Source organism: Lactuca virosa, chromosome 5, assembly GCF_052849685.1.
Source record: "Lactuca virosa cultivar CGN04683 chromosome 5, Lactuca_virosa_CGN04683_v6, whole genome shotgun sequence".
NCBI classification, from domain to species: domain Eukaryota; kingdom Viridiplantae; phylum Streptophyta; class Magnoliopsida; order Asterales; family Asteraceae; genus Lactuca; species Lactuca virosa.
In genome coordinates this window covers 377,185,153-377,257,241 of record NC_136430.1, presented here as the reverse complement: position 1 = coordinate 377,257,241, position 72,089 = coordinate 377,185,153, and the positions used below count along the sequence as shown (strand labels likewise).

The 72,089-nt window shown below is 36.7% G+C and overlaps 2 protein-coding genes across 2 annotated transcripts; both read right to left on the bottom strand.

Moving 5' to 3' along the window:
* Positions 1-47,287: 47,287 nt before the first annotated feature.
* NPR1 (regulatory protein (NPR1)) lies at positions 47,288-50,646 on the bottom strand. The gene is made up of 4 exons (XM_079053734.1): positions 49,740-50,646; positions 48,309-49,056; positions 48,016-48,216; positions 47,288-47,697 (listed from the first exon to the last, which is right to left on the bottom strand). The coding sequence occupies exons 1-4, from the start codon at positions 50,277-50,279 to the stop codon at positions 47,438-47,440; spliced, it is 1,749 nt and encodes a 582-aa protein (XP_078909860.1). The 5' UTR covers positions 50,280-50,646; the 3' UTR covers positions 47,288-47,437.
* Positions 50,647-55,163: 4,517 nt separating this feature from the next.
* On the bottom strand, positions 55,164-56,154 carry LOC145116800 (uncharacterized). Its single transcript, XM_079053114.1, has 2 exons — positions 55,971-56,154; positions 55,164-55,694 (listed from the first exon to the last, which is right to left on the bottom strand). Exons 1-2 carry the CDS (start codon positions 55,996-55,998, stop codon positions 55,387-55,389), a joined length of 336 nt encoding a protein of 111 aa, XP_078909240.1. The 5' UTR covers positions 55,999-56,154; the 3' UTR covers positions 55,164-55,386.
* Between the last annotated feature and the right edge of the window lie 15,935 nt (positions 56,155-72,089).

Below are 72,089 nucleotides of genomic sequence, written 5' to 3'. Positions count from 1 at the left end.
GCCAATTCGATTGATACCAATCCTTGCTCTGATACCAATTGTAAAACCCCGATCTAGGTATCAATCCAAATCACTAGATTGGTGCGGAATCCCAATCAAGTGAATGACACAAATCGTAAATATGGAACAAGAACACAATGGTGAATCTTCAATGCACACTATTATTGATTAATAGTCAGGTACATAAGACTCTCTAAGTCTCCCGGTTCTCCCTGTCTCTCTCAAAATCTCGAAATCAATCAAATAGAATGAACAACCTTAAACACGGCTGAAACAATACAATATATACATAGACCTAATTACAAAGGCCCAACCCAAAGCCCAGCCGAAATCTCTTAATGAATTTGGTCCAAACAACACCGAATTCATGGTGTTTTCAGTCCTAGACCGAGAACTCTAAAAGCTATGTAAAGTAAAGTATAAACCACAAATCATGTCCCAACACATAACTAATACAAAACATAAGCATAAACATTATTGGCCTTACATTAACTTATTGTATTAAAGGCCTAAACTCCTCGAATCTCTCAGTGTATTGTACATTCATACTGTTTCTTGTAATACAAAGAAACTGACTGGTTCAGGTTGGGAAACCTGGTCAGCGCATAGGGTTTTCAACCCAAGATATTGTAATTATATATTTTTCACAATATACAAATAATCACAATATACTATTTCTTGTAATACAAAGAATCTCTCAGTGTATTGTACATTCATACTATTCCTACCTACCTCTTGTGGAGTTCTCCTACAACAACAATTATCACTCCAGCATTAGTGCTTCGCCATTTAAGCTCTTCTATGGTCGGAGGTGTCGTACCCTGGTTTGTTGGGGAGAGTTTCGTCACAGGGTTATGGGAAGGACCGAAATAGTCCTTCAAACCATGGAGCTTATCCAACAGATCAGGAAGAGACTGCATACCGCTCAGACTCCTACAACAACAATTATCACTCCAGCATTATCCTGAGTTATTCACCGTGGCAGACTTCGAGGACAAAGTATAGATCATTACGAGGATAATTGTAACATCCTGATGTTAAGGTACTTCTAATCTTGGGCTTTATGATTTTTTTATGTTTCATTTTGGTCCATAAGTTGAGAAATGGTGAAAAGGGGCCCAAAGTGGCTTTTGGTGGAAATTGGGTCGGATGAGTACGCCATGCTTACGTGTGTGTATGCTAAGCGTACTAAGGCGCGCCTTAGCACGCTAGGCGTACAAGGGTGGCATGCAAACCCTAATTTTAGGGCTTTGGTTCATATTTAATCAACATTATAGACTCAAACCCTCTTCTTACTCAGCCTCCATCTGCAATATCGACCCTCAAGCAACCCTAGATCAAAAGAGAAGCAACTTTGAGCCTTAAGTGAGATTTGGTGTGGTTTGGAAGAAAGAAGAAGGTGGTGTGAAGACCTTGGAGTGGAGTGCATTGTAGATCTGGGATTTCTAGCTTGTTTGTAACCTCAAAAAGGTATAAAGCTTTCACCCTTACCACTCCATCTTGTAGATCTAGGTTTTTGCTCTTTATAGTCACTTTTTGGTCCTAAAATGATGATTCTTGAACAAAGCATGTTCTTGACCCATTAAGTCATCCTTTCAGACATTTGGAAGGGTCTTGAGTCATAAAAATGGGTTCCAAATGTTCAGTTTTGCTCCATGCATCATTTAGAATGTCTTAATGGATTAAGAACTTGAGTTAAGCACTTATTGGTCATGCTAAGTCATAAAGTCAAAGACTTTATGACTCCTGTGAGTATTTTAGCCATGGATCTGAAGTATGGACGTAATAGCTTTAGCCATTAAGCTCTTAGTGGATGTTTTGGACTTCTGGGACTACGTTTCGCGTACTCGGAGTATGCCCTGCGTACGAGATCAACCACCCCGATGGTGGTCAACATGCGAGGATGTGAGTACGCCCTTTGTACTCATTCTGAGTTGATTTGGTTGATTTGACTCAGTTGGGTTGACTCGGATGGGTTGACTCAGTTGACTTAGTTGGTTTGACCAGTTTGACTTTGACTTTGACCAAGTTTGAACTTAAGGGCATTTTGGGTATTTTGGGATTTTGATGGAGATTGGTCATTTGGTTGGAATATGTGTTGGTTAGAGAGCTGAGATTCGGAGTCGTGACCTCATAAGCTTTTGTTTAGTTTGCGAGGTGAGTTTTCCTCACTGTACTTGCGGGTCGAAGGTACCAAGGTCGGCCCATTGGTTTGATATCCTGATATTCACTGATATGTTGAGTATTTGTTAGGGTCGAAATGTTGTAATAGTCGAAGTTTGTATTTAGGGTCTTCGAACATTTATATAATGTATTTTACTAGGGCATAATATTCGAAGCTTCATGTTTAGTCCTTAGTATATTTTTTGTACGCTTTTCTCTTCTATAAATAGGAGTGGTTACTAGTGTCTTAGTAACGAAGTCTTTACAGAATATTCATTGTACTCTGTAAAATTTGCTAAAGCGTAATAGAGCCAAACAGATCATATTTACATCGGTGTTCAAATCTTTTAATTCTACTTTGAATTTACTCTCTAATTCGTTCAATACTTGATTCACTGTCTCTTCATTGGAATAAATATGCATGATTATGCTAGTTGTTGATATGCTAGTATGGTACATCTGTAGGACTACCTGTGAAACTGTTTGCATGATTATCTGTATATGTTTATTATCTGTTATATGTCGACATATTGCGTTGGGTTGAGGTTGTACTCCTCCGTGATGTAGCCAACAAACCATGGAGCATTATAGATATGAGTTGAGGGCCGAGTAGGGCATGCCAGACTCATACTGAGGGATCATGTGCATTCTAGATACGAACTGAGGACCGGGCGGTATGCCAGACTCCTACTGAGGGCTTGATGGTATCTCAGTCCGATGACTGATCTGGTCAGGGAGCAAGCCAGACAGAAGCTGTGGGCCCCAAGGGCAAGCCAGACTTATTTTGTGGACTCAGGGGTAATCCAGTCTTTTAGATGTGGACCCATTACATGCTGTTATTGTATATGTTATTTGGTTACATGTTGGTACTTTGGGGGAAATCACTAAGTGTTGGCTTATAGTTTTGGGTTATGTTTCAGGTACTTCGGATGACCGCGGGAAGGCGAAGGCATAACCGTACACATCCTCTTGTTTTTTACCAATGATTTTGGGAGACTCGGATGTTGGAAACTGTTTTGAAAACTATTTTGTAAACACTTTATGGATTTGGGTTGTATTTAAATAGTTTAAATTTATAACGATTTTTATGGATGTTACACTTTTGAGGTATAAAGTCCATAACTTGATAACTCATTATATAGATCTTCTTTTGGGCTTGTTTATGTCTATTTCGGTCCCTTTGGTTGGTTCTTGTGAGCTTAGGCCGTTTCTGGAGTTTAACCTTTTAGATCTGGGCACATTAAGGGTTCCTTAAGCATAAAGATGCAAACTTTATGGTGTTTATGGACTCATGCATGTATTAAGTCATTTGTTAAGCTCTTTTGTGCTCTAGATCCCCATTAAGCCATGCATGCACATAAAGTTGCCAACTTTACGTGATAAGTCATCTATTGGGTCAAGATATGTGAGTATGGAGTATGGGCTGAATGGATTAAGTGCTTTTGATGTGGGTTGTCCAACTAGTAATACGTTGGGCGTACAAGCTAGTACGCTGCGCGTACTAGCCCCAGAGCGCGTATGCTAAGCATACGAGCTGAGTACGCCCAACATACTCAACAGGTGGGCTTCGGTTTTGGGCTTCTCAGTTTTGGGCCATGTGTGGACTTTAGGAGTTTAGGGCTTTGTTGGGCCATCAAATTTCTAGTTTGGATTTTTGGAGGAAGGCCCATGAAGGTGATAGGTTTAGAGCATACAAATAATCCTATGTGTGCATGCAACCCTAAATTTTTGGATATATGTTTTCTCTATTAGACATACAAGCATTGAACACAAAACAAGAAACCCTAAGATGCATCTATAATTTTCGAAATTAACAAAACTAGGGTTAAATACATACCTTGATTGTTATATTGTAATAACAATTGAATCATTAAAGATCTTGAACTTTGAGAACAAGTGTCACCAGTGTAACACCTCTAATGGCTCACAAACACACCAAACAAGAGGATGAGAGGAGAAAGGAGGGAGGTTCTTCAAAGTTTCGGCTCTTCTTAGGGTTTCAAAGTGATGACCGAAACTAAGAGGGGTGAGACTCCTTTTATAGCTGAGGTTGCTTAGTCCCAAAGTTAGGGTTTGCTGGAGGAAACCCTAATTTCCACCTTAAGGCCTAAGCAGCCCATGAACTCCCCATCTCTAAGGCTTTGGACAAAAATCGTAGGGTCTCCCTAGGAGTTTTCGTTTAACCCTATTTAGGGTTGTCCAAGAGCCCAAAACCACAACTATTAATTAATTTCTAAATAGCCCCTGTACTTTTAATTAATTCCTTTAATCCCAAAATTAATTCCAAATTAATTTCTGATTAAATATTAATTAAATAACATGATCTCTAATTAATATATTATTTTCATAATACATTAATAAATCATTTATTTCAATTTATTATTCAAATAATATATTCAACCTCTCTTTCCAAAAGTCATCCTGTCTAGTTGCTAGTATGAAGGCAACCCAAAAAGACTATGCTACTATCAATTCAAGTACATACCAATCATAGTTATGGGATTAGACACCTAATCCAACAGTCTCTCACTTGGATAAGTCTAATAACTATAGTTGTAAGTATAAATTCAAATTTGACTAGCAAATTGTAACTCTCAAAGCTGCTATAGAACTCAGACCTAGTCGGTGACGTGTCCTAAGATAAGTGATCATATAATCCTCCGTTATGCAAGATATCATGTGGAAAAATGACATGGAATAGAATCATTCTCATTGTCCAATAGTTTGTTTCCCGATTTCTGATTTGTAATGACAAGGAACTACAATTGAACACATCAATTAAGTCCTGACCGGGCCCGACACACAAGTCAGCACCAAATCATCGAGGGGCCCAAGATATCGCTTTTCCCATTAGGGAAAAAGGAAAAGATAAACTTTGACTTATATGCTTGCACTATTTACTCATCAAATCATGCACAACAATACGTTTTATAACACCAAGTTACTGATGCGTTTACGCATTATCAATGCACAACCAACTCATATATCTGTTTAAAGATTATATGATATTATCGTCTCATAATTACTCGTGATAAATTCCATGAAGTAATTCACTGAGCGTGTATTTAATCCAATACTTAAATCCCTATTTCAAAAGTACTCATGAATATTACAGCAAACCATTGCTATGTCTATTCCCTTAGACAATATACAACCCAATTCATGACAATCTTAATTCACTACTTACTTCCAAAGTATGATCGACTGTGGATACTTGAAAAATCTAAATATTCGGGAAGTAAAACATGCAAAAGTGAAACACAATGATAAACAATTTACAAAAGATAGTAAACAATGCTCATAAATAAATCTCCATTATTTAATCATCAAATGTCAATTACATTTATTAATTACAAGTTTCTAAATATCTATATAATCACTAAAACTAATATCATCCTTTACACCAATGCTCCTTGCATGCTGAACGTGCTTAACCCTACTCAGACCCTTTGTAAGGGGATCTGTTGGATTCTCTTCAGATGATACCCTATTTACCACGAGGTGTCCTTCTACTCGATGTCAGATAAAGTGGTATTTTTTGTCGATATGTCTAGATCTACCATGATCTCTTGGTTCCTTGGCCAAGGCAACCTCTCCTTCATTATCGCAAAAAATCTCCATCGGCTCCTTAACGGCTGGCACAACTCCAAGGTTTCCAATGAAGTTCTTCAACCATATAGCCTCCTTCAACGCTTCGCTCGCAACTATATAATCTGATTCACATGTAGAATTGGCTACGGTCTCTTGCTTGGAACTTTTCCAAGTCACAACTCCTCTATTAAGGGTAAACACCCAACCAGATTGAGAATGGAAGTTGTATATGTCTGTCCGAAAGCTGTTGTCTCTATACCCAGTAACTCTTAAGTCATCACTACCACCAAGCACAAGGACCCAGTCCTTAGTTCTTCACAGATACTTAAGAATGTTCTTTATCGCTATCCAATGAGCTTTACATGGATTTCACTGATATCGACTAACCATGCTCAAAGCAAAAGCCACGTCAGGGTGAGTACATGTCGTAGCATAAATGATCGACCCAACGGCGGAAGCATATGGAACTCGACTCATTTCCGCTATCTCTACATTGGTACTCGGACTCTGAGTCTTATTCAGCTTGGTATTAATCTGGATAGGCAACTCTCCTTTCTTGGAATTTTCCATGCGAAAACACTTTAACACCTTATCCAAATACGTGCTTTGACTAAGTCCAATTAGTATTCTACTCCTATTTCTCAAAATTCGTATTCCCAAAATATAAGCAGCCTCTCCCAGATCCTTCATAGCGAAACACTTTCCAATCCAAGACTTAACCTCTTGCAAAGCTGGAATGTCGTTTCCTATGAGTAGTATGTCATCAACATACAACACCAGGAAGGTGACTATACTCCCACTAGCTTGGACATAAACACAAGATTCATATTCACTTCTAGAGAAGCCAAACTCTTTAACTTTCTCGTCAAAGCAAAGATTCCATCTGCGAGAAGCTTGTTTCAATCCATAAATTGATTTATCAAACTTATACACTCTATTGGGGTACTTAGCATCCACAAAACCCTATGGCTGACTCATATAAACAACCTCACCAACTTTCCATTAAGGAAAGAGGTTTTGACATCCATTTGCCAAATTTCATAATCATGAAACGCAACAATGGCTAGCATAACCCTAATAGATTTAATCTTAGCCACTGGTAAGAAGGTCTCATCATAGTCAACCCTTGGGGTTTGAGTAAAGCCCTTCGCAACCAGTCGTGCCTTGAAAGTGTGTACCTTTCCATCCATTTCGGTCTTCTTCTTGAAGATCCATTTGCACCCAATTGTCTTACGGCCCGGTACATTGTCAACCAAATTCCAAACTTGGTTGTCATACATGGACTTGATCTTACTGTCTATTGCCTCTTTCCATTTGGCTGACTCAGGGTCTGCCATGGCTTCCTTGTAGTTCGCTGGTTCATCCAAATTGACCAGTGTACTATCATTGATAAACGTATCACCATCTGTAGTAATATGGAAACCATAGAACCCAGGTGGCATTATAACTCTACTGAAACGTCTAAGAGGTAATGTCTTTAGGTTACAAATCGATTTATATTGATAAAAGTCTTTTTTTAATAGTCTTTCATTATATTCTGTTTTGTTATTTAGAGATCTTTCCATGGTGATCAAGTTTTTGAAAAGTATTAGAAGAATGGTCCTTTAGGGTGTGTGACATTACATAAATACACCCCAATTGGAAAATAATTTTGTGTTAGGGGTAAAGTACTTCAAAAAATAGTACAAATGACTTCAAACATATTAATAACACAAACGAAAAAAAAGAACACAATATTTAATGTGGTTAACATGATCATAGTGATCAGTGGCGACCATAGGGTCGTGGGGGTGTGCGGTCACATTAGGCCTCCAATCGTAAGGGGCCTCCGATTGAAAACTTTCTTGAATATTATATTACTAAAAAAATTAGAACAAAATACTATAACAAGTTAATTAAAGTACAATTGCATGTTACAAATCTCATTTATATTATCACAATAAAAATTATGTTTGTTAAAGTAGTGGATTCTCTTTGTCTTTAAGGGTAAGAAATTTTTTTAATAATATTTTACAAAAAATATATGAGGCCTTAATTTAAATTTTGCTTAGGGCCTCCAAGATTTCAGGGTCGGGCCTAATAGTGATCGGCAACGTCCACGGAAGAATACGAGAGAGATTTATTGATATCAAAGAATTATTTACACATTAGGTTACACAAATTCAAACGGTGTATATACTAGTAAGTTTAACATTTAAAAACACGAGCGGGGCCCCATTGTCCGGTATGCCTAGCAGTGTAGGGTCAAAATGGTGAATCTTACTCCACAATTCAATATATGCTTCTAGATGAAGTAACATCTTTATAAAAATTTGTAAAGAAAATTCAAAAAAAAATCTAAACATTTAAAGAGCCTTTATAAATGTAAAGAAACTACAAGAAATGTCCAAATTAGCATCATATAGATATGTACAACATAAAGTACTAAGTCCAAGGTCAAAATACTAATAAATTGTCTTTAGATCACTTAGCAACGTCTTGTCTCTAACTACAAGTTTAACATCCCTAAAATTTGGACATTTTAAAATTGTTTATGCTTGAAAATATAATAAAAACTCTTTGGATGAATAATAGGAATTCATAATACTCAAACCAATCTAAATAAATAATTATCCTCGAAACTCAATGAAAACTTGCATGCCTATCTGACTGAGAAATGGGAAGGTTGGAGGATCCATCAATTTTGGGTATCCATGTATAGAACTTTATATCTCTTTGTCCAATTCCTGAGCATTTGATACTAACATTTGTAATCATATATATGGATTGATAAGAAGTAGAAAAATTAAACATAGGCATTTTAGATTATTTTTTGGTAATACAACATATGCTCTTGTTGAATCTATCAAAGACTATGAGCTAAAATTATCAAGTTGTCATGTTTGAATTTAAAGACTATTTTTATTTTTCATTTTGCATATCATGTTTTTAATTATGGAATTTTCTATTTTATAAGGACAAATTTTATTTTAATGATGTTTCTTGTAATAATATTTTTGAAGTTAATTTTCATAACAACGTTTCAAATGATAAGATTGTCAAAATATCCAAGCATGACTTGAATCAATAATATTGGTCTTGTTTGCATTAAAAAGAAATGCATAAAGAAACTCCAATCAATCCAATAAAGATGAATTTTGTAATCAACTGGCTTTGAGTGGTTTTATTTATATGGGTCTTACTTATGTGGAATAATGACTAAGTCACTTTTCACTAGTCAATGTGAGAGACCCAAGGATCCAATGAGAGTTATACATATTGATGTATGTGGGCCCTTATAAACGTATCAAGAGATGGTAAAATCTACTATTTTTTTTATCATGATTGAGGTGGTGAATATATTAGCCAAATGTTTTTGGGATTGTCTCATGATTCACTCCAACCGTACCACCAAAAAATAATGGTGTGACTAAGAGAAGAAACCAAACTTTCTTGATATGGTTTGATCTATGATGAGCTAGACTACTCTACCTCATCCTTTTGGGATTATACCTTAGAGTTTTCATCATGCATACTTTAATGGTTCTAACCAAGAAGGTGAATAAGATACCATATGAGTTGTAGTATGGGGGAAGCCCATATAAGATATGTGTAACATCCTGTATCGGGTCGTCAGTAGTTAGGGTTCGTGGGCTGCAACCCGGACATGAGGAAGTCTCGGGGTTGCGACGAGTTCCTAGAAGTGTAAGGCATCTCATCACCTTTCCGTGGGTATGAGGTTCTTTGGAAACGGAGTCATAACGAGGAAGCGTTGGAAGTTTGAAGTGTTGGCAGAATAAGTCCCTTAATTTGATAAAGGTGACCGCTGAGTACGCTGGGCGTACTTGTGTGTACGCTTAGCGTACTCATGTGCGTGGTTTTTAAGCGGAGCCACCTAGTACGCTGGGCGTACTAGGCACAGAGTGAAAACCCTAATTTTGGGTGTGTCCCTATATAAAGAATGAGATGGCCTCATTCCTAGCCACCACCCTCAGATTTCAAACCCTCCTAAACCCTAAACCTTCATTCATGGAGTTTGTGGATGCATTTGAGAGCCTTTGAGTGTTGTAAGTGTTCTTTTGAGATTTTGGAATGGAGAAGGAGCATGGAAGAGAATAGAGTTGGAGTCCAAGCTTTGGATCTAAGCTTTTCTGTGGATGGAGCATCATTTGAAGGTATAAAGCTCAAAGCTTTCCCATCCTTTTGATTTTTGCATGTTATGGTCCATTTTAGAGTTTTTGGTCCCAAAGCTTGAAGCTTTATGAGTTTTTGCACTCTAAAGCCTAATGTTTGTCTTTTAGAGTATTTCTAGTGGAGAGGATCCATAAAAATGAGGTCTTGGACGTTGGTATCAAGCCATGCATGATTTATGAGCTTTTTGAGATAAGAGAGTGGGTGTTTTGTGTATTTGTGACCATATCAGCCATGCAAAGACTTAAAATCACTGACTTTATGGAGTAAGAGCTATTAGGGAGTCCAGATCTGAGAAATGAGCTAAGGTCTTAACGGGTTAAGACCAAGAGAATGGACTAAGCAAAGTTGGGCGTACGTGTCACAACTGGCATTTTAGCTAGGAAATTATGTTCATGTGTAACCATTCAACTATTGTAAAACATATACTCTAAGTAAATCTCACTCAATTCTCATTTAGATTCACCATTCATGTTCATCAAAGAGTCTGAAGCCCTAAGATCCATGGTTTAAGTCCACATCGGACTAGGAGTTCCTTATTGGGCCTAATGGACCAATAAGCACCCAATTCAATTTTTTTGGACTTAGAAGCCCAAATTGGATCCTAATTGGACCCAATTTATAAATCTTATACATTTTGGACCATTTGGGCCTAGAATGATTCATTCTAACCCTAATGGGCCTTATTGGGCCATAACTAATCCAATTAACCTTAGTGAGCCATAAGCCCATTCTTTTATTCTAATTGGGCCGTGAATGTTTTCAAGAGCCCAATGGGCCGAAATTTTTTATGTTTAGGATCCGAATATCCTAGCTAAAGTTAATGGGCCCAATCTACTCCACCCTTTCTTCTTGGCCCAAAATCTCGGCCCATGTATAAACAAAAAAAAAAGAAAAAGAAAAGGAAGAGAATTAAGGGGGTTGACTTTGGAGGTGCCACCTCCATAATATCCAACATGCATCAAAGTTTAAACCACCATGCAACCAAGCTAGTCACCTCACCCCTCTCTCTCCCCTCTCCTCTTCTACTCTCGGCCGAGAGCCAAAACACACACACACACATCACACCAAATTCTCTCCATTTCTCTCAAGAATCATCCATCTTCTTCCTCCAAAATTCTCAAGATTTTGCTTAGGTTTCAAGAGGATTTTCACAAGATAATCATCATTCTTGGTAAGCCTTTACACATTCAACCTTTATAACTCCATCTTCATGATAGATCACTCTTTTAAACAAAGTTTTTGGTGATCATACTCCTAGAAATCTTCTTAAGTTCGAGATCTACTCAAGGGAGTTGCTAGGGCCGAAAATCACTTCATCTTTTCCACTTCTTCTTCAAAAACCGAAACATCAAGCAAAAGGTGAGTTTATACCCCCGCTTGTTTTCGGTTTTCACATGATTTTTGGGGGAGAATGTAAGTAAAATGTGTAGATCTATGTGTTAAATGCATGTTTTGTGTGAATTCTTAGTTTATTTGGTAAAAATGTGTTAGATCTTAGTGAATCTCAAAATTTTAAGTATTGTTTAGCAAAGATCTATGAACTATGACATTATATACATCATATTATCAAGCCAAAAGTGATTACATGTTTAAGATACAAAAGATTTCAACAAAAACCTTGTTAAAGGTCAAAATTGTCAAGAAAACAAAACATAAAGGAAAAAAGTGGCATTTATGTTTTTATAAGGGCCAAACAGGTCCTACATGTATAAAAAGGTATTTTTATGTCAAACATACTTTAAAAAGGGCCAAAAATGCAAATTTGAGCTTAATGGGCCAAAACCTTTGGGCCTCACGGTTTTGGGCCGGATTTGCGGAAAAAATGAAGTTTTGGGGTTTAAAAATGTTATTTGGCCAAAGTTTGAGTCATAAATGTAAATAAACCAAATTTAGGGGTGAAAATAACATTTATTTTCAAACTAGACAAAAAATTTAAAATTTTCCAAAATTGGGCCGAAAGTGTAAATTTTTACAAACAAGGAGCCGAAAATGTACTTTTTTGCAAAACAGGGTTCTAAATGTGAAAATATAACTTTTTGGGCTAAATCCGTGAAATTCCAAACATTTGGGACAAAATTACAAATTTTTATAAATTATGGACTAAAGTGTCATATTTACAAAACTTTGGGCCTTAATTAAAAATTGGAGTATTATTGGCCTAAATGTCATTTTTACAAAATGAAAGCTTTTTATCATTAATCTATTAAACCTCGAACTAAAACAAACAACAGAATAAAACAAACGAACGAATTACGTCAATAACTATTTATTGGGCCCAATATTCACATTTCTTGGCCATTGGGCCCTAAGGGCCCAATTAAGTGTGTATTAAGCCAAATGTTTTCCATGACATGTTTATTGGGTTTTGCGACCCACTTACGTGTTAATTTGGGCCTAAGTTATGGATTACATGTTTATTGGGCTTTTGTGGCCCATTTACATGCCTATTGGGCCTAAATTACCCTTTTACATGCGATTGGGCCTTTGTGGCCTAATTACATGCTAATAGGGCTCGGAAATGGAAATTTCATGTTAGTAAGCCATAATGATACTTTTACGTAATCATTTAACTTCGTATACTTAATCATGTACCTTTCGAATACAAAGACATATTACATATACGTAAACATTAAACATAGTACAAAAAGAGGTTGAGAATCTAGTGAGACTTGTCGGTTGGCACCACTGAGTGTACAATCGTAGCCTGTAGTTATAATCAGAGTTTCCTGGTAGGAAAGCGGAAGTTTGTTTATAGATCTATACGGGGTGACCCCCCACGCCTTAGCTGTTCGCTACAGCTAGACTAGGCCAGTCTAGGGCGACAACATCCTTAGCAAAACCGGCATTTGGAAAAATACCAAGACGGGAGACCTAGTCATTATCATGCATGGTTATAACGGCTCAAATAGTGATTCAATACCAAAAGTTTAACCTTTTGAAGATAAACTCTTCGATTGTGTCAATGCAAAACAAACTATTTAACGATATAAGAATCTAGACGTTGTTATAAAACAGAAAATATCGGATTTTCTGGGGAAATTATTCATATACATTTATCATTTATTCACAATACAATGAATCTAAACTTCACTTCTATAAGTCATAACTATGAAATTCACACATGCATTTATACTTGATTTTCACAACATTTTCAAACATTTTACAGAAAATATCGGATTCTCTGGGGAAATTATTCATATACATTTATCATTTATTCACAATACAATGAATCTAAACTTCACTTCTATAAGTTATAACTATGAAATTCACACATGCATTTATACTTGATTTTCACAACATTTTCAAACATTTTACATAAAATATCGGATTTTCTGGGTTTTTATGAAAGATACAAAGACTTTTACTCAAACATACTTATGAACTCACCAACATTATATATGTTGACCGTTTTCAAAATAACTTGTATTCTCAGGTAATCGATAAGCTGGAAGATATGCAAGTGTGTATGGTTTCGTTTTATGTAATAGCACTTATCGTACTTTTAACAATTTGAACTTATGTATTTTAACAATGTACTCGATGTGAACAATGCTAGTTGTACTATGTAATGTTGGTGATGATCGTGTTATGATTCATGTATATTCATTGTGATGATTATTCAATTGTTAGTCACACGAGCCCCCGGACGTTTCCGTCGTCTGCTTCGGGGGTGTGACAGGTTGGTATCAGAGCAATGTTTATAGTGAACTAGCATATCTAGCCATACATGATATGCAACTATAAACACAATGGGACTAAATAACTCTGAACAAAACAAAAATTTCAAACTTATGTGCGCACAGTAGGATAATAATCCAACAATATTTAATAAAAGCTTCTGGAGGAAATTGAATACTATGATTAAATTTGGGCAGTTATGTAGTCATATTAGGGATAAATATAGCCTGGTCAACTATATTTATTCAGAATATGACCAACGTGTGTTCGGGAGTAATCATAGCGGGAAATGAATCCAAAAGCCTACCTCACTCTCCAAAACTCTAGGGAACCCAAAACTTAAATAACTAAAAATATACTATAGTAATAATCAAAACATGACTTGGTCCCGCACTCTCGTGCAGTCAGTATGGCTGGTTTCCACCTCCCCGGAGATCCTTATTTTCTCAATCAGGGCAATAATGGATGGTTGGAAGAGTCTGATGAGGAACCTGAAGAGAATCCCATGGAAGAGGAGGACCATGAAGAAGAGATCAAAGAGGGACCTGCGGAACCTGTGGCAGACGCTGAAGAAGAAGAGTCTGGGGACGACAACGACGATGATTCGGACACTGAGTCTGTAGTCATCAACCCCCCATACCCAGCGAGCATGCCAGCTCACCAAATGGGCCCTAATGGCCCTACCCCTCCCTGGGGAATCGACATTTGGAGATGGAGCAAACAACAGGGACAACGACCCCCGTTTGGCATGGCTCGAGGGTTCTATGACTTGAGGGATGGAGGACCGGCGGACCGAGCACTTCCAGTCATTGTGAGACGATTGAGGGACACTGGCGATCTGACTCAGAGCACCGCCGATCAGATGCACCAGATGCGGAGTAGGGTTGAGAGGGCGGAGCAGGAAACGCAAGAGGTTATTCGGGAGTTCCACATGAGGCAGGTGAGGTGGGAGGTGTTGGATTAGTGTCTAAGTCCATAACTATAATTGGTATATTCTTGACCCGACCCGGCATGGTCCATTTGGGTTGCATGGCATCATGCATTTGGATAGACTAAAATGAGAGAAATAACACTTAAGGTTTATTAATATATTATAAGTTCTAATATATTAATAAGATTATTTAATTAGTATTGATCAAGAATTAATCTAGAATTAATTAAGTGATCAAAAGAAGACTAATTAACTATATGGGTTGATTGTGTAAATCATCCATACTTATATAGTGGGCTAATGCTCCATGGATTATCAAGTTGGGCTAAAACCCATAGGATGCTCCATGGTGTATTTGAACCCATGGATCCAAGGAAATGGAAAGCCATGACAATTAGGGTTTACCCTAATTGTGACTAACTATATAATGATCTTATTATGGAAGAAATCGGTCACTAGAGAAACAAGTGAGGGCAAACCGATTTTAGAAGTGTTCTACTTTCTCTCAAGTTATTCCAAGTGTTCATGATGTTGTGTGAACCTTGGAAAATTGACATTTGCATGTATAATAGAGAAAACATAGATCCAAGGTATTTAGGGTTGCATGTAAACCATAGGAGTGTTAGAATGCTCAAAAACCAACAGTGGTATCAGAGCCTAGGCTTGTTTTCTTGTTATACTTGCTTATACTGCTTGAAAATCGAAGTTTTGTGCTGTCAGGACAGGGGACTCGACGAGTCCATGAAAGGAATCGACGAGTCCAAGGCAAAATGCATCCAACTCGCCGAGTTGGTTCATGCACTCGACGAGTTGGACCCCCAAACAGCATATCTTCGAGTTTTGGTGCTGGAATTGGTCTAGAATCATTACCTTTGACTGTTTTGGACTTATAAAACCTATTTTTTAAGTGGTAATGATTATGCTAAACCAATTTCAATGCTATAATCAAAGTTTCAAGTTTTATATGTGTTTATGTAATTCTTGAAAAATGTTGATTATGAATGTACATGCTTATAAGTTTCGGTAGATCATAGGAATTATGTGCAAATTGTTTGTTAGTATAATTCTTGATCTCAATGAAATTGTATGGAGTCCATAACTTGTCCTCAAATTATGGATTACCAAGAGTTTTATGTTTCCTTGATTTATGAGTTAGTTTAGATTAATGAAAAAAAAATTGTGTTTTAGTTGTTTTCAATCCAAATTAATCTAGAGTTAGTTCATAAAATGTGTTTTTGTAACTTGTCCTCAAGTTACATAAAAGGTCACATTTATGAATCTTAAAAATCATAAAAGTGTCATAGGTTACATAAAAATGAAGAGTCTTTTTCATTTAATTATTTCATGACTCCATAACTTGTCTTCAAGTTATGGATGTTTAAGAGTCATTTCTTTAAAAGTGTTATTAGATAATAAGAGGTTACATAAAAATGAAGAATCTTCATTTTAATGAACCATTAAACTCATAAGTTATGAAATGAAAGGTTTTGAATAGTTTCAAAACTTGTCCTCAGGTTTTGGAATTTATAAAGTCTCACACACATTAATGCTTTAATTCCAAACTCTACAATTTTAAAAGTTAAAATTCAAACTTTATGGACTTCATTAAATTAATTAAAGTGTTTAATTAAAAGAGTTAATAATTCCATAAAGACATGGTTTAAGTTTAATTAAATTAAGAGTATAGTTTAATTAATAGATTAAACCACCAAGTATTTTAAATGTTTAAAATACACCCTTATACTATTATTATAATTTTAATTATATAGATATGTATAAGATAAAGTCAATCTTACCGTTAGTAGGCCTCATTCACGAAGCCGGTCTATAAGGGGGGTATAAGGTTACTGCCTATAAAATGGCAGTTTAATGGGTGTCCACTCTCACCCACCGCTTCCTTGACTGGTGGAGGGTCGTTAGCCGAACGGGTAGGAAATGACTATAATTCTCCCTCCATTAAAAGTATAATGATAAATACTAAGTAACTAAACACTTATTAATTCCCAATCTTAGTTACTTAGGAAAATGTGAAATAGGTGCTAACCCATGAAATTACACTTTGTACCTTACCAAGTTGTTAGTGGAGCGTGTGTGGTTAACCAGCACACTAATAAGGACTGGTAAGAGTGGCAAAGGATAACTTGACTTTATTATAGATCGGTGGAGCGTGTGTGGTTAACCGGCACATCGATTAGGTGATAAATTTAAGGGTACCAAGTCAATTTGCGTGGTTATTCACACCTTGTTTGTGACCCTCGGCATCCCAGTCACAAACTTGAGAGGGCACAATCGAGATTCAAACATGCCATTGAAAGTTCAATGTATCTCAAAAGATCTAGGAGTTTCAAATCCAATTAAAACTTAATTATATTTCGTTTTTCATGGTGGAAATTGGTAAATCGTCATTTACCTACCTTCAACTATTTTATAACTCGGATTACGGCATCCCTCTTCCAGTTATAAATAGGTTGTTGGATCCTAGCCTTAATATTTCATATTGGGTGTTATATTAAGGACTTTAAATCAACTAACTTGAATTTCTCCCTTATAGATGTTTCCCTCAGACAACTATGGTCTTCCCAAATCTTTAGGAACAAGTTATCCTAATGAAGATGATATCCCAAATGGCAATCATGGTGAAAGATCAATCCCTTTGTTGTGCATTAGTGGGACTGGAAATCATACTTCACTTCCTCCACCTCCTCCAATAAATCTCCCTATCCCACAAGTTTCAAGACTTGATAAGTTCTAAGTCACTCAATCCCTATTGGAAAACAAAGTCTATATGTGCTTAGGTCTTGGATATTAAGTCACATATTGACAAGCCGGGAGAGTTGGGTGTCGAAGTCTCGAGGTAGCTGACTGTTGACTTGGTTCTTCAGTCACTCCCTGATGACAGACCACGACATGACCCTTTAATGATCTTATCTATTTGCTTGGTGCTGCTGAATCAGCAATGATTTGGAACACTGGTCAAGCAAATTTGATTAGAAGATCGACTTCCCATAACATCATGGACATTGACAATGGTAACACTGGAAATGCAGAAAAACTTTCTCTTCCCAATGGAAAGGGATCGGCCATAGTCAACTCGGTTGACCAAATGGTAAAGAGAAAGGCTAAGTCTGAGATAGTCCCATGTACCATTCCCAAAGAGTCCATATATGCCTATTGCCAAAGAAAAGGGGCATTGGTTGCGAAGCTGCCGAATTTACCTGAAACCTCATAAGGATGGTAAAGTCAAAAGTTTGACTCTACTTCAGGTAAAGTCCGTTATCTAACTCTATTAAGTCTCTTTTGGAGATTCTTAATACATGATGTAATGTAATTACATTTTGATGTTTTTGAGGAATCAAAGGAAACTTAAAGAAAAAGTGTGCTGATTCTGATCGCATGGTTCGATGACCAGAATTTTGAGCCACTACATAAGAGTTATGAGATATTTCTTAGGAATAGATAACAACAAAGTTTTCATATGAATTTGCATTGTAAGGATAAATTTGTCCGCAAGTTTTAAAAATAAAAGAAAAGTTTTGATTTTATTTATTTTAAGTATCCTTACAAAGGCATTTGTGAAAAATTGTTGTTTATATGTTTCCATTGATAAGCAATATTGGAAAAATGAATTTGATTCTTTCGTTTGTGCTAGTGTCATAATTTATCAAATAAGGAAAGATTCTCATCACCCAAGTTTCAGTTGGATAGAAACTTGGAATCATGCAAGTTGTATTGTGTGATGAATGAGATTTTTCATCTTTGGTAAATTAAGACTAATTCCTTGTTCACATTCGCATGTGAGTCAAGCGAAGGACTAAAGGATCGGGTACATTAGGTTGTGCACTAGTCAGGTCCACCACAAAGGTTGGTAAGATTATTCGTTATGATTTACTAAAGTTTAGTAAATATGATTATGCTTACAAGTTTAAGTGTAATTTTGAAACATTGGAAAAGTTTCAATATATGGCAGAATGAATAAGAAGAATCAAATAAGGCAGAAAGATAAAAGTTTCTCCAATCTGAAGAGATGGGAGAGTACTTGTGTATCTTGTTTTATGATTATCTTAGTGATTATGGAACCATATCACAATTGATCCTCTAAGGACACCTTAGTGCATTTGTTGGCTAAGGAGAGGAATCGTGAATTGTGGAAATGGTTAAATCAAAAGATAAATCATACTTCATTCCAAAATAAAATCTTAGAGTCATACTCCAAGATTGAGCCTTGAGTGACATAATCTTAAGAAAGGTTTAAAACACTTGTCAAATGTAGAGTAAAATGTTTTCTTACTCTTGTACATTTGAAATTGGTAAGTTGTGATGTTTTGGATAAAACAAAGACCAACTAAGGCCAATTGTGTGAAGTGTTTGTAAAAGAGTCCGCACTATCTCTTGAATATTGGGCAAGAGAGTCTTATATGTCAAGAGGACAGTGGGAGTTTAAAAGATCCTGAAATAGTTTCAAGAACTAATCAAGAGTTTTGTTAATCACTAGCCCACGACTTGAGGTTTGTAACCTATCGTGTTGACATATTCTTATTTCTGTGTCTAGTCCAGTTAAAAGTTGACTATGCTTGTGAGTTCTATGAGTTCTCAATTGTTTGCATAACAACCTGGAAGCAATGGTAGGCCCTTGTGCTGTCGGGTGGCAAGAAATTAAGATTGAACAAGTTCAGTCCATATGTGTTTGGATTTGCCACTAACCTTGTCTTGTGATTATGGTTATGACAAATTCACATGGATAGGAACACTTACACCATAAAATCTAAGTGTCATAAGGTTTCTCTCCGATTCATGAAAATGATGGTGAGGAAACTCTTTCACTAAGTAGATTTTAAGTAGATAACAATTGTGAGAATGACAAAAGGTCTAAACATTATGATTACGACATCCCTCTTCATAATTGTTTAGACACACAAGTGAGCTATCTAAGGAAAGGTGTATGATTTTGATAAAGTCTTATCAAAGCATCTCGTATCAGAAATCTGAACTTTGGTAAGAAAGTCAATAAAGTATTGTTTTTCTAGAAGTCCAGCTGATTTCTGAGTACATGTCAAAGCTAGTGGGAGCATAAGTGTTATGCTAGTAAGATAATAATCATTATGCTAGTGGGAGCATGATGATTATGTTGCAAGTTAGCAATGTTAATTATAGAAAATAAAAGTTTCAATTCGCTTTGAAAAGGTTGTTCCCCTATAATTAAGGGAGAGGATTTTATACTTCATTCCAATTCTACAAGCTTAGATTGAGATTTTAATCTACTTTAGTCCAGGATATATTAGAATGTTATGTTGGAATGGTTCAACATAAGGAAATTCTATATATGTTGCGTTCTCAAAATTCGATTATGATTACGGCATACCTCTTCATAGTTCGAATTGTGAGAATATGGCAAATAAAAATTTATAGCACGAATCGTGTCCTATATGCTTCGGGTATAGGTTCGATTACATGTGCTATAATCCATTCTAAATTTTCCAAATACCTAGGGCATTAAAAATGGAAAAGGAATAGAACTGGAAATGACTAAAATGATTAAGCAAATTGTCGAGGACAATCTGAGGTTTGCCAAAGATTGGTTGCTCATGGACAATAAGAAGTATAGAGTAAGGACCATATTGACATATTTTGAAAAGAGGCAACTCTTGTTCAGAAGTGATGGTCAAAATGGTAATATGGAATTGTTTCCATAGGTGGAAGTTATTCTTTGAATCTGTGTAAGATTAGAGAACTTAATGCAAGAAGGATGTTCAAAGGAATGTACTTTGAATTTGAAACTTCGTTTCCATGGAATTGATCTCCATTGGAATTCTTTGTAATGTTTGTTGCCAAGTCTTTGTGACTTTTGGGTATAGTCATTACAAGAGGATCATTGCATATAAGTTTAGAATCTAACATATTACAGTAAATGACAAGGGGATTGGGATTGTGAAATGAGCATCATTGAAATATTGTCAATCGATCTGTTTCACAAATAGAGGACCACATGTAAACATAGTGTGCATACTTGGAGTATGGCATGGCTATTGTTTGGACGAACATAGTGTGCATGCTTGGAGCATGGCATGACTATTGTTTCAATTCAAGTATTAAGTTGATTAATCGAAACATGAATAATGAGTAATCAATATGGTGCTTAGATAAAAGGTGTTTTTATTTACACTCAAAGTGTTGGGGCCATACAGGATTAGTAATATTTATGTGTTTCACTTTGCATGTTTTGACTTCCAGAATAACTAGCTCATTCTTCCCGAATGACTAAGTTATCCAAACCATCCACAGTCGGTCATATGTTGGAAGTAGATATGAATCAAGACTATCATGAATCTGGCTTGTAAGATTTATCTAATGTGCATTAGACATAGCAATAGTTGCTACAACATTCATGAGTGCTCATAAGTTCTGAGTATTGGATTCCACCCATGCTCATTTGGATTCACTTCATGGAATCTATCACGAGTGAATCGTGAGACGATAATATCTTATATTCTTCAAACCTAGATATATGAGTTGTTGACTAGGAATTGGTTATACATTGATTGCACGAAAACGCATTGGTAACTCGATGTTATAAAACGTGCCTTTGTGTATGATTCAACAAGTAGTCAGTATAAGCATATGAGTCGAAGTTTATCCATTCCTTTTACCCTCAAAGGGATAAAAGTGATATCTGTGGGCCCCTCGATGATTTAGTGATGACAAAATGTAAGTGCTCGGCCGGGCCTGGACTGATTTGATTTGTTCAATTAGTCAGTCGTCATAAATCGGAAATCGGGAAACAACAAATGGACAGAGAGAATGATTATAATCCATGTCTCAGTCCATATGATATCTAGAATGGAGGAATATATATGATCACTTATCTAATGGACGCGTCATTGATTTGTTCAGAGTTCGGCAGCATCTTTTAAGAGCTACGATTGCTGGTCAGGTTATGAAGGCGTACTTGCAATAATAGTTATTAGACTTATCCAAGTGGGATACTGTTGGATTAGTGTCTAAGTCCATAACTATAATTGGTATATTCTTGACCCGACCCGGCATGGTCCATTTGGGTTGCATGGCATCATGCATTTGGATAGACTAAAATGAGAGAAATAACACTTAAGGTTTATTAATATATTATAAGTTCTAATATATTAATAAGATTATTTAATTAGTATTGATCAAGAATTAATCTAGAATTAATTAAGTGATCAAAAGAAGACTAATTAAATATATGGGTTGATTGTGTAAATCATCCATACTTATATAGTGGGCTAATGCTCCATGGATTATCAAGTTGGGCTAAAACCCATAGGATGCTCCATGGTGTATTTGAACCCATGGATCCAAGGAAATGGAAAGCCATGACAATTAGGGTTTACCCTAGTTGTGACTAACTATATAATGATCTTATTATGGAAGAAATCGGTCACTAGAGAAACAAGTGAGGGCAAACCGATTTAAGAAGTGTTCTACTTTCTCTCAAGTTATTCCAAGTGTTCATGATGTTGTGTGAACCATTTGAGGTGTCACACTTGGGGCACTAGGCTCTTGAGCTCCATGGAATCAAGCACCAAACAAGAGGTATGTAATTCTACTAGAATTTATATTATGTGTACTTTATATTATGCTAGTTAGAACAATACCTTGGAAAATTGACATTTGCATGTATAATAGAGAAAACATAGATCCAAGGTATTTAGGGTTGCATGTACACCACAGGAGTGTTAGAATGCTCAAAACCCAACAGGAGGCTCGACTTCGAGAAGCGGAGCGACAGGTGGCTCGCCTTCAGGGAGCCTCCACTTCCTCAGCACCACCCCCTGGCACATCCCACCATGACTAGGACCAGCAGTATCTATCAGTAGTATTAGGTTTCTCTTAGTCGTACTATGTCATGTACTACCGACTCTATGTTTAAGTGATTACACTACTCATAGAGTCGTTACGCTGCCAGATTTTTATATTTTCCTCATGTACTGTATGCCTTCTGGCAAATTTTCACGTATCAAAACTATTAGTATTAATGAAAATGCTTTATGTTTTATCATGACGCTGTCACCTGCTATGTGTTTTATTTTTCTTGTTTTATGTTAATGCATGAAATTACTTAAACACACACTATGCCCCTAGTCTATAGGATCACAAACTCACAAAACAATAGGCACTCAGCATCTTTCCATTCCATGACAGAAAGATGCCTCAAAGACCCAACCGTGGAAACAATGCAACACCGACCCCACCTGAGATAAACTCGGTTGCATTCCAGGCAGCAGTGTCCGTTGCGGTCACTGCAGCACTTGCGCAAATTCGCAATGGAAACAACGGAGAAGGCAACAGGCAGGGAGCCAGAAGCACCAATCAAGGGACAAACCACGGAGCCGCACGAGCATGCACCTACAAAGACTTCACCAACGCCAAACCTCAGACCTTTAATGGGACAGGAGACATAATAGCCCTTAAGCGATGGATCGAGAAAGTAGAGTCTGTCTTTGAAATCTGCGGGTGCTCGGATGAGTGTAAGGTCAAGTTTGCAGCCTGCACGTTCATTGACCAAGCTCTCTCCTGGTGGAATGGCCACGTAGAGGCCATGACACTTCCGGTGGCAAACGCGCTGCCCTGGGAAGAGCTGAAGGAGATGATGTTAGCAGAATACTATCCTAGAGGTGAGATTCAGAAGATGGAGCAAGAGTTGTGGAACCTCACGGTTCAAAACTCTAATATCGACGCATACATATCCAGGTTTAGTGAGTTATCTCTTCTGTGTCCTGGAATGATCACTTCAGAAGGGAAAAAGATTGAGAGGTTTATCTGGGGATTTACTGCACCTATCTAAGGGAATGTCATTGCGGCAAACCCTGAGACGTTTGACAGTGCCAAGAGACTGGCCAAGAAGCTGTACGATCACGGTAACAAAAGGGCGTCAAAACAGCAGAAGCGGAGATCAAGAAAAAATGTGAGAACAAGAAGGGGAGAAACAACAAGCGAAAGGGAAAGCAAAACTCGGAATCGTCTAAGAAGCAACAAACGGTGTCTGTCCATGCCGCAACACAAGCTACCACCACCCCACATGCTCCAACCTCATCCACGCCAAATGCTTCAAAGCAGTATTCAGGAAATCTTCCCAAGTGTAACAAATGTAACTTCCATCATCACGGGGAGTGCAGAGAGATGAGTTGCACTAGGTGCAACCGGAAGGGGCATACGATAAAGTATTGTAGGACTCAGCTTCCACAGAACCAGATGACAAATAACAACAACAACGAAAATAAAAACAACACCAATGCTGGAGCCAGCTATACTTGTTACGGATGTGGGAAAACCGGGCATCTCAAGCAAAATTGCCCCAATACGAACAACCATGGAGCAGGAGCAGCAGGGAGAGTGCTGACAATGGGTCAGGGTGAAGCAGTGCAGGACCCAACCGTTGTCAACGGTACGTTCCTACTTAACAACTCGTATGCATGCATCTTATTTGATAGCGGAGCAGAGCGGAGTTTTGTAAGTAATAAGTTCAAACACTTGCTAAAACAACAACACCAAAAGCTTAATGAAGCCTTCACCGTGGAAATGGCTAATGGGAAGACTGAATCAACTAAGGATATCTATGTAGGGTGTACACTAACTCTAAACAATCACACCTTCCAAATAAACTTAATGCATGTAAATATTAGGAGTTTTGATGTAATCATCGACATAGATTGGTTAAGCCCCCATCATGCCGATATTATGTGTCGCGAGAAGGTCGTTCGCCTTCATCTTCCTAATAACAAAACCCTAATAATCTACGGAGATAAACCCGGCACAAACCTTTGCCTTATCTCATGTATCAAGGAACAAAAGTATCTACAAAAAGAAGAACTACGCCTTCCTTGCTCACGTAGCGGATAAAACCAAGGAGGAAGCGAGCATTCATAACATCCCAGTGGCGTGTGATTTCCCGGACGTTTTTCCATAAGATCTCCCGGGAATACCCCCCAGAACGGCAAATCGAATTCCGAATCGACCTAGTGCCTGGAGCCACTCCAATCGCCAAATCACCATATAGGTTGGCTCCTGCAGAAATGCAATAATTATCAAGCCAACTGGGCGAACTCCTGGAGAAAGGATTCATCAGACCCAGCTTCTCGCCGTGGGGAGCTCCGATTCTTTTCGTTAAAAATAAAGACGGATCCTTCAGGATGTGCATCGACTACAGGGAATTAAACAAACTCACCGTCAAAAACCGGTATCCACTTCCACGAATCGATGATCTATTTGACCAGCTTCAAGGAGCTAGTTACTTTTCAAAGATAAATCTGAGATCTGGTTATAATCAACTCAAAGTCCGAGATGAGGACATTCCTAAGACTGCTTTCTGAACACGATACGGTCATTACGGATTCGTTGTAATGCCCTCCGGTCTAACAAATGCCCCCGCTGTATTTATGGACCTCATGAATCGAGTCTGTCGCCCATTTCTTGATAAATTTGTAATCGTTTTCATCGACGATATTCTCGTGTACTCTCGAAGCGAAGAAGATCATAGCCAACACCTTCGACAAATTTTAAAAACCCTGCGGGCTGAAAAGCTGTATGCGAAACTCTCCAAGTGCGAATTCTGGCTCCGCAGTGTAAACTTTCTGGGCCATGTGTTCAGTCAAGAAGGAATACATGTGGACCCCTCCAAGATCAAAGCAATCGAAAACTGAACAATTCCGTCAACGCCAACAGGAATTCGCCAATTCTTGGGTCTTGCAGGTTACTACCGATGATTCATTCAAAACTTTTCCAGGATAGCCAAACCCCTCACCACGTTGACCCAAAAAGGCGTACCTTTCAAATGGACCAAAAAGCAAGAGTTTGCCTTCCAAACCTTGAAGCAAGCCCTCTGTAGTGCTCCAGTGCTATCCCTAGCGGAGGGAACCGAAGACTTCATAGTTTACTGTGATGCTTCGAATCAAGGTTTAGGTTGTGTCCTCATGCAACAAGAGAAGGTAATTGCTTATGCATCCAGACAACTGAAAACGCATGAAGTAAATTATACCACGCACGATCTCGAACTGGGGGCGGTGGTCTTCGCCTTAAAAATTTGGAGGCACTACCTCTATGGTACCAAGTGCACCATCTTTACAGACCACAAGAGCCTCCAACATATTCTAAATCAAAAGGAACTGAACATGAGGCAGCGAAGATGGGTTGAGCTGTTAAATGATTATGAGTGTGAGATCAAATATCATCCAGGAAAGGCTAACGTGGTGGTCGGTGCCCTGAGCAGAAAGGAGTATTCAAGTCGTCGTGCGAAGACTCTGTCGATCACCATCCAATCTCATCTAGCCTCACAGATCAAAGAAGCCCAACTGGACGCATTGAAAATGGAAAATATCGCTAGTGAGTCACTACGAGGAATGGAGAAGGAGCTCGAAGCTAGAGACGATGGAACCCACTACTTCATGAATAGAATCTGGGTTCCCAAAATTGGGGGATTCAGAGAGAAGGTCATGCATGAAGCTCACAAGAAGCGATATTCTATTCATCCGGGGTCAGATAAAATGTATTTGGATATCAAGCAGCAATATTGGTGGCCTAATATGAAGGCAGAGATAGCTACTTTCGTGGGCAAGTGTCTTACTTGCGCCAAGGTGAAAGTGGAATACCAAAAGCCCTCGGGACTATTACAACAACCAGCGATACCCGAGTGGAAATGTGAAAGGATTACCATGGACTTCGTAACCAAATTGCCAAAGACAGCAGACGGATTGGATGTTATCTGGGTAATCGTCGATAGATTAACAAAATCCGCCCATTTCCTGCGAATAAAAGAATCCTACAAAATGGAAAAGATGACCCGGATCTACCTTAAGGAGGTTGTGAAATTCCATGGAGTGCCAGTATCGATTATCTCGGATCGAGATAGCAGATTCACTTCAAGCTTCTGGCAATCTCTTCAGAGGGCAATGGGAACGCAGCTAGATATGAGCACCGCCTACCACCCACAGACGGATGGTCAGAGTGAGCGTACCATCCAGACATTCGAGGATATGCTCCGAGCTTGCGTGATTGACTTCGGAAAATCATGGGATGCCCACTTGCCTCTGATCGAATTCTCTTATAACAACAGTTACCATACGAGCATCAAGGTTGCTCCCTTCGAGGCTCTCTATGGTCGTAAATGTAGATCGCCCCCATGTTGGGCCGAAGTGGGTGACACTCAACTAGCAAAAGGAAAATCGCCAGCCAGTGCTCTTACAGGACCCGAAATCATTCTTGAAACAACCAAGAAGATAGTTCAGATCAAAGCTCGACTTCAAGCATCGCGAGACCGACAAAAGAGCTATGCTGACAAGCGGCGAAATCCACTAGAATTTCAAGTCGGGGATCGTATGTTGTTAAAGGTCTCTCCTTGGAAAGGAATGATTCGTTTTGGGAAATGAGGAAATTGAACCCACGGTACATTGGACCGTTCGAGATTCTTGCCCGAATTGGCCCAGTGGCTTACAAGCTGCAGCTACCCGCTGAGCTCAGCAACGTGCACCCAGTGTTCCACGTTTCGAATCTGAAAAAGTGTCTATCAGATGAAACCCTTGTCGTCCCTTTGGAAGAGATAGAGATAAACGAGAATCTCTTGTTCGTCGAAGAACCAGTCGAGATTATGGACAGGGAGGTGAAGCCTACAAAGCAAAGTCGCATCCCGATCGTGAAGGATCGATGCAGCGCAAAACACGGACCGGAATTTACATGGGAACGTGAAGACCAGATGAAGCAAAAGTACCCTCACTAATTCTTTCCTTCACGATCCTAGTTTTCAAAAGAATTTCGGGATGAAATTCCCTTTAACGGGGGGATGATGTCACAACTGGCATTTTAGCTAGGAAATTCTGTTCCTGTGTAACCATTCAACTATTGTAAAACATATACTCTAAGTAAATCTCACTCAATGCTCATTTAGATTCTCCAATCATGTTCACCAAAGAGTCTGAAGCCCTAAGATCCATGGTTTAAGTCCACATTGGACTAGGAGTTCCTTATTGGGCCTAATGGACCAATAAGCACCCAATTCAATTTTTTGGACTTAGAAGCCCAAATTAGATCCTAATTGGACCCAATTTATAAATCTAAAACGTTTTGGACCATTTGGGCCTAGAATGATTCATTCTAACCCTAATGGGCCTTATTGTGCCATAACTAATCCAATTAACCTTAGTGAGCCATAAGTCCATTCTTTTATTCTAATTGGGCCGTGAATGTTTCCAAGAGCCCAATGGGCCGAAAATTTTTATGTTTAGGATCCAAATATCCTAGCTAAAGTTAATGGGCCCAATCTACTCCACCCTTTCTTCTTGGCCCAAAATATTAGCCCATGTATGAACAAAAAAAAAAGAAAAAGAAAAGGAAGAGAATTAAGGGGGTTGACTTTGGAGGTGTCACCTCCATAATATCCAACATGCATCAAAGTTTAAACCACCATGAAACCAAGCTAGTCACCTCACCCCTCTCTCTCCCCTCTCCTTTTTTACTCTCGGCCGAGAGCCAAAACACACACACACATCACACCAAATTTTCTCCATTTCTCTCAAGAATCATCCATCTTCTTCCTCTAAAATTCTCAAGATTTTGCTTAGGTTTCAAGAGGATTTTCACAAGATAATCATCATTCTTGGTAAGCCTTTACACATTCAAGTTTTATAACTCCATCTTCATGATAGATCACTCTTTTAAACAAACTTTTTGGTGATCATACTCCTAGAAATCTTCTTAAGTTCGAGATCTACTCAAGGGAGTTGCTAGGGCCGGAAATCACTTCATCTTTTCCACTTCTTCTTCAAAAACCAAAACATCAAGCAAAAGGTGAGTTCATACCCCCTCTTGTTTTTGGTTTTCACATGATTTTTGGGGGAGAATGCAAGTAAAATGTGTAGAAATATGTGTTATGTGCATGTTTTGTGTGAATTCTTAGTTTATTTGGTAAAAATGTGTTAGATCTTAGTGAATCTCGAAATTTTAAGTATTGTTTAGCAAAGATCTATGAACTATGACATTATATACATCATATTATCAAGCCAAAAGTGATTACATGTTTAAGATACAAAAGATTTCAACAAAAACCTTGTTAAACGTCAAAATTGTCAAGAAAACAAAAGATAAGGGGAAAAAGTGGCATTTACGTTTTTATAAGGGCCAAACATGTCCTACATGTATAAAAAGGTATTTTTATGTCAAACATACTTTAAAAAGGGCCAAAAATGCAAATTTGAGCTTAATGAGCCAAAACCTTTGGGCCTCACTGTTTTGGGCCCAATTTGCGAAAAAAATGAAGTTTTGGGGTTTAAATATGTTATTTGGCTAAAGTTTGAGTCATAAATGTAAATAAACCAAATTTAGGGGTGAAAATAAAATTTATTTTCAAAATGGACCAAAAATGTAAAATTTTCCAAAATTGGGCCGAAAGTGTAAATTTTTACAAACATGGGGCTGAAAATGTAGTTTTATGCAAAACAGGGTTCTAAATGTGAAAATATAACCTTTTGGGCTAAATCTGTAAAATTCCAAACATTTGGGACAAAATTACAAATTTTTATAAATTATGGACTAAAGTATCATATTTACAAAACTTTGGGCCTTAATTTAAAATTGGAGTATTATTGGCCTAAATGTCATTTTTACAAAATGAAAGCTTTTTATCATTAATCTATTAAATCTCGAACTAAAACAAACAACAGAATAAAACAAACGAACGAATTACGTCAATAACTATTTATTGGCCCAATATTCACATTTCTTAGCCATTGGGCCCTAAGGGCCCAATTAAGTGTGTATTGAGCCCAATGTTTTCCATGACATGTTTATTGGGTTTTGCTACCCACTTACGTGTTAATTTGGTCCTAAGTTATGGATTACATGTTTATTGGGCTTTTGTGGCCCATTTACATGCCTATTGGGCCTAAATTACCCTTTTACATGCGATTGGGCCTTTGTGGCCTAATTACATGCTAATAGGGCTCAGAATGGAAATTTCATGTTAGTAAGCCATAATGATACTTTTACGTAATCATTTAACTTCGTATACTTAATCATGTACCTTTCGAATATAAAGACATATTACATATACGTAAACATTAAACATAGTACAAAAAGAGGTTGAGAATCTAGTGAGACTTGTCGGTTGGCACCACTGAGTGTACAATCGTAGCCTGTAGTTATAATCAGATTTTCCTGGTAGGAAAGCGGGAGTTTGTTTATAGATCTATACGGGGTGACCCCCCACGCCTTAGCTGTTCGCTACAGCTAGACTAGGCCAGTCTAGGGCAACAACATCCTTAGCAAGACCGGCATTTGGAAAAATACAAAGACGGGCGACCTAGTCATTATCATGCATGGTTATAACGGCTCAAATAGTGATTCAATACCAAAAGTTTAACCTTTTGAAGATAAACTCTTCGATTGTGTCAATGCAAAACAAACTATTTAACGATATAAGAATCTAGACGTTGTTATAAAACATAAAATATCAGATTTTTTGGGGAAATTATTCATATACATTTATCATTTCTTCACAATACAATGCATCTAAACTTCACTTCTATAAGTCATAACTATGATTTTCACACATGCATTTATACTTGATTTTCACAACATTTTCAAACATTTTACAGAAAATATCGGATTTTCTGGGGAAATTATTCATATACATTTATCATTTATTCACAATACAATGAATCTAAACTTCACTTCTATAAGTTATAACTATGAAATTCACACATGCATTTATACTTGATTTTCACAACATTTTCAAACATTTTACAGAAAATATCGGATTTTCTGGGTTTTTATGAAAGATACAAAGACTTTTACTCAAACATACTTATGAACTCACCAACATTATATATGTTGACCGTTTTCAAAATAACTTGTATTCTCAGGTAATCGTTAAGCTGGAAGATATGCAAGTGTGTATGGTTTCGTTTTTTGTAATAGCACTTATCGTACTTTTAACAATTTGAACTTATGTACTTTAACAATGTACTCGATGTGAACAATGCTAGTTGTACTATGTAATGTTGGTGATGATCGTGTTATGATTCATGTATATTCATTGTGATGATTATTCAATTGTTAGTCACACGAGCCCCCGGACGTTTCCGCTGTGTGGTTCGGGGGTGTGACAGTACGCCCAGCGTAATTTCAGTACGCCCTGCATACTGGGTCGGTGTCCCCGATTAGATTTGTGCATGCTGGTGTACGCTGAGCCTACCAAGGGAGGTATGCCCCGCGTAACCTCTCTGTGAGATTTTGGGCTGAATTTATTATTGGGCCTTAAGGGTTGGGCCTGGAATTTTGGGCTTGTGTATTAGTGACTTTGAGCAAAAAAATATTATATTGTGCTTTGGGCCCTTGATTTGGGCTTTCCATTTAGATTGAGAGTTGGGCCTTGGGAGACCCTATTTATTATTGGGCATTGGTGGGCCCAATGGGTTTTAGGCTATTAATGGGCTGGTTAATGGTCTACCTTTAGACCTAATGAGTGAGAGTTTGGACTTAGTTCCTAATTGGGTTAATTGTGGGTTTGGCTCAGCGTTAGAGGCCAGTGCGCAACAGCAGCATTTTTAGGGGCTGTTCTTCATCCGAGGCGAGTCTTCTCACTATACTTACCATGAGTGGTATCCTTGTGTGACTGAGATGTCTTATGTGCTTATTTGTATGTTGTGATATTCTGCATTATGTCTCTGTGATTTACCCTGAGTATTGTATTTATGAGCTTATTGAGTTAGGACCGGAGGGTCCACCTGAGTTCTAGGACCGAAGGGTTCCACTGAGACACATTGACCGGAGGGTCTTATCTGAGTATAGTCATGAGAGGCTACTGATATGTGTGTGATATTTTGGGTAACTCACTAAGCTTCGTGCTTACCGTGTTATGTGTTATGTGTTTCAGGTTTTTCTCAGAATAGCGGGAAGGCACCGGCTCGATTGTATACACCTGGGAAAGAGTTATGTTTTGAGGATCCTGGATTATTAATCAAACAATGATGGAGATGCATTTTGTAAACTAAATAAATGAGATTTTGTGAAATATTATATGATTTTAAAATGAAAATTTTGTTTGGAAATTTACGGTGTTACAATATGAGACTTTTAGCAAACTAGACTCTAGAACTATCAAGGGTATTTTTGTGGGCTATCTAATGGAAACGATAGGATACTATTTCCATAACCAACTTGTTGGAAAGAGTGTCCAATGTCATAATTATTGGTAATATTTTTAATAATTGTATGGCCCTTTTGGGTTGCACTTAAGACTCATTTGAGAAATTAAAATACAAAAAGAATTTAGAAGAATTTAATTTATTAATTTTTTATGTTATGGCAAATTAATTAGAAACTATTATGGAATTAAATGAGAATTAGTTAAATTAAAGGGATTGAATGTTAATTAATTAAAAGGTTTGATTAATTGAAACATTTCATAACTCCATAGGGATAAGGGACGAATTGGATAAGACTTATCATGGTTTTTGAGTTACTTTGGGACTAAGCAACTGGAAGTCTATAAACAAGGAGTTAGGGATCAAACCCTAGATGTTCCTTAACTCCCAGAAAATCTAGGCCCCTTGCCTCCCATTCCTCTTGCACGAAAAATAAACCCTTTAGGGTTTATAGTTTTCGTTCCCAGTCTCCCCTCAAAGGTGGCAAGAACTAGATCTCAAGGAATGAGATCTCTGGCTTCAAAATATGTATGTACTTTTCTTATTACTTCCAGTGGTATTAGAGCCTTAGTTCATGATTATTTGCACTGATAGATCCAAATTGATTTTAGTTAAATCTTGTTTGTTACTAGTAGGGGTGTGCAACAAACCGCATAAACTGCCCACACTGCACCAAACCACACTGCATAACACGGTTTAAAACATTTGTGGTGTGGTTTGCAGGTTGTATTTTTGCTAAACCGCATTATGTGCTGCGGTTTGCGGTTTATAGTTACAAATATGCGGTTTAAATCGCATCACATTAATAAAACCAATTAATTAGTTATATATATATATATATATATATATAATAAAAAGTTTCATATTACATTTATATTCAATTAGACAAAGTACAAAATTGTGAAACAATTCCACATTCCTTGAGATAGTCGTGGAACTCGATACTAAGATACTCACCACCTCTATCAGATCTGAGCAGCTTGATTTTCCTGCCCAATTGATTCTCGACTTCATGTTTGAATTCTTTGAACTTTTCAAATGTTTCTGACTTATGCTTGATTAAGTAGATATATTCATATATGCTATAATCATCAGTAAAAGTCACATAGAATCGATTCGCATTCCTTGTGGTGGATCTGAAGGGCCCACACACATCTGTGTGTATGAGATCCAACAATCCTACACCTTTTTCGCAAGAACCAGTGAAAGGTGATTTAGTCATCTTTCCAAGTAAACAAGACTCGCATTTATAATCTGGCCTTAATTCAAATGATTCCAACACTCCATCCTTTTGGAGTTGGGCAATGCGCTTCTTGATGACATGTCCTAAACGACAATGTCACAAGCATGCATTGTCTAAACCATTAGAAGAATCAATATGCAAAACACTATTACCTAAACTGTCTACAACCATCACAGTTTCATACACGCCATCACAAGGTAATGCTTCAAAATAAAATACACCATTTTTATAAGCATACATAGAACCATTCTCATTATCAAAAGAATATCTAAAACCTTGTCTGTATAAACCATGAAATGAAATAATATTTCTTGTCATTTCTGACGAATAGCAACAATTGTTCAAATCTAAACCTAACTCACTACTAAGCACTAAAGAATAAACACTAATCTTGGTAACAGGTGACAATCTCCTATTGCCCATAATCAGGTTCATCTTCCCATGCTCCACATCCTCACTTCTTTTTAGTCCCTGCAAGTCAGAAAAAATGTGAAAACTGTTGGGTTTTGAGCACTATAACACTCATATGGTGCACATGCAACCCTAAATGCTTTGGATCTATGTTTTCTCTATTATACATGCATATTTTCAATTTTTCCAAAGCATTGTCCTAACTAGCATACAAATTGTCAAATGAATAATACATCTAGTTAGATGACATACCTTTTAGAAGGACTAGTAGTTCTTGACCTTTGAAAGCTTGAGCACCCCAAGTGTGATGCCTCTAATGGTTCACAAACACCAATATGCAAAAGATGGCTTGAGAGAATAAGTTACTTATCCCAAAGAGAAGGTGTAACCGATTTTGGTTCATGAGGGTTCTATTTATAGTGTTGCACGTGCTAGGGTTACACTTTGTAAACCCTAATGCTCCATGACTTTCCATATTCTTATGATCCATGGGTTTAACCTCCATGGACTATCCATGGATTAACTTATAAGTTTAGCCCATCCAAATAATCATGGATCATTAGCCCACACTACAAGAATCATTGATTTACATAATCAATCCCCATATATTTAATTAGTCTCTTTTGACCACAAAATTAATTCCAAATTAATTCTTGATCAATACTAATTAAATAATATGATTCCATATATTAATATAATCTTGTAGTATATTAATAAAGCATAAATAATCTTATTCTAAAATGTCCATCCTATCAAATTGCACTGGTGAAGGCAACCCAAAAGGATCATGCTACAATCGGGTCAAGTACATACCAGTTATAGTTATGGGTTAGACACCAAATCCAACAGTCTCCCACTTGGATAAGTCTAATAACTATAACTGTCAATGTGACTTCAGGATCCGACTTAACAATCGTAAGCTTTCAAAATCCGTTGTCGAACTCTGACCTAGTCAGTGACGCGTCGTTCATATAAAGGATCATATACTCCTCTGTTCTCAAGATATTTATGCGGACGAATACATGGAACATAGTCATACTTATTGTCTTGCAATTTATTTCCCGATTTCCAATTCGTCTGACATAGAACATAACTGAACACATCAATTTAGTTCTGACCGGGCCCGACACATAGTCAAAATTGAATCATCAAGGGGCCCATGATATCGCTTTTAATACTCTTAGGATAGAAGGAACATATAAACTTCGACATTATATGCTTGTACTAACTACTCATCAAATCATGCACAACGACACGTTTTATAACATCAAGTTACTGATGCGTTTTCATGCCATCAATGCACAACCAACTCGTAGTCAACAACTCATATATCTTGGTTTGAAGATTATATGATATTATCGTCTCACAATCACTCGTGATAAATTCCATGAAGTGATTCAGGTGAGTGCGGGTTGAATCCAATACTCAAATCTTATTTCAGGAGCACTCATGAATGGTGTAGCAAACTTTTGCTATGTCTAACTCCTTAGACAATCTACAAGCCAACTCATGACAGTCTTCTTTCATACTTACTTCCAACGTATGATCGACTGTGGATGGTTTGAATAATTTTATTATTCTGGAAGTCAAAACATGCAAAGTGAAACAATAGTAAATAATCGACACAAGACAGTAACTTTACTTATAAATAAAACTCCTTTTATTTAATCATCAAACGTCAATTACAATTTAGCTATTACAGGTTTCGATTTATCTAATTACTAAAACTAATATCGTCCGTTAGCCCAATGCCCCTTGCATGCTGCAAGTGCTTAACCCTAGTCAGTCCCTTTGTAAGGGGATCTGCTGGGTTGTCCTCTGACGATATCCCCTTTGCCATGAGGTGTCCTTCTTCTACTTGATGTATTATGAAGTGGTACTTTCTGTCGATATGCCTGGATCTACCATGATCTCTCGGTTCCTTGGTTAAGGCAACCACCCCTTCATTATCGCAGAAAATCTTCATAGTCTCCTTTATGGATGGAATGACTCCAAGGTCTCCGATGAAATTTTTCAACCATATCGCCTCCTTCGATGCTTCGCTTGCTGCTATGTACTCTGATTCGCACGTTGAATCGGCTACAGTCTCCTACTTGGAACTTTTCCATGAAACTTCTCCTCCATTCAGGGTAAACACCCAGCCCGACTGAGAGCGGAAATTATCTCGGTCGGTTTGAAAGCTGGCGTCGCTATACCCTGTCACTCTCAAGTCATCACTCCCACCAAGGGTAAGGACCCAGTCCTTAGTCCTCCGCATGTACTTAAGAATGTTCTTAACCGCAGTCCAATGAGCTTTACCAGGATTCCCTTGACATATGCTGACCAAGCTCAAAGCAAAGGCCACATCAGGGCAAGTACAAGTCATAGCATACATGATCGAGCCAACTGCGGAAGCATATGGAATTCGATTCATCTCTGCTATCTCAGCCTCTGTACTAGGACTCTGAGTCTTACCCAGTTTGGTATTGCTTAGGATAGGTAGGTTACCTTTCTTGGAGTTCTCCATGCTGAAACGCTTCAACACCTTGTCCAAGTAGATACTTTGACTAAGTCCTATTAGTCTTTTACTCCTGTCTCTCAATATCCTTATCCCTAGGATATAAGCAGCTTCTCCAAGGTCCTTCATAGCGAAACACTTCCCAAGCCAGGACTTAACTTCCTGCAAGATTGGGATGTCGTTTCCTATGAGCAGTATGTCATCTACATATAATACCAGAAAGCTCACTATACTCCCACTAGCTTTGACATATACACAGGACTCATCCTTACTTCTCGAAAATCCAAACTCTTTGACTTTCTCATCAAAACAAAGATTCCATCTGCGAGATGCTTGTTCTAATCCATAAATGGATTTCTCAAGCTTACACACTCTATTAGGGTACTTTGCATTGACAAAACCCTCTGGCTGACTCATGTAAACATCTTTAGCCAACTTTCCATTAAGGAAAGCGGTTTTGACATCCATTTGCCATATTTCATAATCATGAAATGCAGCTATGGCCAACATAACCCTTATAGATTTAATCTTCGCTACTGGTGAGAAGGTCTCATCATAGTCAACTCTCGGAGTTTGAGTAAAGCCCTTCGCAACCAGTCGCGCTTTATATGTGTGTACTTTCCCATCCATGTCGGTCTTCTTATTATCAACCAAGTTCCAAACTTGATTGTCATACATGGACTGAATCTCGCTGTCCATAGCCTCTTTCCATTTTGCAGACTCGGGGCCTGCCATGGCTTCCTTGTAGTTGTTAGGTTCATCCAAATTTACCAGCGTGCTATCACTGATAAATGTATCACCTTCAATAGTAATATGGAAACCATAAAACTCAAGTGTATTTATAACTCTACTGGAACGCCGCAGAGGTAAGGACTCGTCAATTGGATCAACTGGAGTTTCCTCCTCAGGTTGACTGCTAGTGTTTGAGGTTCCTTCACCGCTTGACTCTTGAAGCTCTTCAAGTTCAACTTTCCTCCCACTGTTTCCTTGGCCTATGAGTTCTCTCTCACGAAAGACTCCTCTCCTCGCAACGAAGACAAAATTGTCACTCGGTCTGTAAAAGAGATATCCAAAGGATTTTTGTGGGTAGCCAATGAAAATACATCGCTCACTCCGAGGTTCGAGCTTGTCGTGAGTTTCTTTTCTCACAAAAGCCTCGCAACCAAAAACTTTGATGTGGTCTACTGTGGGAACTTTCCCTGTCCACATCTCGTGAGGTGTTTTGGAAACTTTTTTGGTAGGGACTAGATTAAGGATATAGGCGACAGTCTCTAAGGCATACCCCCAGAATGAGATAGGTAACGAAGCTCGACTCATCATGGAACGAACCATGTCTAGAAAGGTTCTATTATGCCTCTCAGTGACACCATTAAGCTGTGATGTCCTAGGTGGCGTCAATTGTGAAACAATTCGACATTCCTTAAGATAGTCAAGGAACTCGATACTAAGCTACTCTCCTCCACGATCGGATCGTAGCATCTTTATCTTCCTGCCCAATTGATTCTCCACTTCTTGCTTAAACTCCTTGAACTTTTTCAAAAGTTTCTGACTTATTCTTGATTAAGTAAATATATCTATATCTACTATAATCATCAGTAAAAGTCACATAGAAGCAGTTAACATCCCTTGTAGCGGTTCTGAATGGTCCACACACATCAGTGTGTATGAGATCCAACAGACCTTCACCCCTTTCACAAGAACCAATGAAGGGTGACTTGGTCATCTTTCCAAGTAAACAAGATTCGCAAGTGTCATCCGACTTTAAGTCGAATGACTCCAAAACTCCATCCTTTTGGAGTTGGGCTATGCGCTTCTTGTTGACATGTCCAAGACGACAATGCTACAAGCATGCCTTATCCAAATCATTGGAAGAATCAATATTCAACACATTATTTCCTAAGTTATCCACAACCATCACAGTTTCATATATACCATTGCAAGGTAATGCTTCAAAATAAAATACACCATTACAATAAGCATAAATACCACCATTTTCATTATTAAAGGAAAAGGTAAAACCTTGTTTATACAAACTGTGAAAGGAAATAATATTTCTTGCCATATCGGCCGAGTAACAACAATTATTCAAATCTAAATTTAAACCATTACTAAGAAATAAAGAATTAACTCCAATCTTGGTCACAGACGACACTTTCCTATTTACCATGATTAAGTTTATCTTCTCGTGCTCCACATCCCTACTTCTTTTTAGCCCCTGTAAATCAGAACAAATGTGAATACCACAACCTGTATCAAGGACCCAAGAATTAGCATGTGATGAGTTATTAGATTGAATAGTGTAAATACCTACAAAGGAAGGCTTGATCTTGCCATCCTTTATGTCCTACAAGTACTTGGGGCAACTTCGTTTCCAGTGCCCTTTTTCATGACAGTGAAAGCACTCTGCTTCCTTCGGATTGGAAGAGGGATTAGCAGAACCAACTTTGGTCCCACTTGAAGAGGATCCATCAAGAGACTTTCCCTTGCGGCTCCTGTAGGGAGCCTTCCTATTCTTTCCCTTCCTATGTCCGATTGCCAGAACGGGGGCAGAAGTAGTAGTAGTAGGATTAGACACAACCGACTTGCCTTTCAGGTTGCTTTCTGCAGTCCTAAGAAGGCCTTGAAGATTGCTAAGAGTGACCTCCTCCTTGTTCATATGATAAGTCATACGAAACTGATCATAACAAGAAAGTAAAGAGTGTAGAGTGATATCTATGGCCAACTCTTCATCAAAATTGACATTCAATTTAAGCAAGCGGTCCACGAATCTCTGCATCTTCTACAAATGGGACGTAATGGGTTCACCATCCTTCATTTTGGTTGTGATCATGGAGGCAATGATCTCATACCTCTCATGCAGAGCACTTTGATGGTATCTTTCCATCAAATCTTGATACATTTCAAAAGGATAGTAGTCCTCATAGGACTTCTGCAGCTCAGCAGTCATGGTTGCAATCATAAGACACGACATCTTTGTCGCATCCCTCTCATGAGTAGTGTGTTCAGCGATTTGTTCGGGAGTAGCAGTGGTGACATCAATCTCTTTGAACTCTTTATCCAGGACATATTCTTTGTCCTCATAGCGAATAGCCATTCTGATGTTTCGAATCTAGTCATTGAAGTTCGAGCCATCGAAAATGACCCTCCCACGTAGGTTTATGAGGGAGAAAGAGCCTGAAGGGATTGGGTTGGAAGCATTGTTTGGGATAGACATTTGTAAAAGAAGAAGAACAAAGTTTAGATTAGATGATAATCCTTAATATTACACCCAAATGAAATATTAAGGCTAAGACCCAACACAATATTCTACAATTGCGAAAAGGGATGTCGTAATCCAATTGTAAAATATTTGAAGGTAGGTAAATGGTGATTTACCAATTTCCACCATGAAAAACGAAATAGATTATTAAGTTTTAATTGGTTTGAAATTCCTAGATCTTTGAGATTCATTGAACTTTTCAATGGCATGTTTAAATATCGATTGTGCCCTTCAAGTTTGTGACTGGGATGCCGAGGATCACAAAAAAGGTGTGAATAACCATGCAAATTAGCTTGGTACACCCAATGTTACAGATCACCTAATCAATGTGCGGGTTAACCGCACACGCTCCATTGATCTATGATTAACATCAAGTTACCCTTTGCCACACATTGTCAGTCTCAGATTAGTGTGTCGGTTAACCACACACGATCCACTAATGACTTAACAAAGGTGCAAAGTGTAATTTCATGGATTAGCACCACTTTTTCACATTTTTCCTAAAGTAACTAAGATTCAGACTTTTAATAAAAGTTTAGTTACTTTATCTTTAATCATTATACTTTTAATGAGGGAGAATTAATGTCCTATCCTACCCGTTCGGCTAACGACCCTCCACCAGTCAATGAAGCGGTGGGTGAGAGTGGACATCCATTAAACTACCATTTTATAGGCAGTAACCTTATACCCCCCTTATAGACCGACTTCGTGAATGAGGCCTACTAACGGTAAGACCGACTTATCTTATACATACATACATACATACATACATACATACATACATATATATATATATATATATATATATATTATTAAACTTCTAATATTATAAAGTATAAGGGTTGAATTTTAACTTTTAAAACTCTAGGGTTTGGAATTAAAGTTTCATTAGTGTGAATTTACAAATTCCAAAACTTGAGGACAAGTTTTGAAACTTGTCAAAACTCTTACATTCATAACTTATGAGTTTAATTAGATTTTAATGTATGAGACCTTTCATTTTCCATAACTTGAGGACAAGTTATGGAGGTCATTAAAATTCATCTAGATCATTTTCTAACAACAAAAATTATCACATAATTCATGGATGATCTAATCAAACTCATAAACAAGATAAGTTATTGTCAACAATTTGAAAGCAATTTTGTTTATCATATAAAACAACAATTATTTTAAAACTTTGACAATTATCTTGTGGTTGGATGAGTACAAGCACTACCATATCATAAAAAAAACATTTCCACTGATCCAAAACAGTTTGTGGTAGTGATCCCAATCCAAACCAGGCCAAGAAACTCGAAATTCTACAAACAGAGCCTTCAACTCATCGAGTGCATAAACTGGACTCGGCGAGTTGCTATGTTACTGGGTGGACTCGTTGAATCTGTTCATGTACTCGGCGAGTTCACCAGTTAGAGGCCAAAATTTCGACTTTTTCAGCTTTGAAAAACTAGTAAGCATCAAATATAATAGAAAACAATCCTAGGCTCTGATACCACTGTTGGGTTTTGAGCACTATAACACTCCTATGGTGCACATGCAACCCTAAATGCTTTGGATCTATGTTTTCTCTATTATACATGCATATTTTCAATTTTTCCAAAGCATTGTCCTAACTAGCATACAAATTGTCAAATGAATAATACATCTAGTTAGATTACATACCTTTTAGAAGGACTAGTAGTTCTTGACCTTTGAAAGCTTGAGCACCCCAAGTGTGATGCCTCTAATGGTTCACAAACACCAATATGCAAAAGATGGCTTGAGAGAATAAGTTACTTATCTCAAAGAGAAGGTGTAACCAATTTTGGTTCATGAGGGTATAATGTTGCACATGCTAGGGTTACACTTTGTAAACCCTAATGCTCCATGACTTTCCACATTCTTATGATCCATGGGTTTAATATCCATGGACTATCCATGGATTAACTTATTAGTTTAGCCCATCTAAATAATCATGGATCATTAGCCCACACTACAAGAATCATTGATTTACATAATCAATTAGTCTCTTTTGACCATAAAATTAATTCCAAATTAATTTTTGATCAATACTAATTAAATAATATGATTCCATATATTAATGTATTATACTTGTAATATATTAATAAATCATAAATAATCTTATTCTCAAACGTCCATCCTATCAAATTGCACTGGTGAAGCTAACCCAAAAGGACCATGCTACAATCGGGTCAAGTACATATCAGTTATAGTTATGGGCTTAGACACCAAATCCAACAAAAACCACATCCTGTATCAAGGACCCAAGAATTTGAATGTGATGAGTTTTTAGATAGGATAGTGTAAATAGCTGTCGATGTTGGCTTAACCTTGTCATCCTTTATGTATTGCAAGTACTTGGGGCAGCTTCGTTTTGAATGCCCCTTGTCATGGCAATAAAAGCAAGTAGCCTATTTAGGTTCAGAGGTAGGGGGAGCATCAGAACTGGCTTTTCCTTTGGGTCCATTGCTTGAGTATCCCGCCTGGGACTTTCCTTCCAATTCTGTTTTGAGGGAGCTTTCCTCTTCTTCCCCTTCCATTGCCCAATGGTTAAGACGGGAGCAGCAGCAGCAGAAGTGGATGAAATACTCTTTCCCTTCACTCCACTTTCAGCAGTTCTCAGCAAGCTTTGAAGTTGACTCAATGTGGTTTCCTCCTTGTTCAAATGATAAGTCATAACGAACTAATCATAACAGCTAGGCAATGAGTGCAAGACTATGTCAATAGCCAATTCCTCATCGAAGTTCACATTGAGTTTCAGAAAACGATTCATATAACGTTGCAAGTGGGTCGTGACGGACTCTCCGTCCTTCATCTTGCTAGTAATGATGGACTTTACTATCTCGTATCTCTCTTGACGAGCTCGTTGATGGTACTTTTCCAGCAAGTCCTTGTTCATCTCATACGGCCATTAATCCTCATAGAACCTTTGTAGCTCAGGAGTCATAGTAGCCACCATGATCCATGACACTTTGGTCACATCATTGCAGTTTCTCCTATACACAGCTATTTCTTCAGGAGTAGCTTTTGTTTCATCAATTTCGTTCAGCTCCTTTTCGAGCACATATTACTTATCCTTAAAGCGTAAAGCCATATTGATGTTGCGTATCCAATCATTATAATTAGTACCATCAAAAGTGACTTTTGAGCAGATGCTCAAGAGCAAGAAGTGGTTGGAATTGTTGTAGGAGGAACCAGAAGCATCGTTGGAAGTTGACATCTGAAAAAGAAAAAGGACAAGTTTTGATTAGATAAGAAAATCCTTAATATAACACCCAAATGAAATATTAAGGCTAGGATCCAACTTTATAATTCACAATTCAGAAGAGGGATGCCGTAATCTAATTGCAAATTATTTAAAGGTAGGTAAATGATGATTTACCAATTTCACCACGAAAAATGAAATTTTGAACGAATTAAGGTTAAATGAAATTCCTAGATCTTTTGATATTCATTGAACTATTCAATGGCATGTTTGATCTCGATTATGCCCTTTCCATTTGTGGCTGGGATACCGAGGATCACACACAAGGTGTGAATAACCATGCAAATTAGCTTGGTACTCTCGATGTCATTTATCACCTAATTAATGTGCCGGTTAACCACACACGCTCCATTAATTAATGATAATTTACGAGACACCCATTACCACCCTTTATAAGTCCATATTAGTGTGTCGGTTAACCACACATGCTCCATTAACGACTTTTATAAAGTGCAATGTGCAATTTCATGGATTAACATCAAATTCACATTTTCCTAAAGTAACTAAGATTGAGAATTTAATAAAAACATTTAGTTACTTTATTTATTCCATTATACTTATTAATGAGAATTAAGTGTCCTATCAAACCCGGTCGGCTAACGACCCTCCACCAATCAAGGGAGCGGTGGGTAAGAGTGGATACTCAATGACAATCATTATAGGCCGCTTCCTTAAACCCCACTTGTAGATTGACTTTTTGAATGAGGCATATTAGCGGTTCGAATAACTTTTCTTAAAAGTTTTAATATTACATATAGTATAAGAGTGTATTTTAAACATTTTAAAATACTAGGGTTTTTAAATCTATTTAAAATTTCGAAAATTAAAAACAATTTTAATTTAAAATTTAAAATTTAAAACTTTGATTTAATAATTATCTATTAACTAAACCTTTAATTAATTTATTAAATCTATTAAATTAAACAAATTAATTTAACCTAGGGCGTGTTCGGCAAAACTAGCTGTTAGCGGGTAGCGAATAGCGGTTAGCGGGTAGCTGGTAGCGGGTAGCGTTTGATTTTTGAGCGTTTTGTTGAAAGCTACTCCATGTAACTTTTGATTTTGGAGCGTTTTGTTTAGGTTAAAAGCTAAACGCTTCTATCGCCGAACGAGACTTTTTCTTTTTTACTAGCGTTTTCTTAAAAGCTAGAAGCTCCCAAACGTTGCGTGCCGAACACGCTCCTAAACCCTTACCCCCTAGATTTCGAAAATGGGGAGGGATAATTATAAGATCCTATAATTATCTAGTTAACAATTAATAAGATAATTACCAAATATAACAACCTTATCTAATCCCCATAATTTCGAAATTCATGACTTGGGGAGGAAGGCAAGGCTTTCAATCATTGACTTATTTTCAAAAACCCTAGGGTTAGGAAACCCAAGGGATCTCGAAAATTAGGAGGCCAATGGAAAGGGTTAAAAAGCCTTTGCAAATTTTCAAAAATAAGGTTTTATGAAACCCTAATTGTGAAAATCACAAGGCCTAGGGTTTAATTTCCATAAACCCTAATTTTGTCAAATGCAATCAATTGCATCAAATCCAATTGAAAACACAAACCAATTGCTCTGATACCACTGATAGATTTAGAGCATACAAACAATCTTATGTGTGCATGCAACCCTAAATTTTTGGATCTATGTTTTCTCTATTAGACATACAAGCATTGAACACAAAACAAGAAACCCTAGAATGCATCTAAAATTTTCAAAATTAACAAAACTAGGGCTTAGACACATACATTGATTGTTATATTGTAATAACAATAGAATCCTTGAAGATCTTGAACTTGAGAACAAGTGTCACAAGTGTAACACCTCTAATGGCTCACAAACACACCAAGCAAGAGGATGAGAGGAGAGAGGAGGGAGGTTCTTCAAAGTTTCGGCTCTTCTTAGGGTTTCAAAGTGATGGTCGAAACTAAGAGGGGTGAGGCTCCTTTTATAGATGAGGTTGCTTAGTCCCAAAGCTAGGGTTTGCTGGAGGAAACCCTAATTTCCAGCTTAAGGCCTAAGCAGCCATGAACTCCCCGTCTCTAAGGCTTTGGACAAAAATCCTAGGGTCTCCCTAAGAGTTTTCGTCCAACCCCCTTTAGGGTTTTCCAAGAGCCCAAAATCACAACTATTAATTAATTGCTAAATAGCCCCTGTACTTTTAATTAATTCCTTTAATCCCAAAATTAATTCCAAATTAATTTATGATTAAATATTAATTAAAATAACATGATCTCTAATTAATGTATTAGTTTCATAATACATTAATAAATCATTTATTCCAATTTATTATTCAAATAATAAATCCAACCTCTCTTTCCAAATGTCATCCTGTCTAGTTGCTAGTATGAAGGCAACCCAAAGGACTGTGCTACTATCATTTCAAGTACATATCAATTATAGTTATGGTCTTAGACACCTAATCCAACAGAAGGGACTTGGGCCCAATTTGGAAAATTGGGCCATAATTGAGCTTTGGGTGACCAATTTGGATTTGGGCCTTTTAGTGTAGTTAGTTTGGGCCTTGGTCTTGGACCAAGCTAGGTAAAGGGTAAAATGATATTTTTACCCTAATTTAGACTAGTGGTTATGGATTGGAATCCAATTATTAATTGGATGTTATTTTATGATGATAGCGCTTAGATTTTCGGACCGGTAGCTAGAGATTTATCTGTGAGATTCAGCAGTCTAAGGTGAGTCTTCCTCATTGTGTTTAGCGGATCGAAGGAACCAATGCTGACCCATGGTTTACTATGTTAAGGTGCTAGATGTCTGAGTGACTCTTGCATGTGTATGTATGCTTAGGGGCGGGGCCCAATGGGTAATCTATATGCATTACTTGTTATACTTGTATGTTTGTATGTTGGGCGGGGCCCGTTATGAGAGTTACGGTTAGGCCTATTATACTCAGTGGGCGGGGCTCGTTGTGCGAGTTAGGGCGAGGCCCGTTATACCTAGTGGGTGGGGCCCGTTATGCGAGTTAGGGCGGAGCCCGTAACACTCATCGGGCGGGGCCCATTATATGTTTCATATGTGTGGTATGTGGTATTTGGGGGAAAACTCACTAAGCTTCGTGCTTACGGTTTTCAGTTTATATTTCAGGTACTTCTGGTGCAAAAGGGGAGAGCTCGGGGTCATCACAGTGCACACACGATATAGTTCCGCATTTTCATGATAACTCTGATAATTGTGATGATTGATACAATTGTTCCATTTGGGATTTATGATGATGTTTGAATATTGTTTTTACTAAATTAAAAATGAAATTTTTGGGACGTTCCAAAATATGCCACAAAGACACTTCATTCAACGTTTGAATTTTCCTTCTTCTCCACTAAAACCCTATGTAAAAGGTATTTCACTGTACATGGGACCTCCAACTTCATTCTTATGGCTATCGCCACCATCAAATCATCCACAACCACCACCTTCTCTATCCATCTCCCACATCTGTTGCCGTCATCAATCTTCCACCACCGCCATCACCACCCAACTCTTAGAACTTCCTTTTGTCTGGCGATTCACTTCATCATTTGCGAAGGGAGAGCCCACCTCCATTTAACGAACCTACAACATTTTTTGTTGGATTTGATTTAGGTGAAACTGAGATCATCTCTACCTCATTGTTGACTACATTTGCTCCACAATACCACTAGTCGATGCCATCAATAATTCTTAAGTCTCTCTCCATATGCTAGAACTTTTCCAATGATCATTTTTTGTTGGGTTTGGCTTTTTTTTATCAGTTTAATTTTTTCTACCATACGCTACCATTAGATCTGGAACGATTTCGACAAATTTGATTTTTTTTGCATTCAATTTTTGTTAGGTTTGATTTTTTCTACTATCTCCTAGCATGTAACTTCAAGTTTTTTTTGTTGGGTTCAGTTATGTTTTTATTTGGGAAATCAATGGTGGTGGAATAAATTTCCGAATTTTGATTTTGTGTTTCACCGGTGGAATCGAATAATCGATGGTGGTGGTGATAGTGATGGAGATGAAATATATGTTTGTTCTGATTTTGTTTTCACTAGGAACACGTTCTTGATGGTATGCCTAAAATCTGAATGTTCTAAAAAATTGACAGTTATGTCATGTAAATTGACAATGGTAGGACACCAGCTTGATTCTTCTTCTGCAACTCTATGTATGTGTGTAGGAAACAAATTATATATAAAAAGAGAAATTAATAAATATATCTACGTGGAATCCACAAAGTCTAATTAGGTAGCTACATCATCGCTGAGTAATCAGTCAAGTCAACAAGAATGGTTAGGTGTCAGAGGTAACCGGATGCAATAGACAACACTGACCAAATAAGCAGGTCCACAAGAACTTTGTACCCCTAGAAAGCAAAAAATTAAGTTAAGAGACCATTTAAACCAAAATTAAAAAATTGGATGGGTTATAATGACATTAACCCAAAAAAATGACACACAAAGAGTTATTTCTACACTTTACTTAGAAAAATTAAGTTAAGAGACCACGAACGGACTAGACAAAATTTGCAATATGTATGGTCACTGTTTTAATTTTTGGAAAAAGGTGGTCTTGTTTTGACACACCACTTATTATGGGTATTTTAGTAAATAAGTTAAAAAAAAGTTATAACTATTTAAACACTACATAAAATATTTAAATAACAAACTCCACAAATGGTGAGAGTACAATAAATGTAATTTATCTTTATTTTAATGATCAAAATCCCACTCTTTATACGTTTTCCCTATATTTTCCCACCTGCACATTTATTAACTTTCCATATCTGGAAAGTGTGCTCTTGTGCCCCATTTAGGTGAAGTATGGTATGCATTATTGAGTAGGATGTCCCGATCTAGGACCCGGATCCATACAAGATCTTGCAACCAACTAAACGATGCTTATGCCTCAAGGGTCTATGCAACAGCTAAGCCAATCAACGAAGGATGGGGTCAATATACAAAAGCTCTTATTGATAAAAATGTAACCTAAAAATGGCCACAATAACAAATAAATTTTACAAGTAACAAGAGTTGAATTTGTAACTACATGATACAATATTACACTTATATCATAATAGAGTTGCTATTTTTGGAAAGTAAACGGAGTAGTGTTTGGATTTACAACTCCAGATGTGGATGAAGATGAAGAAGATATTGTGTATGACTTGTCAAATTCTTCTTTATCTTCGGTGAAAGCTTTATTTAAAGTTTCTTGAACATTCAAATATTTTTGCTTCTTTAATTCTCGCTCTTCCGGAGTGTTTTTCCATTTATGTGCTTCCGGATCAACTATCTTATTTAGTACTTCCGAACATCTTGGAAAGAAACGTTTCCCAAGTTCCACTGTTCATATGTGAGTCACATCACAATTTAAAGATCATTAAAGTTGGCCTTCCACTATTTAAAATCGTAAGTAATTACATTTTCATCCCTGAGTATAGCTGATTTGTTCAATTTTGGTCCCAAACTTATTTGAGGTTTCTATAACGTTTTTGAGACCAAAATTTGGAATTAATTCTGAAATCTCTTGGGACCAAAAACACTTGGACACTTTTTGGGACCAAACTTACATTTTCTAAAACACTTTTTGGGACCAAAAATTGGAATCTGAAATCTCTTGGACACATGTACAGAATATAATGTAGAAAGATAATAATATACCTGTTTTAGAGAGGGCTCTTAATCTAATAAGATGTTCCTCTTTGATCAAAAAAGGTGCATCATTTAAATCCACCGATCTTTGTGCATTTGCCAAATTCTGAGAGTATACGCTTTCTAATGTGAATTCAGAAGTGCCCTCAACTTGAGCAATCTCCATTGCCACCTTCGCTTCCATAGGAAATAAAAGACTAGCCAGTGCAACTGCCAAAAAAAAAAAAACAAAACGTAAGAAAGTGTAATGTTGTAATAGAAACACACATTTTGACTTGTCTTTAAAGTTTCAAATTCCATACCTCTATTTTCAAGATATAACAACTTCACCCTCAAATCATCTCCAGCCATAGCAAGAGAAGCCGAAGCCTCTCCCAACAAAGGATTCCTTCTTTCCGCTTGTTCCAATATCTCAATACACAACCGACCTTTCCCACACTCTTTCCCTTCCTCGGTTGACTTATAATAGTCAACCGCCCTCGTAAGTCTTTTTGAAATCTCAAGTGCTTTTTTACCATCCGGGGTAAGATCCGCCGGGCGTGCGCCTTTTGTAAGAAGTGACACTATTATATTCGGCTCTTTTCTCATTGCCGCTACATGTAACACTGTTAAACCCCTCGAATTTCTAAAATTGACATCCGCGAGCGACAAATCAAGTAACTCGGTTGTTGTTTTAGCATCCGCGTATGCAACCGCGTAATGAAGGGCACAAGAGTTATCTAAAGATGTATGGCCTTCTCGTAATAGCATTGTGACTAATTCAACGTCGTCTGAATCGAGAGCTCGGTGGACACGTTTTATGTGTTTGTCTGGGAAACTACTGCTTCCGGGCTTGTCTAGACCAAGGGCAAAACGGGAATCGATGATTTGTTTGACTATTTGTTCGGGTAATGCTTTGTCGAGAGTTACAAAGTCAACGTTTGATTTGACTAAAATTTCGATGGATTTGGAAAGAAGTTGGTTGCATGATTTCCCACATGTGTTTGCAACCGATAGAATTACTAGAATGTCATCTGCGGAAGCTTTGTCAAGAATGTTGAGTATGCGCGTCTACATTAAAAAAGGAAAATAATAATTATTCCGACGGAATAAAAATCTAAGATGTCATTAAGTGGTAACCAAGTTTCAGATTTGTTCCATATAGGCATCTCAAACTTTTTTTAGAAGAGGTCTAACCACTTAGGTTTCATTTTTGTTCCATTTATGTGAAATCAGGTAAATTGTAACTTGTTTACCTGTTTGTTTGACAATGACGTGTCACGTCATTGTCAAATCATTAGTGAAACAGGTAAACATGTTACAATTATCTAATTTCACATAAATGAAACAAAAATGAAACTTAAGTGGTTAGACCTCTTCTAAAAAAAGTTTGAGATGCCTATGTGGAACAAATTTGAAACTTGGTTACTATTTCGTGACGTTGTTCAAAATATTTATAGCAATGACAAGTGTCCATGTTTCTTTATGTTGATAGAAACTATGGTTTCTTAGAGGATAAAGAGGGTGTTTGGATGTAAGTTTTGAAAGTGCTTATCTTATTATTGTAATTTCAGGTTGCAATATTAAGTTTTTAGTGTTTAGGTATCACACTTCTACTTATGATTATACGATTATATAGGAGGGGTTAAATAATCTTTTTAAATAACCATTTTGATAGTAGTTGCAACAAAACTTATTATCATACGCCCAGCTAACAATTACCTGAAAATGTAAGGGTAATTTAGTAAATATACCTGCCAGAGAGTAACCATTTCTGGGATCTGGAAAATGTGAAAGGCATACATCACCTCCACCATGAAATCAACGGCAGGTCGGCAAGCTTCATGGGAACAACCTTCATCAACACAAGTACAAGCATCTTTAGGTAAACCGTTAATCTTACCACTATACATATACTTCAATACACTAATTAAAGATTCGAATCCGATTTCATAATCACTAGCTAATTCCTTCATCTCCAGTTTCACATTGCGATTCTTGTCCTTATTGGAACTGTCATCAAATTTATTCTTGAAAAAGGGGCTCCTCCCCGACAGGATGCACCGGTGGACAGGGATTTCCCGGCCACCGGAAAGAATAATTTTGGCGTCAGCAAAGGAATTCGAGGGTTCCAGTAAGATAGATTCTAGGGTTTCCGATAGACGATCGAGGGCGGAAACATCGGAAAGAATAAGGGGAGGTTCAAATTCATTGGTGGTGGGTGTAGATGATATACCGCTGCTCCCACTGATCATATCGGTTGAATCAGAGAACCCAGTTCGTGTATCCATCATCGACCCTTCAGGTTACACTCTCACTTTTTTTTTTTTTTTGCTGATTTGTAAAACTAAAACGGAAACCATGCAAAAATCGATCAACAAAGTGTAGATGGTGAGTGGATGTTAAATTAGAGATGGACCCATATGGATATGAGTGAGGAGAAGGTACGAACAGCCATCATGTTCGTGGAGAAAAAGGCAAGTTTTGGGGGAAAATGGAGTGTAGGAGTTGATTGGTCAACAGTCAACTGGGGTTTGTTTGAATTTTCTATAGATGTGTAAAGGGAAAGAGAAGTTGGATTCATGATATGAATATAATAACATGGATGATGATGATGATGAAGTCAAAACAGTGAGATCTGAATGAGATGACGAAGCCAAAAAAACAAAAACAAAAGGGGAAAAAAGCAGACGGATTTTCCACTTCAAAAAACGTGGGGGGGGGGGGGATGCCAAATTATTTTGTAATGATTTGTCCTATTTCTGTTGTGGTTATTAAATTAGTTTTTTATTATGTATTTTTATTTGAAAATTCAGTAACTCGATGATAGATAGTGAATTTTTTTTAAAGACAACGTAATAATATTTGTTAAAGTAGACAACTGTTTTTACTTAAAAGTTTAGAAAATTAGTTTTTTTTTTCTTTAGTTGTATTAATTTAAATCATTCTTATGTATAAGTGCATTTTCTATAAAATGTCAATGTCAAACTGGCCAATGAGTATACACCTAAAGTCAACTTAAGGAATGACTCCATCTAACTTCTAGATATATTAGGAGTCGGTAAACGCCCAATAATATATCTTGTAGGGGTGTGCAATAAACCGCACAAACCGCATAAAGCGCCCGCACCGCACCGCATAACGCGGTTTAAAACACTTGCGGTGCGGTTTGCGGTTTGTATTTTTGTTAAACCGCATTATGCGGTGCGGTTTGCGGTTTACGATTACAAAATTGCGGTTTAAACCGCACCGCATTGATAAAATTAATTAATGATTATATATATATTCGAAAATAATTTGATAGGTCCTAAATTAATGACATTATCTTAAGTTTTTGAAATGTAATCTTAATTAATCCAAAATTTAATGCAAAATTTAATGGAGTGACCATATTTTTTATCTCAATGTCATTTTCAACTAACATTCAGTGACCATTATTTTATGGTCACTATGTTTTCTTAACTTATGTATATTCATAAGTAGTTAATGACCACAATTCTATTACCACCAAATTTTTTAATGACCACTTAGTGAGCCGTTAGTGACGACGATGATAGTATTGTCATTAAATTTAAAGTAAACAATTACTCAAACCGCAAAACCGCATGTAAACCGCATAAACCGCCCGCACCAAACCGCACTACAGAATACGGTTTTGAACGTTCGCGGTGCGGTTTACGGTTTCTAAATAACTCAAACCGCATGTGCGGTGCGGTTTGCGGTTTTGGCTCTAAACCGCACCGCGCACACCCCTAATATCTTGTATTGTGCATTGGGTACTTACGCCTCAGCTCTGGGATTTTTTTGATGGATGGAACTTGAGAGGAGAGGGAGGAGAATGGAACACAAAGAAATGGAAGAAAAGTACTAATGAAGTGTGAAATGGAATCAAACCTTTTTTTGTTTTCCCCTTCTTATACGCTCAAAAATGAGTCGATGAAAGACATATAATTTGTTTTCCCCTTCTTCCATTTCACACTTTAAATTAACTTGAGAACAAGGTGTTAGCTTATGAATTTCATCACTTTCTTTAGTTAAATATAACAAGGCAAAATGGATATAGATAGATGCAAATTATATGATTACCTTTATTAATGTTTATGTAAGTGTTAGTAAAAAATCTCGATTAGGTTCCGATTAATCTTCGATTAATTCTTAAGCACTACCCGACCAACTAATAGGCACCTAGCGGTTAATCCATGCCTATACAATGAGCGGAACAGTAGCAAAAGATGAAATTTTAACACTTTGAAGAACTTTCATCTCAATGGAAACTATTTGAATAATAATTAATGTTGGATTAATCATATTAACCTATTTTGCTATGATATTAGTGGTACTTACGAACTTCGTTTTAATATTAGTCATATTTAATTTTTTAAAATTCAATGAATTAGCAATTTAGGATCCCTAATTAATCATTGTCTACTTCACCGACTGGCTAACGTCGAACGTTTTTTACAACCTTGGTTTGTATAGATTTTCAAATAAATCACTATTTTTTCATTAAACTCCGCCTATTAGAATTTTTTTTGTTAAAATTGTGTTTTAGCTGGTTGCTCTTGTTTTAGTGCTCTTGTTGACAAAATTGCAAAAATGGTCCCTGTGGTTGGCAAATTTATGTGCTTTCGGTCCAAAATGAAATGTTGGTGCACAACTGATCCAAATTTGGATATCTTGTGTAGTTTTGGTCCTTATGGTTATCATTTTTTGTGGTTTTGGTCCATACCCTATCTAAAATGACGATTATGCCCTTAAATGATTGTTTTTTTAATTTAGTTCCTATTATTTTAATTAAAAAAACCAAAAAACCTACCCCACCTCTCTTAAGTAACACCCCACCCCCACCCTCTCTCCCTCTCTCTCTCTCTCTAATGTTGTTAAAGACCTATCACTGGCCTTCAACCCACTGCCTCCACCATCGTCGACCATTGCTACCTCAAAAACTTCAATCAACCATCGTCACCACATCTTCCTTCCTCAATAGATTCGTATCCATAAAAATCCATATCATATCAGGTGTTGTGGTGGGACATGATTGGGGCACAACTGTCGCTCGGCATCTAGTCTTTTCCGGCCAGATAGAGTCAAGGGAATCATTTCTCTCGGTATTCCATTGTTCTCTAGATCCCCAAGCATGTAGAGTGTAGCCTGATTTTTTGTGCATCTTATTGGTTTCACAACATAAACAATGAAAGATCAAACCCATTTCGTAATCAACGAGAAAGGGAGTGGCAGAAAGCCGCCCTTGTTTATCTATTCGAGCCACCATAATCAGTCGCCATCTCCATCACCGTTATCATAAATAACACCACCACCTGTTAAATCTGCATCACAAAAAAAAATCCCACCTACCCCACCCTAAAAAATTGAATTCAGTCAAACCCCACTCCCACCAATCAAATTTGTTCCTCACCGTCTCTCTCTTCGTGCCAAAGGTTTAGCACGTCTCCGGTGGCGACCCCCCTAGCGAGGGCTAGGGGCGGTGTTCTAGCGAGGTTGGCGACGCTGGCGAGGCAAATGGCGAGTGCCACTCCGCTTATTCTAATTGTGGGAGAAGACAACCGGTTAACATCTTCTCCCCAAATCAAACTGAAATTCGATACTAGACCACACCATACCAAATCAAGAACAAACCTGGAACCTGCAACAAATATCAAAACCTGAGAATCTTTCCAGGTAAAAAAACTTAGCCCCCTCTAAATCCAAAATCGAAAATAATCAGCCCCCGTCGAGAAGGCGTGACAAACACAGGTGGTTGGGGAGATTGTCGACGATGGTTTTCTAGTTCACTGGTGGTGAAAAACGTTGGAGCTTCTAGAGCTCTTTCTCAGCCGGTGATGGGAGGGAAGAGAGATAGCTCCAACGAGATATGGGTTTCAGGTCTGAGAAAGAGAGGCATCTGGTGGGGGATAACGGTGGAGAAGATGGAGATGGTCGGAGAAGGATGGTGATGGGGGCGAACGTTGATGGCAGGAGGAGGTCAGGTGGAGGTGTTCTTGATGGTATGTGTTTGTGTGTGTTTTAAAGAAGTAGCAACAGACGAAGGGGGGAGAGAGAGCGAGCAAGAGAGAGGGCCCTTCTTTTAGAGTAAATTATCTTTTTTTTATATAATAAATAATAAATGAACTAAAAGAAAAGGAAAACGGAATTCAGGAGGGGTATAAAAGTCTTTTCAGGTGTAAAGGGACCAAAATCACTAAAAAAATCCAATTTTGGCCAATGGTGCACCAACATTTCATTTTGGACCAAAAGCACATAAATTTGCCAACCACAGGATCACTTTTACAATTTTGTCGCTCTTGTTTTAGTCTCTTGTTTAGTCTCTTATAACAGTGAGTTTATTTTTTGTTGACTTGGTCAAACAACCCACCCCTTCTTTCCAATCCCCTTCAAGAGTCTCTAGTTTCTTAAAATAAAGATGAAAATGATGACAGTTGTACCGATGATTAATTATGAGATTTGTTATTATTTTATTTCTTACATGTGTAGAATATACACACCATAAATATTGTAAGTTTACATATGTGACCTTAGCTCTCTCACATATTTGGCCTAGTTGAACACGATATGTGGATGAAGTGACGATGAATGTAAGTTTGTGTGGAACATGACCGAAAGCTAAAAGAATTTAAGGAAAACTGGAACTTGTTTAAGTTTCTTGATGCATATGCATGCAATAAGCCAATAAACAAGAGCTTTCTTTGTAGACTCAACTCTTACTAGTTTAGTTAATTTAAACAAGAAACAATAATGGAGTCGTAACCACTTCAATGCAAGAAAAGGAAAACGGATTTGGCAATACCAAGTTTCATTTTGTTTTTTTATTTCCATGTCAGCAAGACCCCCCAGAAAAAACACACACACACACTTATATTTCAACCTTTGGGGTATTAACACAAAAATAAAAAGAATGGCTTCTCCGAAGTTTGTGTAAAACCTAGAGCGTTTCGTACAATTAACCTTGTTATAATATATATAATCATTTCTTGTATCTTGTAATGCTATTTTTTATTCTATATAGACTATTGAGCTTTTGCTGGTTCATCAAGGCAAAATGGATATCAATGGATTAAAAAAAATAGACTCGAAAAATTTATAAAAAAGATAACTAGCAAAACGTTAGAAAATACAAACAACAAACAAAAATTACAAAGGAATAACAAAAGAGAGAATAATACCACAATAATCAATTTAAGCTAGGTTTTTTTAGCTTCATTCTTAACCCAAACATACCACTTGATGAATCCTCATATCAATATAGACACCAATTCTACTACACAGAATTTGACCAAAAGTCAAGCCTAATTGATATGCAAAATCATTTTACAAATGCAAACAATTAACAAATTTCAATTTCAGGGGAAAAACAGTCATAATTTGGTAGTAGATAAATTAATCTCAATCTTGATGATTATGACTCCTTGCAGATGTAATTTTTTCTAACTTTCTTCCAATGGTGGCTCGAAATCCATCTTCCTTTTTAGGTGGGGAAACGAAATAATCATATTCTTTCTTGGGATGAATCGTTTCAACAAGCGCCTCAAATCCTTCTTTTGCTCGATCAAAAATACTCTGACCTTTAAATTCGCTGATTGGAGTGCTCACCTCGATGGTATCTTCTCCTCCTCTCACATGACTTTCTTTACGATAACGAGGTGAAGTTTCTTTTATTCTTCCTGCTCTTACTTCCACCTTCAGGTTACTCACTGCCATATGCCATTACATCAAACAAAAACAAATGGATAATATCAGCATTTCATCGAACACCTGGAGTGAGTGCTCCAAATTACAAATTCAGACTCCAAACAAAAGAATGATCATCCGTGTATATTGTGTACAGGCAATTCAACGACAGAAACTGAATTTCGTTCTGATATCGGGTTATAAAAGTTATCTAATGATGTTGATGGAAAATCGAAGCATCAGCGATTCAGCATGCAGGATTAATTTATAAAATAAAAAAAGACAGGATGTATGAGTACCTGGCGATCCATTTTCTGATTCAGCCATTGAAGATATATATCGAAGCTTATTAAGAAGACATTGAAGATGAGATTGTTTGATTTAGGGTTCTGAAAATGAGTTCGAAAAAACATTGTTTTTCGCTGAATCAAAGGGTCGTCGTAAATTCTTCTCATCTTTTACAACCAACCAAATCAAACTGATACCAGCCTCTCGCATAATTGTGAACCCTGACAAAGAATTGAATAAAACAAAAAGATCGGATTCTTAAAAAAAATTAAATAAATAAATAACTTTGGATAAGTTAAGGATAATCACTTAAAAGGGTAAAATATTTTTTTTATGTATATATTTGGTAATTGAGTTTATTTTCTGTCCATATTTGTCTCTACAACTTGTTAACTATATACATTCATTTTTTATGATCGATTACTCCAGGTTAGCCGGAAAAAATGACTTAATAGGATAATATATTTCTCATTTTGTACACATTTAGTCTTTATTATTTTTGTACACATTTAGTCCTTAATATTTTTTTGTTTCAAAATAAGTCATTTTTGCTTTTTGTACTCATTCAGTACTTATGATTGATTTTGTTTAGGTTTTTCTCACAACATCTTACGTGAGACAATCATTGATGAGGTGTTTGGGCTATTGATGCTTATGTCCATCGCGATCTCGACTGCTTGGTTGCGTAGGTCCTGTGGTTTGGGTTAGGTCTTGTGTTCTGAACGTCGTAACTTCTTTATACGATATCATATTTTAACGATCTTTATATTCACTTGTTTATTTTTTGAGTCTACTACAACTTTCGTTAATATTACTCCCATTAAAATGTAATATATTTTTACTTACGATTTTATAAAAAAAAACATCCATACATGCATTCATAAAGATGTAATGATATAAAGATCGTAAATATATATATATATATATATATATATATATATATATATATATATATATATATATATATATTAACGGGAGTAATCTAAATGAAAGTTGTAGTATACTAAAATATGAACGCATGGATATAAAGATTGTTAAAATCCGAGATCGTATGAATAAGTTATGATGTTCAGAACACATGACCTAAGCAATCAAATAGTCGAGATCACGATGAACATAAACTTCAAAATCCCCAAACACCTCATTAATGATTGTCTCATGTAAAATGTCGTCAGAAAAACCTTAAGAATTTATTCATAAGTACTGAATGAGTACAAAAACAAAAATAACTTATTTTGCAATATATATATATATATATATATATATATATATATATATATAGGTAGGTTCAAATGTTTTTCACATCTATTGTGTGCTAGAATACACCAATACGAATTTAGTATTAATTATATGTATATTAAATGTTATCCATACTTATAACTCATTTTTATGGAAACTAATTAAATTTGTCATTAATGTCAACAATAATATTCTTTCAGAATGAATTCATATCTAGAAGAATGAGAGTGTATTCAAGTAGAATACACTCTCGTTCTTCATATTTCATGCAATTTTATTGTATTTTAAGTGAGTGAGTTCTGAAACAAAATACGAACTTATATATAAAAACCTAGATGCGAATTCATTCTGAAAGAATGTTATTGCTGACATTAATGACAGATTTAATTAGTTTCCATAAAAAGAGAATTATAATTATGGATATCATTTAATATATATATATATATATATATATATATATATATATATATATATAATTATGGAAATCATTTAATATCTATATTTATTTAATTAAATAATTAAATAATTTACTAAATTTCTATTGGTACATTCTAGCACACAATAAATGTATGAAACAAAATAACCTAGCCCTATATATATATATATATATATATATATATATATATTAAAGACTAAATGTGTACATAAATATTAAGGACTAAATGTGTACAAAGTGGAAAATATATTACCCTATTAAGTCATTTTTACCGGCTAACCTGGAGTAGTCGGTCATAAGGACTGAATGTATACAGTTTAACAAGTTGAAGGGGTAAATGTGGACAAAAAAAAAACTCAGTGACCAAATGTGTACAAATCGAAAAAATATACTACCCTTTTAATTCATTATCCCTATTTATAAATACTTAAGTAGAAAAGATGATTATTTAAATAAATAAGGTTTATAATATATATAAATGAAAATTTAAAGTTTTTTGGTATATAGTTATAATAATTTAAAATAATACAAATATAAAATAAAATTCAAAAATATAAGGATCATACCTATAAACTTTATATAAATTGAAAGGTATGGCTATCAATAACTATTCATGTCCATAGGCATCTTTGAAAGGTATGCGACATAGGTAATCGCATAGGGCTCATATTATCAAGGGGTCTAAATTTTATTTTGCATAAACGTGTGTGTGTGTGTGTGTATATATATATATATATATATATATATATATATATATATGTGTGTGTGTGTGTATGTGTGTGTGTGTTTAAGTTTAATGTACCGGTATGAGTTTTGATGGAAAAAAAACAACGATGTTAAAATACAAAGTGAAGCCTAATCGCTAGAAGATAATGAGCTTGGTGAATTTGAGTTTTAGGTATCAATAAATATTTGGTATCAAATACTATATACGTTAAACTTGGTCAGCAAAAACTTACAACCAAATGATATGCTTTGATCTCGATGTTTCTATTAAAGAGGTGAATATCTTGATTGGTTTCTTCGAAGAGTTTAGAGAAACAAGGTTCTCTAACGCGATTGATGACATCAAGGAACTATCGATTGAAATGAATATTGATCCGATATTCCCTCAAAAGTGTCTCGTTCAAAAGTGTCTTCGAAGATGTCGTACTTTTAACTAAGGAGAATTTTAAAGTTAATTACTTTTTATATATTGTTAATCAAACAGGAGCTTCTCTTAAAACAAGATATGAACAATAAGTTGAAATGTATTTTTTTCATAGATTTCATAAACATCTACCCTTGTAAAAGGTTAAGATGTTCTTTATGGGTAGTCGTTTGAATTTCCTTAAGTTTGTTTTGGGTAGCTTGGGTGTATATTACATGCATATGTTTAAGATGCCTATATGAGTGTGTTAAAGTTTGAAGGCTTGAGGAGCTCAGTTCTTCTGGGATATCCTCATAAAAGGGATATTAGTTGGGTGAAATTAGATGTTATTCTTAATTCCAGACAGAATCGTGGGTTAGTTTGTGGTCTAGAGGCGTTTAACACTTTAACGGTATGATTTTGTATAAGTGAAAGTATCAGCTGTTTAATCAGCATAACTGTTTATGGGCTAGGTTGATTGAAGGTTTGTATGGTAGGAAAGGTGGCTTTGGTTTGGGTCTGCATTCCAAGGTTGGTATTAGGGTTTGGTCTAATATAGTTGGTTCTGTTAATCATTTACATGATGGTGTTGTTATTCTTTTAGCTTTGATGCATAGATTTTTAAGGGATGGAGCTACTTACACGGTTTTGGAATGATATTTGGTATGGGGATATTTTGTTATAGTTTTGTGTTCTTAAATTGTACAAACTTTTGAATAGTCATCATCGGATGGTTATAGATTGTTGGAGCTCTCATGGTTGGAGCTTTTCCTAGCGTCGACCTATTAGAGGATGAGATGAATCCTTTCAACTCTTAGTTTTGGATCCCGTTCAATTGTAGTCGAGACCCGACGTGTAGGGGTGGATACTAAATCCTTGTGGTAGTTTTATAGTGCATTATGCTAGATTTCATATTAATGATAGTAAGTTCCATATCATTGGTAATATTATTCGGTGGAATATGTATATTCCAATAAAGTTTAATATATTTACTTGGAGAGCCATGTTTAACCGCCTTCCTACACAATATAATCTTGATAGATGTGGTGTTGATATGAAATCTCTTCTTTCTCTAGTTTGCAATGATGATCTTGAAGAGGTTAGTCACTTATTTTTCAAGTGCTTTTTGGCGAAGGAGGTGTGGACTTGGATGGCTGGTTGGTGGCCATCATTGTCCCCGAGTTTTATTGTGTATTTGATATAATTCACTTGATTGATGGTTATTTGGTTGCTTAGTTGGATCGGTTGATTTTGCATTCGGTTTTCATAACAACTATTTGGATTCTCTAGACATATGCGTGTTAGAAAAATAATTGGTGAATTAAAACCAATCACCAAATTTTGAGAGGTTGAATGTTGTATAATAAAAAATCGATGTTTAATTTTCGGTTATAATTTCTAACTAAGAATGATATTAAATATAATGTCGGTTATGAATTCTGTTTTAATGTCATTTTAATTGTTTTGTTGGTTATGGGTTGTAGTATAAATACAACCATGTGGGACACAAAAAAGAAAGGATCCAAACTCTCTTATTCTCTAGTTCATCTTCTTTTTCTTGTTGTATCTAAGGTTTAATCCAAGCCTATTGAGGGTTCAGGTGGTGTAGAAAAACCATTTCCACTTGTTGTATCATGGGAAACACACACCTGGTAGCGGACAAATATGTTTTAAGAACACTGTATTAAACAAAGGCCTCAACAATTTCTATTTTCTTGTTTTTTTTCATACATTTCCGTAATATACTTCCTACACTCTTAAAACAATTTCTTTTGTACGAAACAAACTAGAACTCAGAAACAATGTTTCTTGTTTTTTTTTTCTAGTTATTGGGGGTTTTCACGGAAAAAAATAGTTTTCCTGCTCAGCTTTGGTAAAAACAGCTTCAATTTTATATAAACATCTTTAGAAAATCAGTAAACAACTTGATTTTACTGAAAACAACATTAACTTCTGTAAAACAACCCCGAAAACTGAATATACAACTTGGTTTTACTGAAAAACAACACAATATAAATAGGTTTGCTGAAAAACAACATCATTTTTCAGGAAAAACATATATTTTTAACAACTTTATGGAACACGAATTTAGCTTTGTGAAAAACAAATTTATTTTTCTGAAAACAGCCTCAAAGAAAATTTCAGAATTTAGAATTTATAAAATAAAAGAATAATTTCAGATTCCAATTACTAGAAGTACAATCAGAGAACAAGTTTTTCGATTTCAAATATCAGTCTTTATATTTCAGTTTTTCAGATTTCATAAAGAGATTTCAGAAAAAGACTTTTAATTTAAGATTTAATATCAATGTTTTTGAATCAATTTTCCGAAACATAGTATCAGATTTACATAAGAATTGTTTATCAGATTTTTGTATCAGTATGTATCAGTACTTTTGCATCAGATTTTTGAAATCAGATTCCTAAATCATTTTTGTATCTATTTAACCATCAGATATTGCATCAGAATTATTTCTTCATCAGAAATTTATGCATTAGAATCCTTGTTTTAGAATTTAGTTTCGATTTCTTCTTTCAGATTTTCTACATCTGATTTTCAGCATCAGATATTGTATCAGTTTTATGTATCAGAATATATGATTTAAGAAGTTTAGCAAAGTATCATATCTCAATCAGAATTTGTATATGAAATCATTTTAAACATCGGAATTATTTATTTTAGAATTTAATATTAGAAATCTGCTTCAGAAACATAAGATTAGATTTGCCTAGGATTGTGTATCCGGTTTTTATCATCAATCAGTTTTACACATCAGTTTTTCAAAAACAAAAAGACCAATATCAGTTTTTGAAATCAGAATTTTTCATCATTTTTCTACATCAAAAATCAAGTTTCAGAATTTCTACATCATATTTCATGAAAGTTTTCAAAAGCAAATAATCTGATTTTCAAAATTTTAGTTTTCAGTCTACAGAACTTCACACATAATTTTCTGATTTCAGAATTTCAGAAATTTTGAAGTATATTTCTGAAACTGATTATAGATTTTGTAACGCCCGTAGATCCGGGCTAGTCAATTTAGAGACGATAAGCATCAAAAATGACTTTTTTGATGGAAGATTATTTAGAAGGATTAATCTTAACTAAGTTGTAGTATATGTTACAAGGATGCCGTACATATAAAGAACGCCGAAATCCGAGTTATAACGAAGAAGTTATGACCTGTCGAAGTTTCGCGACAGAACCGGCACGACACAGCGCGACGTAAATAGTGAATTTACGTTAGAGCGATATTTGGCCTTAGCGATCTAAATGAAAGTCGTATAATACGTTAAACCGAGAGCGTGAATAAAAAGAACGTCTAAATCTGACTTCGTATGAGGAAGTTATGATTTTTCGAAGTTTCAGCATTAGCAGTATGCAGCCCGAAACTCGAGATTGAGGTCGAGCGATATTTAGCCAAAACTTTCTAAATGAGAATTGAAGATATCGTCGTTAGTAGTCCAACGGTAAAAAGACAGACGAAAACGGAGTTCAGATGAAGGAGTTATGAATTTCGAACGGAGTTTTCCTGTCCCGGCCTACTAAAAATAATATATTAAAATTAAAGTCAAAATTAGCCAACGGAGTCTAAACGAAAGTTGTAGAGCATAATCTCACCTACGCGTGGATATAAAGAACGTCGAAAACGGAGTTCGTATACGAAAGTTATGAATTTCTGAAGTTCGGGGCGCGAAACCCCAAAACTGTCAGAGTTCACGACGTGAATACAGTGTTCACGACGTGAACTCAGTATTTATGACTTCTGGAGCCTGACAGACGCAAGTGGCGATGACGCACCTGATGACTATTGAATTCACGACGTGAGAACTTAAAATTCACGACGTGAGAGTTGAAAAATGACCCTATAAATAGAAATCGAGGGTCAGCCGATTTTGGTTGCTCTATCTCTTCTCTCCCACTCCCGATACCCTCTCTAATCCCTATTTTAACCCCCTGAAGCCCCGGTATCATCCCGAGACCCGAAGTAAGTCCTAAAGCCCGAAGATCCCAAGAAGAAAAGAGTTTCCGAGCCGAAGCTCTGTCTGCTAGAAGCCCGGTGTGTGAAGATCTTCTAGTTTCACCGAAGAAATACTACTCTTAGAGCCGTAGTGCTTCCCGATCATCTTCTGATCAAGTGAGTGTGTAGTTACTTTCTTCTAACACATAGATATGAAGTATTTGCTATGAAATACGTGCTATGTGTTTATACATTGTTTGTTTACTTGAGATGGATGCTGAATGAATGTTTTATACGAGTTTTTAAATAGTTTTAAACTGTATATGTAATGTATATCTACAAATATGTTGGGTAGAACATGGGTGGATGAAATATTTGGTGTGTGATGAAATAAGGTGATGATAGATAAGTGATGAAATACGAGTCCAGGCGATGTTGTGGCTGCGTATTCATGCGATGATATTCTAACCCTTATTATGAATTACGAGTCCAGGCGATGTTGTGGCTGCGTATTCATGCGATGATAGTCTAACCCTTATTATGATTTACGAGTCCAGGCGATGTTGTGGCTGCGTAATCATGCGATGATACCCTAACCCTTACTAGACACATATTGAGGGAGTGATCCGCGAATTAGTATTGTCTATGCGATGTAGGCGATGATCCTTAGGAAAAGTTCTTAGGAACAAACATATAAGGAAATAAGATGTAAGGAGATGAGAGGTAAACATGATATGGAAGATGACCCTTAGGATAATATCTTTAGGGAAGATTAAACGAAGATAATGAGGATGGGTAGTTGGGTTGATTGTTTGATGATTGAAAATAATAATTATATTATTGTGGGTTGAAAACCCTATATGCTCACCAGGCTCCCAAGCCTGACCCACTCAGTTTTCTTTGCATTACAGGTTATGGCACGAGAGCATAAGTTGGCTGACATAACGAGAGATTTTGGATTATAGGCCAATAATTATGAATAACTGTTGTAAGGTCTATTTTATACTGTTTATGCTTTTGGTCTGTATCGGAACATGACATCCCGAGATTTTATTATTTAATGAAAATATGTTCTCCTTGAGAAATGTTTTGATAAATGGTTATCATATTTTGTTTTTGGGACAAATTCCGCAACTGTTTTCTTTAAAAGATTACTCTGATTTAAAAAAAAAACAAAGCAAAAACAAACCGTCTTTTCTGGCCGAGAAATTGGGGATGTCACAGTTGGTATTAGAGCATTAGTTTAAGCGAACTACGAATTTGTAGGAAATTTCTAGACTTAAACTTAGAATGCTAAGTAATGATCGTGAGGAGTGTGTCTAAAATATTTTAGGTAGTACACCTAAATTGACACGAGCACTTGTTTATTTTAGGAAAGATGCCTAAAATGCCTTTATGTGCTAAATGATATATGCTATTATTTGTTCGGATCTATGGTCTGTTGCCGACCGGATCTGGAAATTTTATGTGCTCAGGTTTCTAAACGTCTAATTACGATATTAGAACTGGCATGTAATTTTTCGAAGTAATGAGGAGGAATATGCGCCTAAACCTTCCTCTATCTATATTCTCGTCTCGATACATCGAACGACCGCTTTGGTGTGCAGAACATTATGGTGAAGACTCGTAGAGAATTGAGTAAATGGAGGAAATGAAAGGCTTATGATAGTGAATGACACCTATCGGAAGATATCGTAAGAGTGGTATCTTGCCTTTAGAATATGTCTGATAAAATGACGGAACGTTAGAGGAGTACGGTACGTCTGAAGTACACCTTCGATTGGCAGGATGATGGAAAGATTGGTGTAATTCTTGAGGTTGTCTCATCACCCGGTATTTCCATCACCAATCGAGTTGAAGTAGAATTGATGATTGAAGATACGCAATGAAGAAGTCCTAGTAGAGTCTAGGGAAATTATTTATGATTATTTGGACACATTCGTATGTGTTAAATTGTTTTGTGATTTTAGGACTTGGGGACTGCGAGACAATACTTGGGACGAGTATGAGTAGGTGTGAAAGGTAGTAGATGCATATACTACCAGAAGCACAGGACTCACGCTTGGATCAGGGAAAGTCACAAGGTTACCAAGAAGCTAGTGATTGGTCTCGTTTTATTCAAGTATGTCGTTACCATTGTTTCGGTAGTGACTAAGAAGATGATTGATATTCTGACCCTAGCGGTCATATCAAATTGAGTCCGACTACGATGAGTTTGTTACGTGGTTCATAGAACCAAGTTCGAGGTAGCATCTGACTCAAGTCAAAAGATTGAAATCAATGCGATCGATAGCATCGCGCTCGTTGTTAAGGAAGCTTGTAGCTAGAAATGCTACATGTAAAAATGTGATTATATCACATTAGAATATGAAGGAAGGCATATTCCATTCTGGAATTTGACTCTAAGAGACTTGAGTCTAAGCGTTGCATCATACGATGAGAGGTCATTAGAACACGACCCATTGGTCTGTTACAATAGATAAAGGAAAGTACTTATTCTAAGAAGAAGAAGGAGTCCTCAGTAAGGATTTATTTTGTAACTTGAAGGTTACGATTGAAAGTCCAACATAGTACGAAGAGCAGATGCAGGATTGAGCACTACCTGCTATCGAGAAGTCCAAGAGTTAGATACTCTTTCGAGGAAACATAGAACTTACAGTTATTACCTAGGATGAAGAGATAACGTATGGAATCATTATACAAGTCCTATTTCGTTGATGATTCCGGGACGTAATCATCCTAAGGGGGAGATAATTGTAACGCCCGTAGATCCGGGCTAGTCAATTTAGAGACGATAAGCATCAAAAATGACTTTTTTATGGAAGATTATTTAGGAGTAATCTTAACTAAGTTGTATTATATGTTACAAGGATTCCGTACATATAAAGAACGCCGAAATCCGAGTTATAACGAAGAAGTTATGACCTGTCGAAGTTTCGCGACAGAACCGGCACGACACACCGCGACGTAAATAATGAATTTATGTTAGAGCGATATTTGGCCTTAGCGATCTAAATGAAAGTAGTAGAATACGTTAAACCGAGAGCGTGCATAAAAAGAACGTCTAAATCTGACTTCGTATGAGGAAGTTATGATTTTTCGAAGTTTCAGCATTAGCAGTATGCAGCCCGAAACTCGAGATTGAGGTCGAGCGATATTTAGCCAAAACTTTCTAAATGAGAATTGAAGATCTCATCATTAGTAGTCCAACGGTAAAAAGACAGACGAAAACGGAGTTCATATGAAGGAGTTATGAATTCCGAACGGAGTTTTCCTGTCCCGGCCTACTAAAAATAATATAATAAAATTAAAGTGAAAATTAGCCATTTGAGTCTAAATGAGAGTTGTAGAGCATAATCTCACCTATGCATGGATATAAAGAACGTCGAAAACGGAGTTCGTATGCGAAAGTTATGAATTTCTGAAGTTCGGGGCGCGAAACCCCAAAACTGTCAGAGTTCACGACGTGAATACAGTGTTCACGACGTGAACTCAGTATTTATGACTTCTGGAGCCTGACAGACGCAAGTGGCGATGACGCACCTGATGACTATTAAATTCACGACGTGAGAACTTAAAATTCACGACGTGAGAGCTGAAAAATGACCCTATAAATAGAAATCGAGGGTCAGCCGATTTTGGTTGCTCTATCTCTTCTCTCCCACTCCCGATACCCTCTCTAAGCCCTATTTTAACCCCCTGAAGCCCCGCTATCATCCCAAGACCCGAAGCAAGTCCCGAAGCCCGAAGATCCCGAGAAGAAAAGAGTTTCCGAGCTGAAGCTCTGCCTGCGAGAAGCCCGGTGTGTGAAGATCTTCTAGTTTCACCGAAGAAATACTACTCTTAGAGCCGTAGTGCTGCCCGATCATCTTCTGATCAAGTGAGTGTGTAGTTACTTTCTTCTAACACATAGATATGAAGTATTTGCTATGAAATACGTGCTATGTGTTTATACATTGTTTGTTTACTTGAGATGGATGCTGAATGAATGTTTTATACGAGTTTTTAAATAGTTTTAAACTGTATATGTAATGTATATCTACAAATATGTTGGGTAGAACATGGGTAGATGAAATAGTTGGTGTGTGATGAAATAAGGTGATGATAGATAGGTGATGAAATACGAGTCCAGGCGATGTTGTGGCTGCGTATTCATGCGATGATATTCTAACCCTTATTATGAATTACGAGTCCAGGCGATGTTGTGGCTGCGTATTCATGCGATGATAGTCTAACCCTTATTATGATTTACGAGTCCAGGCGATGTTGTGGCTGCGTAATCACGCGATGATACCCTAACACTTACTAGACACATATTGAGGGAGTGATCCCCGAATTAGTATTGTCTATGCGATGTAGGCGATGATCCTTAGGAAAAGTTCTTAGGAACAAACATATAAGGAAATAAGATGTAAGGAGATGAGAGGTAAACATGATATGAGAGATGACCCTTAGGATAATATCTTTAGGGGAGATTAAACGAAGATAATGGGGATGGGTAATTGGGTTGATTGTTTAATGATTGAAAATAATAATTATATTATTGTGGGTTGAAAACCCTATATGCTCACCAGACTCCCAAGCCTGACCCACTCAGTTTTCTTTGCATTACAGGTTATGGCACGAGAGCATAAGTTGGCTGACATAACGAGAGATTTTGGATTATAGGCCAATAGTTATGAATAACTGTTGTAAGGTCTATTTTATACTGTTTATGCTTTTGATCTGTATCGGAACATGACATCCCGAGATTTTATTATTTAATGAAAATATGTTCTCCTTGAGAAATGTTTTGATAAATGGTTATCATATTTTGTTTTTGGGACAAATTCCGCAACTGTTTTCTTTAAAAGATTACTCTGATTTAAAAAAAAACAAAGCAAAAACAAACCGGTCTTTTCTGGCCGAGAAATTGGAGATGTCACAGATTTTGATAATATTTTTGGCTATTTTATTTCTATTGAATTTTGTCCAAGAAAGAGGCAAAAAAAAGTTTCTAGAAATTGTAATTCTAAACATTTACATTTAGTGTTTAAACGATTTCAGAAATGACACCACACGATGCGGGTTTGATTTCCAAAGTGAACTCTATGGATCCTAACTCTACTGAGTGGTGGATTGATATGGGTGCTACCCGTCATGTATGTTGAAAGAGGGAGTGGTTCAAGAACTTTAAATTTGTGCATATCTACTGTTTCTATCCATGTCGAGGCAGGAAATTACTCTTGAAATTATGATTCTAAACACTTAAATTTGGTGTTTAAAATATTCCAGAAATGGTATCACCTAGAAAAGAGCTAACACTTAATGATGTGTTGTATGTTCTAGAGATTAGGAAGAACTTAATCTTTGAATGATTGTTGAACAAGCATAAGTTTTGCTTGCTGTTTGAGTCAAATAAGTTTGTATTAAACATAAAGGGTATGTTTATGGGCAAAGGCTATTCGGATGGTGGAATACTTAAATTCCATGTAATAACTAATAAGCCTAATATCAATGACATGAATAACCCTTCTTCTAATGTGTGTCATGCTAGACTTAGACGTGTTGATTTAGACACATTAAGGTGGTTAATCAAAATTTAACACAATATTTACATTCATATAGACTCAAATATAAATGCAACACTTATTTTAATTAAAGTTACATGACACTCACCCCAGTCCATTGAAAGGACAATTGAACCCCTTAGATTAGTTCATATAGATGTGTGTGTTAGGAAATTGAATCCATCTAAAGGTACCAGATAGTAGTTTATCACTTTTATTGAAGATTTCACTAAAGTATATTATGTATTTTTACTTAAATGTAAAGATGAAAGGATAGACAAGTTGAAAATGTATAAAAGTGAAATTGAGGATCAACTCAACAAAAAGATTAAAGTATTAAGAATTAATTGTGGAGGTGAATATGTATCACCATTAAAATAATTTTGTGCAAATCATGGTATAATCCATGAGATTATTGCACCTTGTTTGCCACAACAAAATGGCATCACGGAAAGGAAAAACCATATCATAGAGGAATTGATGAATAACATGGGTTGCCACCCTCAATGTGGGGGAAAGTGGTGTTATAAACTAATTACGTTTTAAATAAGGTACCCCAAAAAGAAAAAGGATAACGCACCATCGAGTTAATGTCGGGTTTAAAACCATCTTACAAATACATTCAAATATGGGGGTATCTCGAAAAGGTTGTTATACCTACCCCAAGGTTGTAAACACTACACCCAAGTTTGTTGATTGCATTTTTATAGTTATGCACAAAACAATAGTGTTTTATTTCTTGTAATTAACTCTAAAATATCAGATAGTTACAAAGGCACAATAATGGAGTCAAGAACATCACTCATTAAAGTTGTGTTTTGTGTATTAATAAAGCCAATATAAATGCTAACAAAAAATTTGTTTGAATCTTCTCATCAAGAAGAATTAGAGGAATAAATTTAGCCTCAACGGAGTAAAAGGGCACGAGTTGAGAAATCATTTGGGGATGATTTCTACACGTATATTATTGAAAGATAGCCTAGAACTTTCAAAAAGGAATTCACTTCCTCTTAAAGACCTCAATGAAAAGAGACAATTAAAAATTCACTTCCTCTTAAAGACCTCAATGAAAAGAAACAATTAAAAGTGAAATGAATTCTATCTTGCATGGGAGCTTGTAGATTTACATCCATGACGCAAACCACTAGGCTATAAAATGGATTTTCAAGAGGAAAATTAAAACAGATAGATCCAAAGAACATGTGAATTGGTTTGAACAAAATTACATGTGGTTTCAATGGAACTATATACCAATTCCTTGTTTGGAAATTTAGAATCAAATGATACTTCTTTAGTTAAAGTGCTATTTCCATTAAATCTAATAATATTATTTGCAATTCACCAAAACAATATAATTTTTTAATGAATATTGTAACGCTCGACTCTGGATTTGCTTCGTTGCTCGGGGCTGCGGCCCAATCATCAGTTGTCATAAGGTTTAGGGCCTTGGGAAAGGAAGAATTTGGCCCAATTCGGATGCGGGTGTCATAGTATAAGTGATCCAAGTGTTCGGTTATGTCTTCGGAAGCCAAGGGTGCAATCGTAATTGGATATCTCGATCTTTTATGGATTTTGGGTTTTGTTCGGAGGTTTTAAGGTCTGGGTGTGTTTTCAGGAGCGTAGGGCTTCTCGCCACCTTTTCGTGGATATAAGTTTCGTTGGAAACGGACCTAGGATGATGAAGTTATGGTATTTTGAAGTTATTGGCAGAATTACCCCTGGATAGAAAAACTTGCATTTCGGTCCCATACATTCAAGGTGGCATGCGCGTGCTTGGTTGGGTACGCCCAACGTATAAGGCTAAGTGGTCGCGGGTGGTTTGTGAGTACGTCAGGCATACTAAGGGGTACGCGGGCGTACTGCCTTCCGAGCAAAACCCTAAATTCGGGGTTCCTACCCTATATAAGCAGCATTATACCACCCCTTTGGTTATTTTAAGTCAGCCACCACCCCTTTTGACGTTCATGAAACCCTATAGTGCCTTGGGTGAAGCTTGGAGCTTGAAAGAAGGTTCTTGGTGGTTTGTGCAAGAGAAGAAGAAGGTGAAAGACTCAACCTCTGGAGAAGAGCCTAGAGATCCAATGTTAGCATCTCCATTTCGAGACTTTAGAGGTATAAAGTCTCTATCTTGGCTATTCATTGTATAGATCTACTTTGGGTTGGTTTTTGGCCATTTTTAGTCCCTTTTGCTTGGTATTGGTGAGCTAGGGTTGTTTTAGGAGCCCAATCCAGTAGATCTGGACATTTTAAGGGTCCCTCATAAAGGTGTAAGATTTGTGGAGTTTTTGAGTTCAAGCATGAATTAAGACCATCCATTAAGCTCTTTTGAGCTCTAGAGTCCCATTAAGCCATGCATGCTCGTAAAGTTGCCAACTTTACTTGAAAAGTCATCCATAGGAATCAGACTGGAGAGTCTGGAGAAAGGGCTGAGGTGATTAAGTACTTAATGGAGAAGTTTGGAGTCCAGGGGAGTACACTGGGCATACCCACCTAGTACGCTACGCGTACTGGCCCCAAAGGGTGTATGTTGGGCGTACTAGAGGAGTACGCAGGGCGTACTCGGCCTGGCTGACCCTTCTTGTTTTGTTGACTTTTTGGGCTTTGGACCATGGACCAGGAGTTGGTTAGGGTTGACCATTCAGTATTTCAGGCCTTTTTGGATATTGGGCCTTCTCGGGATAGGTCCATGATGGATTTGGGCCTAATTGGGGTAATTGGGACTTATTGGGCCTTGTGGTGTCATTTCGAGTTTGGGCTATCATTTGGGCTTGTATTGTTTGAGGTTTAGTTGGCTAGCTATGAATAAGTATTTTGGTTCAGAAAAAGTAAGTGGGCTTTAGGGAAAGGCCCATGTAAGGGTTGGGCCCAATTTGAAAATTTTGGCCATTAGTGGGCTTTTATGAATCTTGTGGTTTTGGGTTTGTTTGGTTTTGGACTTGGGCGTTAGTTGTGAGTCTTGTTGGGCCAGGGGTAAAATTGTCATTTAACCCCAAGTTTGGATTATGGATCATGGTTTGGAACCCAATTGCTAATTAGGTGATATTTTTGTATTGTTAGCTCGAGAAGTTGTCAGGGCAGCAACTAAGGATTTCTTGCAGTGAGCTTCAGCATTCGAGGTGAGTCTCGTCACTGTTCTATGGGTCGAAGGCACCAATGTCGGCCTATTTGGTTTATGTGATGTATGAATACCCGGGGGTGACCCTTGGAATTTTTATGAAAGACCAGGAGGCGGCTCTTGGCAATCTGTATGCAAGACCAGAGTCTGAACTCTGGCAGTGAACTAGTTAGAATGATAGATTGTATGCTAGTTGTCTTTATGATGCTTGCATGGAAGACTAGGAGGTGGCTCCTGGCACTTGTCTGTAAGACCCATAATTTGTCCCCCGACCTGGCAAGAAAGACCACGAGGCGGCTCGTGGCATAATAGCAAGACTATGGATGGCACATAGCATTTTTATTGATTATGATATATGTATGATATGTATGGCTTGATGTTATGAATGTTATGTTGGATTAGTGTCTAGGTCGATAACTATAATTGGTATGTATTCGACCCGACTTGGCTTAGTCCGTTTGGGTTGCACTTCACCGGAACGATTTATATGGATAGTCTTTTGAGAATAGTATGTTTATGATTTATATTAATATATTATAAGTCCTAATATAATAATATGGAATCATATTATTTAATTAGTATTGATCAAGAATTAATATAGAATTAATTTAGTGATAAAAAAGGAACTAATTAAATATGGACTTTTATATATATATATATATATATATATATATATATATATATATATATATATATATAT

What these genes read in the sequence shown, in the direction of transcription:
- NPR1 (XM_079053734.1), bottom strand. Translation starts at nt 50,279, where the DNA reads ATGATGGATACACGAACTGGGTTCTCTGATTCAACCGATATGATCAGT. An exon ending in AAATGGTTACTCTCTGGCAG is followed by an intron (nt 49,057 to 49,739) that starts GTATATTTACTA and finishes TTTTTAATGTAG; the next exon opens with ACGCGCATACTCAACATTCT. An exon ending in AAGAGCCCTCTCTAAAACAG is followed by an intron (nt 47,698 to 48,015) that starts GTATATTATTAT and finishes ACATATGAACAG; the next exon opens with TGGAACTTGGGAAACGTTTC.
- LOC145116800 (XM_079053114.1), bottom strand. Translation starts at nt 55,998, where the DNA reads ATGGCTGAATCAGAAAATGGATCGCCAG. An exon ending in ATCAGAAAATGGATCGCCAG is followed by an intron (nt 55,695 to 55,970) that starts GTACTCATACAT and finishes GGCATATGGCAG; the next exon opens with TGAGTAACCTGAAGGTGGAA.